This window comes from Bubalus bubalis, chromosome 5 (assembly GCF_019923935.1).
Source record: "Bubalus bubalis isolate 160015118507 breed Murrah chromosome 5, NDDB_SH_1, whole genome shotgun sequence".
NCBI lineage: Eukaryota > Metazoa > Chordata > Mammalia > Artiodactyla > Bovidae > Bubalus > Bubalus bubalis.
The window spans coordinates 132305013-132365960 of NC_059161.1; the positions used below are offsets into that span (position 1 = coordinate 132305013).

Genomic DNA, 60948 nt, shown 5'->3' on the forward strand with positions numbered 1-60948 from the left:
CCAGGGATCAAACCTGGTCTCCCGAATTGCAGGCAAACTCTTTACCAGTTGAGCCACCAGGGAATTCTGCATGGTCTTGAAGTATCTCCCCAATATACTAATTAAAAAAAATTTTTTTTTCACATCATTTTATTATACTGAATTCATCTCAAGGGAGCTCATTGAGATTGTTGATCTTGTTCTTTGTTGTACAATTCTATTTCTTTCTTGGACTAAGGCATGTTGGACTGCAGGCTCATTTTGAGTGGGAGGTTTCCTGAGTTGGTTTGTAAAGATTTGTTCCCGTCTGTGTCTGCTCCTCCATCCCCACGTAGGAATCTTGAGGTTGCCTCTGAGCCGGATGTTGTTGGTGCCCTACCCAGAAGCCTTTGCACCTGCTGCCCCTCCTTCAGCTGCTGGGCGCATCTGTTGCTCATTTCCCCGAGAACTACTATTTTAAATAATTATTTTGCCACATAGCATGTGGGAACTTAGTTTCTGACCAGAGATCAAACTCATACAGCCTGTACTGGAAGCTCCAAGTCTTAACCACTGGATAACCAGGTAAGACCCCAATATACTAATTATCTACAAAGAAAAGAGTGACTTTACTTATTTTCTTTCTTTTTTAAATTATGAAAGTATAATAACACCTTTATTTTCCAAGGAGACTTGGAAAATACAAACAAAAATACATATAGTTCCACTGTATATTAAATTATTTTTTAAGTAGATAAGTTGAGATTTTTTAGTTGGAGTTTCAATATCAGACTCTCAAAAATCAATAGAATGAATAGAAAGGTGAAAAGTGAAAGTGAAGTCATTCAGTGGTGTCTGACTCTTTGCGACCTGGTGGACTGTAGCCCTCCATGCTCCTCTGTCCATGGGATTTTACAGGCAAGAGTACTGGAGTGGGCTGCCATTTCCTTCTCCAGAGGATCTTCTCGACCCAGGGATTGAACCCAGGTCTCCCACATTGTAAACAAGATGCTTTACCATCTGAGTCACCAGGGAAGTCAGAAAGGCAGAAGGATATAGTAGACCTGAAAAGCACTATAAACCAATTCAACATAATTAAGATTCATATAATTTTCACATAACAGTAGGATATAAATTCTATTCAAGTTCCCACAGACTATAAATCAGAAGATACTGGAACATATGTAGGGACATAAAACAAGGTGCAAAAATTTCATGGTATCAGTTCAGTTCAGTTGCTCAGTCGAGTCCGACTCTGCAACCCCATGGACTCCAGAACATCAGGTTCATACCATTTCTGTCCTTTATTGTGCCCATCTTTGCATGAAATGTTTCCTTGGTATCTCTAATTTTCTTGAAGAGATCTCTAGTCTTTCCCATTCTATTGTTTTCCTCTATTTCTTTGCATTGATCACTGAGGAAGGCTTTCTTATTTCTCCTTGCTATTCTTTGGAACTCTGCATTCAGATAACTATATCTTTCCTTTTCTCCTTTGCCTTTCACTCTCTTCTTTTCTCAGCTATTTGTAAGGCCTCTTCAGACAACCGTTTTGCCTTTTTGCATTTCTTTTTCTTGGGGATGGTCTTAATCACCACCTCCTGTGCAATGTTGCACAGCTCCATCCACAGCTCTCCAGGCGCTCTGTCTGTCAGAGCTAATCCCTGGCATCTGTTTCTCACTTCCACTGTATAATCATAAGGGATTTGATTTAGGTCACACCTGAATGGTCTAGTGGTTTTCCTTACTTTCCTCGATTTAAGTCTGAATTTTGCAATAAGGAGCTCATGGTCTGAGCCACAGTCAGTTATCCGGTTTAGTGTGTGTTTTTGAGTACTTCCTTGTGTTCTTGAAAGGTTGTTGTTGAATCACGCAAAGACACGGGGATTCTTGGCCCCTGGAGGAGAAGATTTCAATCCGGGGCCAAAGACGAGGCTTGATCGCTCAGAGCTTTTGTGTAATAAAGTTTTATTAAAGTATAAAGGAGGTAGAGAAAGCTTCTGACATAGGCATCAAAAGAGGGCAGAAAGAGTGCCCCCCTTCTAGTCTTCAGCTGGATGCTATATAGTCACTAGCAGTCTGTTAATGAAAGAAAGGAATGTCTTAAAACTCAGAATGGCACCAGGCCCCTCACCCATAAGATGCCTTTTGGGATAATCTTGGCACCAAATAGTTCATCCTGGGCCATAAAATGATTAACTTGAATCTTGAAGAGGGGGCAGACCACCATACAAATAGTTTCATTTACATAGATTAGGGGAACAATATCTGAGTATAACGTACTGGTGTGTCAACTAGGTTCTGAGCAAGAGGCGGAACCGACTTGAGGACAGAGTTTGGGGTACATGCATAGCACATTACCATAGCTTAAGATAAACATTTCCATAAGAAAAAGGCATTGGTTATCTCTAGGTTTGAGAATAGTTAACTTCAGGCGCCTGATGAACTATGGAATGAGGTTTGTGACATTGTACAGGAGACAGGGATCAAGACCATCCCTATGGAAAAGAAATGCAAAAAAGCAAAATGGCTGTCTGGGGAGGCCTTACAAATAGCTGTGAAAAGAAGAGAAGTGAAAAGCAAAGGACAAAAGGAAAGATATAAGCATCTGAATGCAGAGTTCCAGAGAATAGCAAGAAGAGATAATAAAGACTTCTTCAGCAATCAATGCAAAGAAATAGAGGAAAACAACAGAATGGGAAAGACTAGGGATCTCTTCAAGAAAATCAGAGATATCAAAGGAACATTTCATGCAAAGATGAGCTCGATAAAGGACAGAAATGGTATGGACCTAACAGAAGCAGAAGATATTAAGAAGAGATGGCAAGAATACACAGAAGAACTGTACAAAAAAGATCTTCACGACCCAGATAATCACAATGGTGTGATCACTCACCTAGAGCCAGACATGCTGGAATGTGAAGTCAAGTGGGCCTTAGAAAGCATCACTACGAACAAAGCTAGTGGAGGTGATGGAATTCCAGTTGAGCTATTTCAAATCCTGAAAGATGATGCTGTGAAAGTGCTTCACTCAATATGCCAGCAAATTGGAAAACTCAGCAGTGGCCACAGGACTGCAAAAGGGCAGGTTTTCACTCCAATCCTAAAGAAAGGCAATGCCAAAGAATGCTCAACTACTGCACAATTGCACTCATCTCACACGCTAGTAAGTAATGCTCAAAATTCTCCAAGCTAGGCTTCAGCAATGTGTGAACCGTGAACTTCCTGATGTTAAAGCTGGTTTTAGAAAAGGCAGAGGAACCAGAGATCAAATTGCCAACATCTGCTGGATCATAGAAAAAGCAAGAGAGTTTCAGAAAAACATCAATTTCTGCTTTATTGACTATGCCAAAGCCTTTGACTGTGTGGATCACAATCACTGTGGAAAATTTTGAAAAAGATGGGAATACCAGACCACCTGACCTGCCTCTTGAGAAATCTGTATGCAGGTCAGGAAGCAACAGTTAGAACTGGACATGAACAACAGACTGGTTCCAAATAGGAAAAGGAGTTTGTCAAGGCTGTATATTGTCACCCTGTTTATTTAACTTATATGCAGAGTACATCATGAGAAACGCAGGGCTGGAAGAAGCACAAGCTGGAATCAAGATTGCCGGGAGAATATCAATAACCGCAGATATGCAGATGATACCACCCTTATGGCAGAAAGTGAAGAGGAACTAAAAAGCCTCTTGTTGAAAGTGAAAGAGGAGAGTGAAAAAAGTTGGCTTAAAGCTCAACATTCAGAAAATGAAGATCATGGCGTCCAGTCCCACCACTTCATGGGAAATAGATGGGGAAACAGTGGCAGACTTTAATTTGGGGGGACTCCAAAATCACTGCAGATGGTGACTGCAGCCATGAAATTAAAAGACGCTTACTCCTTGGAAAGAAAGTTATGACCAACCTAGATAGCATATTCAAAAGCAGAGACATTACTTTGCCAACAAAGGTTCGTCTAGTCAAGGCTATGGTCTTTCCTGTGGTCACGTATGGATGTGAGAGTTGGACTGTGAAGAAGGCTGAGTGCCGAAGAATTGATGCTTTTGAACTGTGGTGTTGGAGAAGACTCTTGAGAGTCCCTTGACTGCAAGGAGATCCAACCAGTCCATTCTAAAGGAGATCAGCCCTGGGATTTCTTTGGAAGGAATGATGCTAAAGCTGAAACTCCAGTACTCTGGCCACCTCATGCGAAGAGTTGATTCACTGGAAAAAACTCTGATGCTGGGAGGGATTGGGGGCAGGAGGAGAAGGGGACGACAGAGGATGAGATGGCTGGATGGCATCACTGACTCAATGGACGTGAGTCTCAGTGAACTCCGGGAGTTGGTGATGGACAGGGAAGCCTGGCGTGCTGCGATTCATGGGGGTCACAAAGAGTCGGACACGACTGAGTGACTGATCTGATCTGATCTGATCTGAACTTCAGGTGAAACCAGGTGTCATTATGGCAAGACAGTATTTTAAGAGAAACCTCCTTTAAATTTGTATAGAGAAGGAAAAAATATCGCTAGTTTGTTTCCTCCTGCCGCTTAAGAGAGATAAAAATGTCTAACACTTGCAGGCTATTTCCTCTGTTTGGAGACCCCTGGCCTTCCTGCCTGTTACCCTCTCATTCTGACGCCACAAGAGCCCCCAGGCCCATTGTGGGGGCTCCCTGCCTAGGCCTGGAATGGGCCGTTTCTCCAGGGAGCCTGGTTCCTCTACTGGAGAACGAATGGTCTTGGAATCCAAGACCTGGGCACCATGTGCTCCTTGCCTCTTGGACTCTCAGCAGAGATGGGAATACACATGCATGTCATAATGGATCCTACATCCTCTGTTCTGTATCTTTCTGGGTGCAGAATACAGACCACAAGTGTGCAGACCCACAGGACCCCTACCCAGCACTGCCTCCCTCCTTCTCTTACTTTCTCCCACAGCGAGGTTGCTAACCTCTTCATCAGCGCAGTTGCTCAGTCCTGTCTGACTCTCTGGGACCCTATGGACAGCAGCAGGTGAGACTTCCCTGTCCATCACCAGCTCCTGAGCTTGCTCAAACTCAGTTCCATTGAGTCGGTGATGCCATCCAATCATCTCATCCTCTGTCATCTCCTTCTCCTCCTGCCTTCAGTCTCCTGGCATCAGGGTCTTTTCCAGTGAGTCGTTCTTCCCATCAGGTGGCCAAAGTACTAGAACTTCAGCTTCACCATCAGTTCTTCCTAGAATACTCAGGACTGATTTCCTTTAGGATTGACTGGTTTGATCTCTCTGCTGTCCATGAGACTCTCAAGAGTCTTCTCTAACACCACAGTTCAGAAGCATCAATTCTTTGGTGCTCAGCTTTCTTTATGGTCCAACTCTCACATCTATATATGACTACTGGAAGAACCATGGCTTTGACTAGATGGACCTTTGTCGACAACGTAATGTCTCTTTTTAGTATGCTGTCTAGGTTGGTCATAGCTTTCTTCCAAGGAGCAAGTGTCTTTTTAATTTCATGGCTGTGGTCACCATCTGCAGTGATTTTGGAGCCCAAGAAAATAAAGTCTCTCACTGTTTTCATTTTTTACCCATCTATTTGCCATGAAGTGATAGAACTGGATCCACGATCTTAGTTTTTTGAATGTTGAGTTTTAAGCTAGCCTTTTCACTCTCCCCTTTCACTTTCATCAAGATGCTCTTTAGTTCTTCTTTGCTTTCTGCCATAAGGGTGGTGTCATCTGCACATCTGAGGTTACTGATATTTCTCCCGACAATCTTGATTCCAGCTTGTGCTTCATCCAGCCCGGCATTTCACATGACGTACTCTGCATAGAAGTTAGATAAGCAGGGTGGCAGTATGCAGCCTTGATGTACTCCTTTCCTGATTTGGAGCCAGTTCGTTGTTCCATGTCCGTTTCTAACTGTTGCTTCTTGACCTGCATACAGATTTCTCAGGAGGCAAGTCAGGTGGTCTTGAAGAATTTTCCAGTTGTGATCCACACAGTCAAAGGTTTTAGTGTAGTCAGTGAAGCAGAAATAGATGTTCTTCTGGAACTCTCTTGCTTTTTCCATGATCCAGTGGATGTTGGCAGTTTGGTCTCTGGTTCCTCTGCCTTTTCTAAATCCAGCTTGCACATCTGGAAGCTGTCAGTTCATGTACTATTGAAGCCTGGCTTGGAGAATTTTGAGCATTATTTTGCTAGCGTGTGAGATGAGTGCAACTGTGCAGTAGTTTGAGCATTTTTTGGCATTGCCATTCTTTGGGATTGGAATGAAAACTGACCTTTCCCAGTCTTACCCACACAGATTTACATATTTGTCACACAGATATGAGGGAAGTCCTCATTTCCCACACAGAGGGAAGTCCAGGCGCCACACTCGCACACACAGCCCTTTCTGCCCGGAGCCTGTGGCTTCCTGTCAAATTCCTCTTTCCACGAGACATGGCGAGCTTTCCCTACTCTGCCCTGTGTCTCTTTTCCACAAATGAGCAGACACATGTCATCTTCCTTCTTAAACGAAAGGAACTGGGAGGGGTGAAGAAAGGGCCGGCCTTCGGGCGGCAGTGACGCCAGATGGAAGCCACCATGGGCTCGGGAGTAAAAGTCCCTCACAATTTCCGACCGTTGGCAGAACTCGAAGAAGGCCAGAAAGGAGTAGGAGATGGCACAGTTAGCTGGGGTCTAGAAGATGACGAAGACATGACACCTACAAGATGTACAGGGATGGTAATTGGGCCTCCAAGAGCAACTTATGAAAACTGAATATACAGCCTTAAAATAGAATGTGGACCTAAATACCCAGAAGCACCCCCCTTTGTAAGATTTGTAACAAAAATTGATATGCATGGAGCTAATAGTTCTAATGGAGTGGTGGACCCAAGAGCCATACCCGTGCTGGCAAAATGGCAGAATTCGTATAGCATCAAAGTTGTTCTGCGAGAGCTTCGGTGCCTCATGATGTCTAAAGAAAATATGAAACTCCCTCAGCCGCCTGAAGGACAGTGTTACAGCTCAATCCAAAAGAAAAACCACAGGCCTCCCCTGCCCCCATCCGATTTAAGCAGTCTTCATTTTCCACGTAGTAAATTTTCTAGATTTGTCTTGTAGACCTCAAAGTACTGGAAAGAAAGCTCCCATTCAAAGGCAGTTTATCTTAAGATACTGTAAATGATACTAATTTTTGCCCATTTGAAATATATAAGTTGTGCTATAAAAAAAAGAAAGAAAGGAACTACTATAGGTGACTCTCTGTGTTCTTCTCTTGACATAGTGCCTGGAAATTACACCACCCACTTAGAGTGACCTTCCTCCTTTTCTTCAGGGCCTGCTCGCCGCTCTCAGAAGTGTGGACGTTTAGGTTGTTCCTGACGTTTTGTGGTTACAAACAAGTCTGCAGTGAATCCTCTTTGCATATCTGTCTCCCGTTGTTTGAACTGCATCTTCAGGGTACGTGTGTGTGCTCAGTCGTGTCCAGCTCTTTGGGACCCCATAGACTGTAGCCCTCCAGGCTCCTCTGTCCATGGAATTTCCCAGGCAAGAATACAGGCATGGGTTGCCATTCCCTTCTCCAGGGGATCTTCCAGACCCAGGGATCAAACCCATGTCTCTTGCATCTCCTGCATTAGCAGGCAGATTCTCTACCACTGCACCACCTGTAAAGCCACCTTCAGGGTAGGTTCCTAAAAACAGAGCTGTTGGTCAAAGGAGAGTGCATACACATTTTTGTCTGACCCAATTCCACTTCAGGATTTACCATTTGGGGTTCCCCAGGACTGTATGAGGATGCTGGTTTCTTTGGAGTTTCAACAACAGAGCCAGTCATAAAGTGAAAGTTGCTCAGTCATGTCTGACTTTTGAAACCCCATGGACTATACAGTCCATGGAATTCTCCAGGCCAGAATACTGGAGGGGGTAGCCGTTCCCTTCTCCAGGGGATTTTCCCAACCCAGGGATCAAACACAGGTCTCCCAAATTGCAGGCGGACCTTTACCAGCTGAGCCACAAGGGAAGCCCAAGAATACTGAAGTGGATAGCCTATCCCTTCTCCAGCAGATCTTCCCGATCCAGGAATTGAACCAGGGTCTCCAAAATTGCAGGCGGATTCTCTACCAACTGAGCTATCATAATTTTAAATTTTTTGCCACTTTGAGAGGTAAGAAGTGAGACCTTGGTCTTATATTAATTGCATTTCTCTATTAATGAGTGATTTCAATGTTTTTTCATATGCTTAGGATTTTTTAGTATAAACTGTCTGCTCGTGTATTTTCTCCATCTGCCGCTCATCTTTCAGACTTCTTGGCACATCAGTGTTACAAGCACCTTTCCTGAGTGTATGTTCTGAATATTCGCTCCTAATTTGTCGAGTACTTGTACTGTGTACACCGAGTGTTTGTCATGCAACTTTGAAAACTGTTTATGTGGGCAAATTCATTCACCTTTTGTCTGGATTCTAAATCTTAGTTATGTAAAAGACAAAATTCAACTGAGTAAATCTGAAGCTCTAACCACTTTACAAAATCATGTATGGATGTGAGAGTTGGACTATAAAGAAAGCTGAGCACCTAAGAATTGATGCTTTTGAACTGTGGTGTTAGAGAAGACTCTTGAGAGTCCCTTGGACTGCAAGGAGATCCAACCAGTCCATCCTAAAGGAAATCAGTCCTGAATATTCATTGGAAGGACTGATGCTGAAGCTGAAGCTCCAATCCTTTGGCCACCTGATGCAAAGAGCTGACTCATTTGAAAAGACCCTGATGCTGGGAAAGATTGAAGGCAGGAGGAGAAGGGGATGACAGAGGATAAGATGGTTGGATGGCATTACTGACTCGATGGACATGAATTTGAATAAACTCCTGGAGTTGGTGATGGACAGGGAGGCCTGGAGTGCTGCAGTCCGTGGGTTGCAAAGAGTCGGACACAACTGAGCGACTGAACTGAACCGAACCACTTTATTTGGTAATTAATGAATTGGCAGCGTCTCATCCAGCAAGCACCAGGGTGCTCAGAGGAGTAGCACAAAGTGGGAGGTTTTATAGGAAGGAAGATGGGGCAAGGAGATCACTAGCTGAAGAAAGCAAGGCTACTGGGGCGGGATGGCTCCTCTTGGGGGCGGGGGGAGGGGAGAGGAACAGCCAGATGTCCCTCATCTTCCAGGGATGGAGGGCACCCACAGGACACATCACCTCCTTGGTGCTGACCAGGAAATCCTAGGACATTCTGGGGAAGGCTGAAATGCAATCAAGTAGGAGGCGAGGTTTGCTATCGTGGACTTTGGCACAAGTGACGCCACTTTGGGCCTCTGCTTTTTTCTTTACCAGCTATCCCGGAGGTCAAGAGGGAGTCACTGTGTTCCTTTGGTGTTTTGTGTGTTTCAGATTCCAGTTCATCGGCGCCCCATGCAAGAGCACCCTCTGTGCTGGGTGCTCCTGTTCCACCCCAAGGTCTGTCTGCTGCCCCAGCACCAGCAGATTTGATTGTGGGGCGTTGATTATGTTGACCACATTTTTCATTGTTCTGGGTCCATCTGGTGTGATGACTCAGTCAAATGCTATGTCAGCCAAAGGGTTGTTTTTCTTTTTAAAGTCTCCTCTTCCTGCTCTGGGGGAGCTGCTCCCATTTCCTGGGAATCCTGGGGTGGGGGTGGGGGAGGGCATGCGAATGACTGTCCTCCAGCCCCGCTGCCAGGCAGGGCCTCCTCCTTAGCAAAGCCTGAGGGCAAGGCAAGGGAGAGCCTCCTGGTGTCCAGCTGGGAGCCGAGCAGGAGGAGGAGGAAGGAAGGAAGGAAGAGCCTGTGCCGCCGCCACCGAACTGACCACTGACCAGAGGGTCCCCGCCTTCCTCTCCTTTCTCCCTCGAACACCCCCTAGTCTCTGCTCCTGGAGAGTCCTGGGTTTTTCCTGGAAAATCTCTGGGAAGAGAGAGCTTTGTTCCAGATTGTGCCATTGTGGAGCTGGTGATGTGAAAATCATACTCATCCTAGTAACCCTTGGGCCTTTTTAAAAGAGAGAGACTCCAGGTATTGACGAGTCAGCCCCAGGCAGGGAGAGGAAGGCGGGATGGAAAGTGGTCAGGGGACACCCCAGCCTTTCCCCCTGCGAACTCCAGGCTTCGGAGGGGCAGAGCCATGGAAAATCCCCAACAAGTATTTTCTTCTTCAAACTGAAGGGGAGCAGGTTTTGCCACCACAAAATACTGATGCTGAAAACTGGGCCTCTGTATGCTGGTGCTGAATTGAATCTCAGAAAGAGTTTTTGGTGAAGTAGAAAAGAATAGCTTTATTGCTTAACAGGCAAAGGGGGACACAGCAGGGCTGTGCCCTCAAGACCATGTGTCCTGACCCTGAGGCAGTTTTGTAGCAGCGGATCAAGCGACTTAGCAGCAGCAGCAGCAATGGCATCTGAGGAGAGCCTCATGCCAGGGAATAGTTGTAGCAGGTCAGTTCTGCCAGAACCTCTAGCTCCCAGTCTTTGGGCTAAGTCATAATACCCCAGAGCAGTTTCCAGATCCTGGTTTTCTCCATCAGTTCTGCAACTGAAGGCTACTCCACATCTCGAGTTGTCCAGCTCCCCTACAGACACCCCTGCCAGGGAGTCACTTTTGAAACGGGGAAGGTCACTTGGGAAATGTTAGTCAAGAGAGAAAAGAAGGGCTTGGGTGGGATTGCAGATGTTATCATGGGAGGAAATACAGACAGCTGTTGCTGATACCAAGTCATGAAGTTTTCCTCCCCTTTTACCCAAAAGGTTAGGCCATGACCAGACGGGGTATGTTAAGTGGTAGCATGTAGTGGGCTGGAAGCGTTGGCCGTTGCTACCCTGGGATATGTTGGACATGTCCTCAACTTCTGCTGCTAATGGGGTAGTAAGGTTAAGTCGAGTAGTGTGTGGTTTGCAAGTGTACAACCCACTCCAGTATTCTTGCCTGGAGAATTCCATGGATAGAGGAGCTTGGCAGGCTATGGTCCAGGTTGTAAAGAGTTGGACACGACTGAAGATTCGGACATGGCTAAAGAATCTAATGCGACTGAAGAGTCTGACACAACTAAGTGACCAAGCACACGCCCCACTAAGGGAGAGGTTAATAGCTGGGCAGGGAGGCATGATCCGGAAGAGGAGGGGCTTCACAGGACGCATTCACTTCTCTGAGGGAGGCTGGATGGTGTTTCGCCTGAACAAGAGTCTGAGTCTCCAACAGGCTCACAGGAATAGCTGGCCTCTGGCTTTGGGGTCTCAGTCCCCGTCTCCCGCTCCTGTGGACTGTAGGGTTTTACTCTAGAATTGTGGGCCCTGGCAGAAAGGTGCCGCACCTCTACAGCAGTTGAGGTTACTGAAACAACCAGGATGACCTGGCCCATGTCTCTGGCAGCTGGTTTGGACTCCCTTTCTCTTGCCCGGTCTTCACTAATATTTGGTCCCCCAGCTCTACTTGGGGTTTTTTCAGTCTTCCTGCGGTTTAGGGAGGACTTGCTTTCCTTATCATTGGAATCCTTGCTGAAACCTTCCTAGATCAATTATAGTTTTAGGAGTGCATTGGTGTCCTCGTCAAAAAACAAATCAGAAGTTAAGAATGGACATCCATACATCATTTCATAAGGGTTTAATAATGATGGCCATTCGGGGCTGCACGTGCCCTCATGAGGGTTATGGGTAGCATTTGGAGCCATTTATTATGTGCTTCTTGACATGGACATCACCAGATGGTCAACACCGAAATCAGATTGATTATATTCTTTGCAGCCAAAGATGGAGAAGCTCTATACAGTCAGCAAAAACAAGACCAGGAGCTGACTGTGGCTCAGACCATGAACTCCTTATTGCCAAATTCAGACTTAAATTGAAGAAAGTAGGGAAAACCACTAGATCATTCAGGTATGACCTAAATCAAATCCCTTATGATTATACAGTGGAAGTGAGAAATAGATTTAAGGGCCTACATCTGATAGATAGAGTGCCTGATGAACTATGGAATGAGGTTCGTGACATTGTACAGGAGACAGGGATCAAGACCATCCCCATAGAAAAGAAATGCAAAAAAGCAAAATGGCTGTCTGGGGAGGCCTTACAAATAGCTGTGAAAAGAAGAGAAGTGAAAAGCAAAGGACAAAAGGCAAGATATAAGCATCTGAATGCAGAGTTCCAAAGAATAGCAAGAAGAGATAAGAAAGCCTTCCTCAGCGATCAATGCAAAGAAATAGAGGAAAACAACAGAATGGGAAAGACTAGAGATCTCTTCAAGAAAATTAGAGATACCAAGGGAATATTTCATGCAAAGATGGGCTCGATAAAGGACAGAAATGGTATGGACCTAACAGAAGCAGAAAATATAAAGAAGAGGTGGCAAGAATACACAGAAGAACTGTACAAAAAAGATCTTCACGACCTAGATAATCATCATGGTGTGATCACTCACCTAGAGCCAGACATCCTGGAAGGCGAAGTCAAGTGGGCCTTAGAAAGCATCACTACGAACAAAGCAAGTGGAGGTGATGAAATTCCAGTTGAGCTATTTCAAATCCTGAAAGATGATGCTGTGAAGGTGTTGCACTCAATATGCCAGCAAATTTGGAAAACTTAGCAGTAGCCACAGGACTGGAAAAGGTCAGTTTTCATTCCAATCCCAAAGAAAGGCAATGCCAAAGAATGCTCAAACTACTGCACAATTGCACTCATCTCACACGCTAGTAAAGTAATGCTCAAAATTCTCCAAGCCAGGCTTCAGCAATGTGTGAACCGTGAACTTCCTGATGTTAAAGCTGGTTTTAGAAAAGGCAGAGGAACCAGAGATCAAATTGCCAACATCTGCTGGATCATGGAAAAAGCAAGAGAGTTCCAGAAAAACATCTATTTCTGCTTTATTGACTATGCCAAAGCCTTTGACTGTGTGGATCACAATAAACTGTGGAAAATTCTTCAAGAGATGGGAATCCCAGACCACCTGATCTGCCTCTTGAGAAATCTGTATGCAGGTCAGGAAGCAACAGTTAAAACTGGACATGGAACAACAGAGTGGTTCCAAATAGGAAAGGGAGTACGTCAAGGCTGTATATTGTCACCCTGCTTATTTAACTTCTATGCAGAGTACGTCATGAAAAACGCTGGAGTGGAAGAAGCACAAGCTGGAATCAAGATTGCCGGGAGAAATATCAATAACCTCAGATATGCAGATGATACCACCCTTATGGCAGAAAGTGAAGAGGAACTAAAAAGCCTCTTGATGAAAGTGAAAGAGGAGAGTGAAAAAGTTGGCTTAAAGCTCAACATTCAGAAAATGAAGATCATGGCATCTGGTCCCATCACTTCATGGGAAATAGATGGGGGAACAGTAGAAACAGTGGCAGACTTTATTTTTCTGGGCTCCAAAATCACTGCAGATGGTGACTGCAGCCATGAAATTAAAAGACGCTTACTCCTTGGAAGGAAAGTTATGACCAACCTAGATAGCATATTCAAAAGCAGAGACATTACTTTGCCAACAAAGGTTCGTCTAGTCAAGGCTATGGTCTTTCCTGTGGTCACGTATGGATGTGAGAGTTGGACTGTGAAGAAGGCTGAGCGCCGAAGAATTGATGCTTTTGAACTGTGGTGTTGGAGAAGACTCTTGAGAGTCCCTTGACTGCAAGGAGATCCAACCAGTCCATTCTGAAGGAGATCAGCCCTGGGATTTCTTTGGAGGGAGTGATGCTAAAGCTGAAACTCCAGTACTTTGGCCACCTCATGCGAAGAGTTGACTCATTGGAAAAGACTCTGATGCTGAGAGGGATTGGGGGCAGGAGAAGGGGAAGACAGAGGATGAGATGGCTGGATGTCATCACCGACTTGATGGGTGTGAGTTTGAGTGAACTCTGGGACTTGGCGATGGACAGGGAGGCCTGAAGTGCTGCGATTCATGGGGTCGCAAAGAGTCGGACAGGACTGAGTGACTGAACTGAACTGAACTTGTATCTTATCTGGAGCTATCTTTAAACCTCAGCTTTCCAAGGCCTCAATCAATTCAGATAAAATTTGTTGCAACAAGGCTCTGTCCTTATGAGCTGCCAAAATATCATCCATATAATGTATCAAATATAGATCTTTATACTTTCCTCTAACATTTTGCACAGCTTGGTCTACAAATTTCTGACACAAGGTAGGGCTATTTTTCATTCCCTGAGGCAAAACTTTCCATTGAAACCTTCTATAGGGCTGTTTAAAATTAGCTGAAGGGAGACTGAAGGCAAAGAGCTTACAGTCTTGGAGGGCCAGGGGAATGGTGACGAAAGAATCCTGTAGATCTATAACTATCACATTATACTGAAAAGGCACAGCCACTGACAGGTTGCTCCAAAGAGATGAAGTGAGGGGCAGAATTTATAGGAGTTTGAGCAGTAAAACCAGGTAGTTGGAACATCAAAAGATTCTGTTAATTAAACAACACTCAATGTCTCAATTTAGAGAAGTTAGCCCTTTTCTTCGTATGGGAACATGCAAGACTCTGGGCCCTGTGAAATCACTCCCCTGACGCGCCTCCCAGCTGTCGGGGCAGCAGCCTGCTTTTCCACCCTGAGGGGCTACAGGGTGAGGCCTTCAGGTCCGCAGCGACCTTTGCTTCCCGATGGGGCAGATGACACTTTTCATCCACACAGCTTAAAATAATCAATGTGCCAAAGAGGCACATTTGGGGTCTCACCAGAGTCAGGCCCTGTCTGAGCAGCACCTGCTCCCTATTTAGGGGTTGGATGGGGCTGGGACCCTTCCCCAGCCTGGGGGTCTCAGGCCCAAGCCTGCTGCAGTGCCCACTGTCCCCACTTGGAGCCCCTGCCAGGCCCCACTCAGTCTCACCCCCAGGCCCAGAGGAGCCCCGCCCCCACTGCCAGCCCCCCAGCCACACAGGCCTCCCCTCTGAGGGGCACTGGCCCCCCAGTCCTGAGTCCCCGCTCCAGGCGGGGTTTAGGTCCTTCCCGGTTGCAGGTCAGCACCCAGCAGCCTGTGTGGCCTGCCTTGAGGAGCCTCCCGCAGTCCCCCAAGGGCTGGAGGAGTGAGACCTGGCCAGCTGTGCGGAGGCAGGACGCCTGCTGGGCGTCTGGCAGCCGCTGGGAGCCCTGGGCCTGCGTGTCTATGCAGCCTGGCCTTCCTGCCTCCCCCGTCCCCCCTCATTTCTCATGGGACCTGGGGTGGCTCCAGGGGGAGCGGGTGTGCCGGCAGGACGGCTCTGGGCTTGGGGCTGTGCCCCCTCCTCAGGGACAGGGCGGGTCGGCTCTGTGGCCAGGCCTCTGCTCTCTTCAGACCGCAGGGCCACGTGCTCTCCTGTCTCTGTCCTCACCTGTGTGTGAGGCTGTGGGAGGTGATGGCCAGGCCTGGAGCCTCCTATTAGGAGCAAGGCCATCCCACTGGTTGGGTCCCGTTGGGGCAAGGCTCCCAGGGCAGCCTCCGGTGCCCCAGCGGCCCCCACACTGCCCCGAGGCCTGGCGCTCTGACCCAGGACCTCCTCATCTCCTATTTCCCCGGGACAGCTGTGCTCTGTGCCCTGGCTCCCCTGTTAAGCCCTCCTTGTGGAGGTATCTTGTGTGCTCTGCGCTCCTGCTGGCGGCACTGACCCAGCAGGCCATCCTTCAGCCGAGCTGATGTGCACGCCGGGCCATCAGAGGGCGGGGTCGGCATGGGCAGGATGACCCCCACAGGCCGGGTGGTTGTGCCTGCGCAGGCTTGCGTCCTCAGCCGCACGGGGTGAGGCTCCCCTGCGGCCTCGGGCCCCCAGCAGGCCCCCTGCTCCTGGCTGGTAGGGGCCGCAGCTCAGCCTCCGGCAGCTTCTCCCCAGGGGCGGGTCTGTAGACAGGATGACGGTGCCACTCATGCCTTTGGTTCCGTGCGCCGTCCTTTATCGGTTATATGGCTTATTTTTAATCACCTGAAAGTTGCAGAACAGAGCATTTTTGTTTTACCCTCAGAAAGCGCACAAGTGAGCTTCGCCAGCACGTTTTTGGTCTGATGTTACAGCGCCACAGTCCAGCTCCAGCAGCCGCTCTCCTCGCCCGCCTCAGGGTAAGGGAACCCCATTCCCTTTAGGTAAGTGAAAGTGAAGTCACTCAGTCGTGTCCGACTCTTAGCGACCCCGTGGACTGCAGCCCATGAGGCTCCTCCGTCCATGGGATTCTCCAGACAAGCGTACTGGAGTGGGGTGCCATTGCCTTCTCCGTCCCTTTAGGTGGTCCTCCCTAATCCCTTCAACTCATCACTTCCTTCAAACACCAGTCTGCTCTCTCAGCATGGGTTTTCCTCTTCGGGGTGTTTCATATAAATTATGTGCCTTTTGTTTCTGTGGTATTTCACTGAGCGTAGCGTTCTGAAGGCTCATCCACGCTGTAGGCTGCGTCAGAACTCCACTTCTTTATGGCTGGTTAATGTACTGTAAGAGGATACCATATTTTTTTTTCTTTCTTCATCAACCTATGGACATTGGACTATTTCCAGTTTTTGGCTGTTATTAATAATGCTTAGAAACATTTGTGGTCAAGGTTTTCTGTAACCACAGATTTCAGTTCTCTTTGGTCTGCATCTTGGAGTGGAAGCGCTGGGTCGTATAAAACCACGGCAGCTGTCCCCTTGGTGGTGGTTTATGGGCACGTCCTTGCCCGCCAGCGGTGCCGAGCGTGGCTTCTGCTCACCAGCCGTTCACGTGCCTTTGGAAAATGTCTGCTCGGGCCTTTGTCCACTAACTCCTTGGTCTGTGGGTCTTGCTGTTGTTGAATTGCAGTTCTTTCATATGCTGAATACTAGTCCCTCGTCAGATACATGAATTCCAAACTCTCTCCCATTTTTTAGATTGTCTTTTCACCTTCTTAAGTGTCCTTTGAGGCACAAACATTTTTAATTTGGCAAACTACAATTTATCTCTGTTTTCTTTAGTTGCTTGTAATGTAGTTAAGAAACTGTTGACTGATCCAAAGTCACACTGTCTTTCTTTCTAACCATTTGCAGTTCAGCTTTTATTCTAGGTCCTGCTGTTACCAACCCGGGCTCCTGGACTCTTTAATTGTAGAAATTGATACACGGCCAGACGAGGAATCGAGGCATGGCTTTACTGGGGCCCCTGCTTCAGAAGGAGGGAGCAAACACAAGCAACGGGGGCCCATGTTGGCCCCCAGATGGGCTGAACTGGTCCCTTCAGTGGGTGAGGGTGTGGACCGGTGGGTGGGCCAGCCTGTGGGGGGCTTTGACGGCCTGCCCCGTTGCTGGCTCTGTGTGCAGGGGTCGTGGGAGGGCACAGCTTTTGTGCGGGCAGTTGAGTTCCAGCCTTTTCGTCTTCATGTCCATTCCTGGCCCCAGGTGCCCATGCACGCAGTCTCTCTTAGTCCCTTCTAGTTCCTTTGTTGCTCTAGGAGAAGTTGGTCCAGGTATAAGCCCTGTATCAAGAGGCCCCAGGTCACGGCCTGTCTCACTGCGTCCATTCTGAGTTAATTTTGAATGAACTGTGACGCAAGGGTCCAGCTGCTTCCCTCTCCATGTGGACATCCACGTCCGCACCAGCCGTGAACAGTCCTGGCAGCCTGTTGCCTCCCTTGACCGTCTACGTCTGAGTTTATCATGGACTCGAGTTTCCGTCCCACAGTCCACGTGTGTATCTCACGCCAGGAACACAACGCCTCGACGACTGCAGCTTTGTAGTGAATTTTGAATCAGGAAGCAAGCATGAGCCCCTAACTCTGTTATTCTTTTTCAAGATTGTTTTGGCCTGACAATTCCATGTGGATTTTAGGATCAGCCTATCCATTTCTGGAAAAAATAAAATGAAAACGGTGGGAATCTTGATGCTGATTGTGCTGAAAGTGAAGGTCATTTGTGGACTGTTGCCTAAGAGCGCAGGTCTGTGAGCACAGGCGTCTTTCCGTTTATTTAGGCTTTTCTAATTCCTTTCAGCGGTGATCTGTAGTTTTCGGCATACAAGTCAAACACGTACTTGGGTAAATATTTTACTAAGTATTTCAAAAATACTATTACAAATGGAATTGTTTTCCTAATTATAATCATTACGTTAATCATTGCTAGTGATTTTTGGACGTTGATTTTGTCCCCTGCAACTTTGCTAATCTCTTTAATAGATTTTTGTGGTTCACAGGATTTTCTACACGACAGTCGCGTCATCTGTGTGTGGAGGTTCCCGAGGCGCTTCGCTTCTGAGCTGCATGTCCCCCCTGCACTTTCGGTCTCACTGCCTTTCTCAGAGCCCTCAGAATGATGCCGGATTTAAGCAACAGCTTCATCTTGTTTCCGATCTCAGGGGACGCTTTCAGTCTTTTTTATTATTACTGTTTTTAACTGGAGGACAATTGCTTTACCACGGTACGTAGGTTTCTGCTGTACAACTGCAGGAATCAGCCGTGAGCACGCGCGTACCTCCTCCCTCTTGCCCCCCATGCCCGCTCCAGGCCACCCCGGAGCCCAGGCTGAGCTCCCTGTGTCACGTGTGCAGCCTTCTCACTACCTGCTGTTTGCATACGGTAGTGATAGCCTGTGGGGAATGGCGTCAGATTCTTGATCTCCAAAGAAGATTTAGCTTCGGGACCAGGGGCCAGGCTTCATAACTCAAGAGCTTTTGTGTATCAGAGTTTTATTAAAGTATGGAAGTGAAAGAAAGTGAAGTCGCTCAGTCGTGTCCAACTCTTTGCAACCCCATGGACTGTAGCCTACCAGGCTCCTCTGTCCATGGAATTTTCCAGGCCAGAACACCGTAGTGGGTTGCCATTTCCTTCTCCAGGGGATCTTCCCGACCCAGGGATCAAACCCAGGTTTCCCGCATTGCTGGCAGACGCTTTACCATCTGAGCCACCAGGGAAGCCCTGAAAAGGGACAGAGAACCCTTCTGACATAGAATCAGAAGAGGGCGCAGAGTGCCCCCTGCAAGTCTTAGCAAGGCCTTGTATACTCTTATCAGACCCACTCTCACAACACGCATCCTAAATTAACAAGGTTAGAACTAACAATAGAAAGCTCTTACCAGACCCACTCCCACAGTATACAAGTTTCAAGATAACAAGATTAGTCAGAAGGTTCAGTTCAGTTCAGTTCATTTGCTCAGTCGTGACTCTTTGTGACCCCATGGACTGCAGCACACCAGGCTGTCCATCACCAACTCCTGGAGTTCACTCAAACTCATGTCCGTTGAGTCGGTGATGCCAGCTAACAATCTCATCCTCTGTCGTCCCCTTCTCCTCCTGCCTTCAATCTTTCCCAACATCAGGGTCTTTTCCAATGAGTCAGCTCTTTGTGTTAGGTGGCCAAAGTACTGGAGTTTCAGCTTCAGCATCAGTCCTTCCAATGAACACCTGGGACTGATCTCCTTTAGGATGGACTGGTTGGATCTCCTTGCAGTCCAAGGGACTCTCAAGAGTCTTCTCCAACACCACAGTTCAAAAGCATCAATTCTTCACCGCTCAGCTTTCTTTATAGTCCAATTCTCAAATCCATACATGATTACTGGAAAAACCATAGTCTTGACTAGACGGACCTTTGTTGGCAAAGTAATGTCTCTGCTTTTTAATACGCTGTCTAGGTTGGTCATAACTTTCCTTCCAAGGAGTAAGCATCTTTTAATTTCATGGCTGCAGTCACCATCTGCAGTGATTTTGGAGCCTCCCCAAAAATAAAATCTGTCACTGCTTCCAATTTTCCCCCTTCTATTTACTTGAAGTGATGGGATTGGGTGCCATGATCTTAGCTTTTTATTGTTGAGATTTAAGCCAGCTTTTTCACTCTCCTCTTTCACGGTCATCCAGAGGCTCCTCAGTTCCTCTTCACTTTCTGCCTTTAGAGTTGTATCACCTGCATATCTGAGGTTGTTGATATTTCTCCTGGCAATCTTGATTCCAGCTTGTGATTTATGCAGTCCGGCATTTTGCATGATGTACTCTGGATATGAGTTAATAAGCAGGGTGACAATATGCAGCCTTGTTGTACTCCTTTCCCAATTTTGAACCAGTCTGTTGTTTCATGTCCAGTTCTAACTGTTGGTCCCATTTGTTTGTTGGTTTTTGCTTTTATTTCCATTGCTCTAGGAGGTGGCTCAAGGAAAATCTTGCTGCGATTTATATCAGAGTGTTCTGTCTATGTTTTCTTCTAAGAGTTTTTATAGTTTCTGGCCTTATATTTAGGTCTTTCATCCATTTTGAGTTTATTTTTGTGTATGGTGCTGGGAACTGTTTTTTTCCCCCATTCAGTTTATTCAAATTATATATATAGTTCTTCTGTGAAACTGAGTCAACCAAAGAGAAAAGGAGAATCAAAGAAGACCTCATATATTAAATTCTTAAATAGATTCTTTGAATTAAAAAATAAGAGTCTACAGGAGAGGCACAGGTGGTGGGCCTTGTCCCTGCAGACAAAGCCACCAAGGCAGTCCTGCAAATCCATTTCTTAAAACAAGTTTTCAAGAGGAAAAATGCAAAATACCAAAGTTTCAAAAACCAGACTACTTTCACACTTTTGGTTCTCTACCCCAGACTGTCCTAAGATAGAATGTGAAGAGGTAAGTTTTCAATAATTCAGCTTTTGCAAACATATGCATATACCTTCCTCATGAGGAGTCCTGTTTTGGTGATTAATATAACAGCAAATAATATGCTTGGATTAAAGGTCCAGTTTCCACTCTAATGCAGTTTCTCCTGGCAACAAAGCCATTTGCAGAGATCTGGAAATCACGAGCTTCTTAGGTGGGAAGAGGTGCTGTTCTTGTCTACGTGAAAGTAGCCTTTCAGACTGACCGGTGTTTTGTAGTCCCTGTTTCAGGACCTGGTGTGTGTGGTTGATGACCGTGGGGTGGGGCTGGGGTCGTAGTAATTGGGTGGGTTTGCATAGAGGTCATAGCTGAGCTGGGCCAGCATGGGGGCCATCTAGCCCATGTCCCTCAACACGTCCCCAGGAATGTGGCCAGTCCACTTGGAGAGAGCTTCCAGGTTCACAGGCTTGAGGACCTGGTCTGTGGAGCTCGATCTTGGACTTGGGCTGCAGGGCTTGCAGATGAGGTGGTCCTGATATAGGATGCTGTTGCTGCAGAGGACGAGCTTGAGGGAGCGCAAAGGGTACAGCACCAGTTGCTCACAGGACATGGCAGGCACTTGTCCTCGTCCTCCTCCATGCTCGGGGCATACGTCGCCTCGATGGCCTGCTCCACTTGGCGAGGCAGTCGTGGTAGCTGCTAGGCTTGAAGCCAGCGCTGGTGACCTTGTGGGTGACCAGGGAACACACAGAGGCGGTCCTGCACCGCTAGCAGGAACTTGGAGTTGGGGAAGAGGCCAACAGGCTGATGTAGGACTTGAGGGGAAAGGAGTCTTCGTCGCAGAGGATGCAGGCTGGCTCCCGGTGCCAGGTGATCACCTCCAGGATGAAGGCCTGTGTGGCGGTGTCCAGCACCTTGCCTGTCACGCCTGCCTCATCTGGCTGTAGCTTCTCTCAGCCTCACTTGGCCCAGGCCTGGTACACAGCCAGCATGCGGGGGATGGTGTGGTCTCCTCTCCCCAGTGCATTGGCATGGGCATCCAGCATGGTGCCACGCTGGGGCACGCTGCCCACAAAGATGAGGGGCATGGCCTTGCCCCAGTGGAATTCCATGCAGTTCATGCCCACCATTCCCAAGTCCTCCTGCTCCAACTGCATGGCCCGCCAGAGGCCCCACGGACCCCAGCACCACCGGCACTCCAGCACCTGCTGCCCCAGCTGGACTGCCACCACCAGGACCACCCCAAGCCAGCTGCCGGCAGTGCCCTCTGCCATGACAGGCACATGCTGGGCCTGGGGAGGGGCCACCGATCAGCGACAGGTCACTGCAGCCCCACGCATGCAGAGACTTCCCTCTGGGGCCAGTAGGGAGGCCAGGAGGCGTTCTCATCTCATTTTTCACATGTAGCTGTCCAGGTTTCTCAGCACCATTTATTGAAGAGGCTGTCTTTTGTGATTGGATCATCACAAAAGCAGGAGAATTCCAGAAAAACATCTACTGCTTTATTAACTATGCCAAAGCCTTTGACGTTGTGGATCACAATAAACTGTGGAAAATTCTTCAAAAGATAGGAATACCAGACCACCTGACCTGCCTCCTGAGAAATCTGTATGCAGGTCAAGAAGCAACAGTTAGAACTGGACATGGAACAGTGGACTGGTTCCAAATTGGGGAAGGAGTATGTCAAGGCTGTATATTGTCACCCTGCTTATTTAACTTATATGCAGAGTACATCATGAGAAATGCCAGGCTGGCTGAAGGATAAGCTGGAATCAAAATTGCCAGGAGAAATATCAATAACCTCAGAAACGCAGATAACACCACCCTTATGACAGAAAGCAAAGAACTAAAGAGCCTCTTGGTGAAAGTGAAAGAGGAGAGTGAAAAAGTTGGCTTAAAGCCCAACATTCAGAAAACTAAGATCATGGCATCTGGTCCCATCACTTCATGGCAAATAGATGGGGAAACAATGAAAACAGTGAGAGACTTTATTTTTTGGGCTCCAAAATCACTGCAGATGGGGACTGCAGCCATGAAATTAAAAGATGCTTGCTCCTTGGAAGAAAAGCTATGTTCAACCAGGACAGCATATTAAAAAGCAAAGACCTTACTTGGCCAACAAAGGTCCATCTTGTCAAAACTATTGTTTTTCCAGTAGTCATGTATGGATGTGAGAGTTGGACCATAAAGCAAGCTGAGTGCTGAAGAACTGATGCTTTTGAACTGTGGTATTGGGAGAAGACTCTTGAGAGACCCTTGGACTGCAAGGAGATCCAACCAGTCCGTCCTAAGGGAAATCAGTCCTGAATATACATTGGAAGGACTGATGCTGAAGCTGAAACTACAATACTTTGTCCACCTGATGGAAAGAACTGACTCACTAGAAAAGACCTTGATGCTGGGAAAGATTGAAAGCAGGAGAAGGGGAAAACAGCAGATGAGATGGTTGGATGACATCACTGACTCGATGGACATGAGTTTGAGTAACCTCCGGGAGTTGATTATGGACAGGGAAGCCTGGCGTGCTGCAGTCCATGGGGTCGCAAAGAGTTGGACCTGACTGAGAACTGAACTGAACCGAAAACTGCCACCAGAGGGAAAAAGCTAACTGCATGATGAGCAGACTGTAGCAAGGACAGGAGCTGCTCCATGTGCACACTTCCAAAACTGCGCTCAAGAAAACAAGAGCAACCCGACCCTGGAGCTGAAGATTCACTTCACTCCGAATAAGATGATGCTCACCAGAGCCTGCACCACAATTTCAGGATGCTGGTCAGAGCTGACTGTGCTGCTCTGCACGTAGCCACCACCTGCAAACCCTCGACGCTTTCATTTAAAAGCTCTTGCCCTGATCGGCAACTCAGACGTGGTTTGGGGGACACCAGTCTGCCATCTCCCCAGGTTGCCAGGTTCCTGAATAAGCATCTTGCTTCTCCCACCAACAAAACTTGTCTGTCTGCCAAACATGGAGTAGTGAGCAGCTGACCTTGAGTTTGGCTCCAGCTCCAGCTGGTAACAGTCATGGTGTATATATAATATGTTGGATTCAGTTTGCTAGAACTTGATGAGGATTTTTACACCTATACTCATAAGGGATATTGGTCTTTGTTTTTCTTTGTAGTCTCTCTTTCTGACTTTGGTATCTGGGTGATTCTGGCCTCAGAGAATGAGTTAGGAAGTGCCCCTGCCTCTTCAGACTTTGGCAAGAGTCTGAAATAGATTACAGGCTGCTGTCTGCGAGGCTGCCACAGAGCTTAGACATGAGGGATGGAACCAGGGTAAGTTAAAATGCTGCACAGCCCTGTGCTGAAATTACACTATTTTTTCTTGATTAAGCACTCCTCTGATTTCTGCAAGACTTTCTCTACTTTCAGAGGCTGAAAATGTTGATTCTGATATTTTTTGCAAAATTTTTCCTGCTTTTGTGGAGAGATGGGCTTCGAGAATTTTCCACCCCACTATTTTTCTGTGTGGTTTTCCACAACTGGCACATGTTCCTGGTGATGGAGAGGCCAGCCCCGGATGTGGGCAGGGACTGGCTGCAGCTCTGGCACATGTGGCCTCATGTCCACCGTATGAGCTTCTCGGTGCCTCTGGTGTTAAAAATTGAGCAGATAAGTTTTGCATGTATCAGTGAAGATAGATGCCAGCTAAAAAGTACAAAAACAATCCCTGGTGGCTCAGAGGGTAAAGAATCTGCTTGCAGTGCAGGAGACCTGGGTTCGATCTCTGGGTCAGGAAGATCCCCTGGAGAAGGGAATGGCTACCTATTCCAGTTCTTGCCTGGGAAATTCCACGGGCAGCGGAGCCTTGAGGGCTACAGGCCATGGGGTCACAAAGAGCTGAACACGACTGAGTTACTTAGCGCACAAAGTGAAGGTAAAGACCCACAAAACAACAAAAGCAATGACAGATGACAGAATGGCAGCGTGGTGCCAACCGTGACTTCACGCAGGGCCCGGACCCAAGTCTAGCTCTCAGTGCAGCCACTGGGCAACGGGTGGCCCCCACTCCAGCAGTCACCTCCCTACCTCGAGGTGCGATAGACACAGAATCAGGTGGCGCTGGACTGTCCTTACGTGGGGTCAGCGGCTTCTGGGTAAGAGCCACGCCATGGGGCTGGCTGGAGGGACTCTGGAATTGGCCCAGCAGGGAGGAAAACCTAAACCAGCACCCCATCGTGGGAGAGGACCAGACACTGACCACCTCAGGGCCCAGTGGGTGCAGGGCGGCCTCCCCCACCACACTTGCCTTTCGCTCCCGCGTCTGCCCAAGACCCAGATGGGTCAAACAGGCAGGTGTCCATTAGGTGGGTAACATGGTGTATAGTTTCTAGGGTACTTTTATTGCCCAAGAAAAACTTACAAAACTAATGAATATTGGAATTCAATAAATATGAACTACACAGCATACTCTGTAGGTCAAGAATTGAAAGTGCAGGAAAAGCTTGCAGGCATAGAACGTCGCTGCCACCTCAGTAAACGAGGATTTGTGGACAAGCCCTTGGCCACCACAGCCGCCCTTCTGAGGGGACTCTGGAGGGGGAAGCGCAGGACCCTGGCCCCAGAGAGCTGAGGTGCAGCCAGAGGAATGATTCCAGTGAGCCCAGACACTTTCATCTTCCCGTTCATAGAACAGCTCTAAATCATTACTTAAGATGTCTGCTTTTTCTTTAAGTAACAGTAATCTTTTGATGTTCTGCCTACTTGGCTGTTGTTGCAAAACTCCTATATGTCCTGGCTCCTCCCTTATCTTCAGAGAGGCTTTCTCCCAGGCTTAAGGCCTCAGTTTCGTCTGCCAAATAAAACATAATTCTCAACATTTAGTTTGTGCCTTTTTTTCCAGTCAGCACCAGCAGAGACAGGTTTATTCAGGAATAGCAGAGGAAATGCAACTCAGGATATGCGAAGCATGGTGGAACACACGGAAACCCAGAGAACCTGGACAGAGGGAGAAGGGGGATATGGGAGGGGCGGGGATAACCAGAGTCCATTGGAGGAGCCAGGGTGCAAAGTAACGAGGTTTCCGGGGGCTGGGCCTCTTAGGTCTCTGGCTGGGCTGTTGGTGGGGCGGGGGGCGGCAGAGAGAAGCCTGCTTCCTCCTGCTGGGTGGGAAGGGGAGAGGCCTTCCTGTTGGAGGTGTAGAGGGACATGTCTTCCTGTTTGGGGTTACCACTGATGCACTGAAGGCAAGAGAGCTTAGCCTGCAGGCCTGTTCCAACTCCAACTTGGGCTCAGATTCCTTAATTGATTCCATGCCCCATTCCTTGCTTCAAAGCAATCCAACCCTGGATGGAAAAACAAGATCTTTAAGATAACTGAAGGGCAATCCATGTAAATCGGGCTATTTGTCAGCTTTGGGACACCCATAATTTGAGGTAGCCTTGGTTGATTGATGCTGACGCCTCTCTTCTGACCCGAGGGTCTGCAGAAGCCACAGCTCACGAGCACCCCTCAGTGCCCCTCACCAGGGGACATTTGGCAGCGGTGTCTGTGCTTGGGCAAGTCTTTGCTGGCAGCTGGAGGGTAAAGGGCAGTGTGCTCTTGCTGTATTTACATTCTGTTTTCTCTTCATGAGGGATCAGAGGCCTCTTGCTGGTCATCGAGCCTCCATAACACCTTAACCAGAAACTTCCAGGAGGCGCACATGGCTCCAGGTTTGCTGGAGAGTTTTTCCCCTGGCTCAGTGAAAACATAATGAGAAGCCTGTGCACAACCCGGTGAGAGCTGGGGGCTTTCACAAGGACATACTGGGTTGGCCGAAAGGTTGGTTCTGGTTTTCTTGTAACATTCTGTAATGATAGTATCCACTGGAGAGGAGCAAAATTTACTATCCCAAAATGTTTCTCTTTGGCATAAGGATTAATTTAGGCTGATTTTTAAAAAAGAAAATGAAACAGAAGATTTGGGAAGCTTTTATTGTCCGCTCCCCATAACAGCCTGAAATAATTTGGATAAAGGGTTTTTTGGAGATCAGAGTCCAGTCTGTGTCCCTGCCTGGCCCAGCAAACCTTTGCTTCCCAAACATTTGCTTTTCTGTTTCCAGGTCAGCTGCCCCCTTCAAGTCGTGAAGCCTACCCCAGCACCTTCCCTTGTCTTTAGTCGAAGATGGTGTTTAAGGTGAGGGTCTTGGCCATTTCGATGGTGATTCGGTTCTCCTGGGTCTCTCCCATGGATACATGTTGCTAAACTTTTGTGTGATTCTGTCCTAATTGTCTTATGACAACTTAATTCTTAGACCAGCCAAGAGAACCTAGGGGCGAACGGGGGTGCTTCCGCACACCAACAACAACTCCGGCCGACGAGAGTCCTTGCAGCTCAGCCACAGAAACCGCCAGCACCCTGCTCGCCGCGTCTCTCTGATGGACTTTGCTCATAGCTGCCCCTTCAACCGCTTCCTTTTTCTCTACAGAGTAACATCTTCCCCTTCGTTTCCCGAATGTGTTTACAGTTTTTGCTATGACTTTCTTGTCCTGAATTGCAGTTATCTGTTATTCCTGTGTGTAAACCTATTTGCTGGTAAAATGACTGGCTCTTTTCAAGAAGTCTGAAGAGAGTGGAGGCCTGGCCACAGCACCAACCCACCCTGTCCCTAAGGAGGGGGCACAGCCATAAGCCCAGGAACAGTCCTGCCAGCACGCCCACTCCCTCTGGAGCCACCCCAGGTCCCATGAGAAATGAGGGGGGCACTGCGGGAGGCTCCTCGGGGCAGGCCACATGGGCTGCTTGGTGCTGACCTGCAACCAGGAAGGACCCAAACCCTGCCTGGAGCGGGGACTTAGAACTGGGGGGCCAGTGCCCTTCAGAGGGGAGGCCTGTGCAGCTCAGGGCTGGCGGTGGGGGCGGGGCTCCTCTGGGCCTGGGCGTGAGGCGGAGTGGGGCCTGGCAGGGGCCCCGAGTGGGGACAGTGGGCGCTGCAGCAGGCTTGGGCCTGAGACCCCCAGGCTGGGGAAGGGTCCCCAGACCACATCCCTAAATAGGGAAGGGGGTGTGGCTAACACAGGGCCTGACTCGGGTGTTAAGGGAAGTAGAATTCATAACCCCAAATAAGCCTCTTTGGTACATTGATTATTTTAACTGGTTATTTTTAATTCTGAGGCTGAGTAGAAGTCAGCCTATGAGAGACATTTAATGAACAAGGCAAACTTCCCTGTAAGGGTGCCCCTATTGTACCAGGGGGCTTCCATTGTAGCTCAGTTGGTAAAGAATCTGCCTGCAGTGCAGGAGACCCAGGTTCGATCCCTGGGTCGGGAAGATCCCCTGGAGGAGGACATGGCAACCCACTCCAGTATCCTTGCCTGGAAAATCTCATGGACAGAGGAGCCTGGTGGGCTGCAGTCCATGGTGGGGTCACAAAGAGTCGGACACGACTGAGCGACTAACTCTGCTGTACCAGGCCCAGGGGGCGACCGCATTTCCTGGAAACTTTCATGGGTGGAGGCGGCGAGGATTGACCTCTGCAGGAAACCACCCTTATTTCTGTGCTTTTCGGGGTAACCTCCCCAAGGAGGCCTCTCCTGCCCTCCGCGGCCTCTCATCTTGAGCTCAGATGGCATTTAGGTGCTGACTTCAGCATTTGGGGAAGTTGCTCAGCTTTTCTGGGTCCCTCCCATAGACAGGAGGTATACGGGTTGGTAAACTGTTATTTTTCTCCTGTTAAACTGTCTTTTTATTATGACAGAGGGGAGTCCCAGCCAAAAACCTGGGAGGGTGGAAGGAAACCTCCAGCCCCTTCCAGCCTCTGGGAAAGGAGCCTCCCTCCCACTTATCCCGGTGTAACCTGATACTCAGTGGTTCACCCCACCTCCTAAGCCCAGCCCATTTCCACTTACGAAACAAAACCGGCCCAGGAAAAGGAAACTTAGGAGAAATCGAAACTCCTGGGTAAAGGAGGGCCCCCCAAGTGTGTGCTGGCCTCTGGACCACAGTTGCTCCGTCCTCACCATGAACCGCACATCCCAGCTCTTATTCACTGGGGCCCACGGGGTGGTGCCCCCAGCCTATGAGGTGCTCAAGGAGGAACACGAGGTGGCCATGCTGGGGGCGCCCCAGAGCCAGGCGCCCGTGACGACCACGGTGATCAACATCCCCAGGGAGACCGCTGTGCCCGACCACATCGTGTGGTCCCTGTTCAACACCCTCTTCATGAACTGGTGCTGCCTGGGCTTCGTGGCATTCGCCTACTCTGTGAAGGTGGGTGGGCACCTGGGGCGTCTCCAAGAAAGTGTCTGGGAGCCTGGAGAGGTCCCTGCACAGACGACACGTGGGGTTGGGAGCCCCGTGTGTGTTGTTCTGCGTGTGTGTGTGTGTGTGTGTGTACACATGCAGGTCATGATGAGGCTGCAGCGGGTGCGTGGGGATGACCAGGGTCAGCCTTTTGTCCCCTGGTGGGTGAGGGGCCAGTGAGGCGGCCTGAGAGAAAGGATGGGAGAGCCCTGGGCCTCCTGGAGAGGCTGACTGTCTGCGGGAAAGCAGATGGAGACCCCAGGAGGGGAGGAGCGCTCACCGGCCACTGTCGCGCTCCGACTCCAGGGGACAGGCGGGCGTGGGTCCCCGCTGGGAAGAACGGGCAGTGGGGGACCAGGGGGGGAGGGCCTGAGCCACAGGCCTGGCTGTCACCTGGACCCTCACCACCTCTCCTCCTCCAGTCTAGGGACCGGAAGATGGTCGGCGACATCACTGGGGCCCAGAGCTACGCCTCCACCGCCAAGTGCCTGAACATCTGCTCCCTGGTCCTGGGCATCCTTCTGACTGTCGTCCTCATCATCGTCGTGTCCACCGGCTCCCTGATGATTGTTCAAGCAGTCTCAGAGCTCATGCAGAACTATGGAGGCCACTAGGCCCTTCCCACAGCCAGAGGCAGTCGCCTCTCTCCCTGCAGCCTATACAGGCACCTGCCACCGTGAAATAAAAGGAGGCGTTTGTATGTGAGGGTGCTGTGTTTTGACCTGGGGAGGGGGCCCTTGAGAGTTCCAGCCTGGACGTGAGCCCGAGCCCACCTCCTCCCACCCCGCACTGTCCCACATGCTCTGTGGCTCCAGGAGGGGCCTGGCCTGTCTGGGGCCTTGGGCTGGGGCTGCAGTTACTGGTCAGGGGGGTTGGGGTGCGGGTTCCTCAAGGGAAGGGCCATGTCGGGCGCAGAACACCCTTGGCTCTGTTGACAAAACAGAGAAGAAAACCCTCAGAAGCCTGCAAATAAAAAGATAGCTTGGCGCCTTAGGATTTGCAATTGGAGAAATGCAGATTCGGGTGGCAAGTCAACTGTGCTCCAGGAAAGTCCAGATGGTGGGGATTACAACACGGCGAGGACGGTCCAGAGCATTTAGGGTTAGGGTTAGTCGGGAGGTTCCAGAAAGGGGGTGGCGCCAGCAGGAGGCCAGGGCCACAGGCAGCCGCTGAGTGACTGGTGGCTAAACAGAGGTTTTCAGGGAGCAAAGAGCAGGAGTTCCGGGGGTTCCGAGGGCGGCCCGGCCAGGACGCTGGTCAGTGCCGGCTCTCCTGGCGCCCAGCTCCCTCTCACACCCTGCGACACGTCCCTCTCGTCACTGTCCTTCACACGGCCCCGCAGGCCCCCTCTGCCAGGAAGGCAACAAGAGCACAGCGTCCACCACTGCAGAGAGAGCCCCATGCTGCTCAGCTAGAGGAGAGTCCCCTGCCCTGCCCCGCCCTCGACATCAGCCCCGTCCCCGCTTCTGCCGTGGCCTCCAGACACGGGGGCACTCAAGGGGCAGGGCAGACCCGCCCACTGCCAGCTGGGCTGGGGCGTGTAGAGGGGCAGCGGAGCCACCCCCTCGTCCCGACTCCTCATGTGGGTGCCCCCTCCCCCCCATCTGTCCCTACCCCAGCCCCCTGACTTGGAGAGGCTGCAGAGACTGGGATCCCAGGGAGGGCCAGGAGGGAGCCCCTCTCCCTGTGGGTCTGACACCCGTGAGCAGGGAGGGGCAGCACCAAGGAAGGAAGTCCTGGAGGAGGGACGGCTGGCAGGCACGTCCCTCAGGGTCGGGAAGGACTGCCTCCAAGGTGGGAAGAGCCAGTAGCCCGCAAAGCCCTGGAGTCGACAGGGGCACTGCCCAGCGGCGCAGATCCCACTGGGTGGGCTGGGGAGGCAGAATCTTGCCACACCAGCAGCGACAGGAAGGGAGCCAGGGGCGAGGCCAGGGGCACACCAGCCCGCCTGCCCACCCCCACCCGGGACTCACCTGCCCTGCTCTGCCCTCCCCCAGCTGGGACCAAACCTGGCATCTTAAGGAGCCCTGTCTTCTGAGCTCCTCCGAGGCCCAAGTCCAGGCAAAGCAGAGGCAGAGCCTTCTCCCCACGGGCTCCTTGGAAAAGGGACCAGCGGTGCCTTCCAGCCCCGCTGCCGACCCCCATGTCACCCTGGCCCAGGGCTCCAACCTCCCCGCTCTGTCCTCCAGCTCCCCCAACTCTTTCAGCCCAGCCCAGGTCACCCACAGCTGACAGGGGACACGGGACTGTCCGCTGGGAACCAGGCCGGGGTGTGGCTCCGAGGACCACAGCTGCTCACGGCCGGCCATCAGCACCCGGGGCCCTCGAGGGAAGGTCCCTCAGTTTCCCCTGCTTGATGCCTCAGGCCTCCTGTGAATTTTCAGAAGGTCCAGAACACGGGCCTTTGCGGCCTGCACCGGGGGCTCCCACCTAGCAGGACCCTCACCGCAAATCAGTGAAGCTCAGGCGGGCTACACTCAGTGCCACCAGCCCTCACGACTGCTGCCCACCTGAGAGGCTGTGGGGACCCCCTAGGGCCTGCCGGGGTTGGGGGTTCACAGGCCAGGGGTCAGGGCCACACATCTGTCCCTCCCATTCCTGCCTGGGAGACAGTCCTTCCTGGACTCAGAGAGGCAGTCTGCCAGCCTCTCCTCCCGCAGGACTCAGCGTCCCTGAGGCTGAGCCCTCCTGCTCTCATGTGGGACCCAAGAGAGGGTGGGCAACCTCATCTGAGCCACCGTCCTCCAGGGAGGATCCAAGTAGGGCCCAGTGGGGATGGGGCGTCCATCCCTCTGGGTGCCAGGAGGAGGGGAACCCGCTGTGAAGAGCTGCTGACTTCAGCGAGAGCTGGCCAGCACTGGCCCTGGGCCCCGAGTGAGCCCAGGAGAGCCTGGGTCCCCACAGGGCGTGTGGACGGGGTCACCCCCCAGCACAGCCTGTGGCTGCCGGGACTCCTCCAGCCTCTCGGGGTGACACCCAGGACACCCTGCGCAGGGCACAGTGGCTCAGCAGCTGGGGTGCGGCCCCCCACCCGCTCCCCCTGGGGTGTCAGAGACAGGAATACCTGCCCGGGTGTCTCTTCGCATTGGGCTAGGAGCAGCCCCATCTCCCCGTCTGCATCCCAGGCTCACAACGATGTCCCAGGTCCCCAGTGTCTGCGAGACCCTTCCACCCAGCAGGGCCCGCTGGTTTTGAGGGGAGGAAGGGGTCTTTCCTCTGGGGGTTCCTGTTGACCGCGGTGGGGTCACCAGCTCTGTTCTGGCCTTCTCAGTCAGCCCGCAGCTGACCGCTCTGGGCTCCCCAGAGGCCGCCAGGGTCATAGCCGTGTCCCCTCCGCAGGAGACATCACAACAGCTTCACAGACAAGGGCGCTTTATTGATTCAGTGGTTGACAATCTGTGTCTATAAACTGCTGCCTATGGCTTGGGGGCGGGGCGGGCCCGTGCCTAGGGTGCAAAGCCACCAAGGAAGGTGGAGGCCCTGGACTGCCTCCATGGACAGCGGCTAGTAGCCTCTATTTTTCGCCATCCTCAAAGCCATCTCGTAGGCTGCCATGTAGACAAAAATGAGAAGAACGATCGATCCAATGGTCAGAAAGATGCCCAGGACCAGGGCCCAGATGTTCAGGCACTTGGCGGTGGAGGCGTAGCTCTGGGCCCCAGTGATGTCGCCGACCATCTTCCGGTCCCTAGACTGGAGGAGGAGAGGTGGTGAGGGTCCAGGTGACCGCCGGGACTGTGGCTCAGGCCCTCCCCTGCTGCTCCCAGTCACCCGATGGGTCCTCACACTCCCGTTCCCTGGAGTCTGAACAGGACAGGGGCCGGTGATACCCTCCCCTCTTGGGGCCTCTGTCTGAGTCCTCACAGAGAGTCAGCCTCTCCAGGAGCCCCAGGGCTCAGCCTCCCTTCCTCTCAGGCCCCTTCACCGGCCACTCACACACCAGGGGTCAGGGTCCTTGCAGCACCTTCCTCGTTTCCGGACCAGACTCCAGTTCTAAGGCTGAGTGTGAAGGCTGTGCCTTCCCTGATGAGGCTGGGAAGGAGGCCGTCTTGGGGTGCGAGAGACACAGACCCCCAGCTCCACCCCATGTGAACCCAGGCAGCCTCGCCATGAGTCTCCCTGGGAATGATCCCCCAGGCACACTCTCACACACACACAACACACACACGCAAAGAGCATGCACACAGACCCGTGCACACGGGGGCTCCCCAACCCCACGTGTCGTCTGTGCAGGGCCCTCTCCAGGCTCCCAGACACTTTCTTGGAGATGCCCCAGGTGCCCACCCACCTTCACAGAGTAGGCGAATGCCACGAAGCCCAGGCAGCACCAGTTCATGAAGACAGTGTTGAACAGGGACCACACGATGTGGTCGGGCACGGCGGTCTCCCTGGGGATGTTGATCACCGTGGTCGCCATGGGTTCCTGGCTCTGGGGCGCCCCCAGCACGGCCACCTCGTGCTCCTCCTTGAACATGTCTTGTGTAGGGAGATCGATGTGCTGAAAGTAGATGGAAAGGTTGAGAAATAAGTTTCCTGTTTTATAGTCTGAGATGCCAGTGGATTTCAGTGGGCACTCCCATTCTGGGTTCGTTTTTATTTCTCATACTTTCTATTTCCTGTTGTTTCTAAATTGTTTGGATTGTCTGGGACCTTGTTGGGTGGAACAGATGCCTGAGGCTTCAATGTGACTTTATGGCCCCAATTCTCCCCGGGTGGCCCTGCTGGTGCCAAGGTCCTGCCGGCAGCCCTTCCGGCTAAACAGAGGCCTGGTTTCCAACCTGGGGAGAGCACTTGAGCTAATCATTAATCAGATTATTGACACGAGACTTTGTCTTTTTCTTAACTGTGGTAACACACACAACACCGCCTTAGCCGTGCCTACGCGCAGCTCAGGGGCGTGACGCACATTCACGCTGTGCAGCGGCCACAGGCACCACCCGCCTCCACGACGTGCTCACCCTCCCGAAGGGACACGCCGTCCCCGGAAACACGCACTCCCCTCCGCTGCCCTCCTGCAGCCCCTGCCCCACCGTCCACTTCCTGTGTCAGTGAATCTGACGCCTGCAGGGTCCTTTTGTGAGTGGAGTCAGACAGGATATGTTGTTTGGTGACTGGCTTATTCCACTGGGCATCATGTCCTCAAGGTCCATCCACACTGTAGCATGAATTCCCTTCCTTCTGAAGGGTGAATAATACTCATTTGACTTATTTTAAAGATCCCTCCAGGTAAGTTTGGTAACAATTGATTTTTACACTGTTCCTTCTCATTCAGAATAAACAACAGTGTTTTAGGCAGCTTTCGGTGTTTAATATATTTTATAGCTATTACTCCAATCTCATATAATGTGAAGAATTCTTTAGTCTGAATGTCAGCCCAAGGGTGTTTGGCTGATGAGGGAAGCTGCTGCTGTTGCTAACTCACTTCAGTCCTGTCTGATTCTGTGCGACCCCATAGACAGCAGCCCACCAGGCTCCCCCGTCCCTGGGATTCTCCAGGCAAGAACACTGGACTGGGTTGCCATTTCCTTCTCCAATGCATGAAAGTGAAAAGTGAAAGTGAAGTCGCTCAGCCGTGTCCAACCCTCAGCGACCCCATGGACTGCAGCCTTCCAGGCTCCTCCGTCCATGGGATTTTCCAGGCAAGAGTACTGGAGTGGGGTGCTATTGCCTTCTCCATGAGGGAAGCTACATTTTGCCATAATTAGAGACTCACTTTCATCTTTCTGGCAGGGATGAAGCAAGAAAAAACATACTGCACATCACGAGTCCACGTTTACAGGCCTCTTTATAGACAGTGTTTTCCAGTTTTGTGATCAGTTCACCTCAGTCGCTCAGTCGTGTCCGACTCTTCAAGACCCCATGAATCGCAGCACGCCAGGCCTCCCTGTCCAGCACCAACTCCCGGAGTTCACTCAGACTCACGTCCATCGAGTCAGTGATGCCATCCAGCCATCTCATCCTCTGTCGTCCCCTTCTCCTCTTGCCCCCAATTCCTCCCAGCATCAGAATCTTTTCCAATGAGTCAACTCTTCGCATGAGGTGGCAAAGTACTGGAGTTTCAGCTTTAGCATCATTCCTTCCAAAGAAATCCCAGGGCTGATCTCCTTCAGAATGGACTGGTTGGATCTCCTTGCAGTCCAAGGGACTCTCAAGAGTCTTCCTCAACACCACAGTTCAAAAGCATCAATTCTTCGGCACTCAGCCTTCTTCACAGTCCAACTCTCACATCTACACATGACCACTGGAAAAACCATAGCCTTGACTAGACGAACCTTTGTTGGCAAAATAATGTCTCTGCTTTTAAATATGCTATCTAGGTTGGTCATAACTTTCCTTCCAAGGAGTAAGCGTCTTTTAATTTCATGGCTGCAATCACCATCTGCAGTGATTTTGGAGCCCCCCAAAAATAAAGTCTGACACTGTTTCCACTGTTTCCCCATCTATTTCCCATGAAGTGATGGGACCAGAAGCCATGATCTTCATTTTCTGAACGTTGAGCTTTAAGCCAACTTTCCTACTCTCCTCCTTCATTTTCATCAAGAGGCTTTTTAGTTCCTCTTCAATTTCTGCCATAAGGGTGGTGTCATCTGCATATCTGAGGTTATTGATATTTCTCCCGGAAATCTTGATTTCAGCTTGTGCTTCTTCCAGCCCAGCGTTTCTCATGATGTACTCTGCATATAAGTTAAATAAGCAGGGTGACAATATACAGCCTTGATGTACTCCTTTTCCTATTTGGAACCAGTCTGTTGTTCCATGTCCAGTTCTAACTGTTGCTTCCTGACCTGCATACAGGTTTCTCAAGAGGCAGGTCAGGTGGTCTTGTATTCCCATCTCTTTCAGAATTTGCCACAGTTTCTTGTGATCCACACAGTCAAAGGCTTTGGCATAGTCAATAAAGCAGAAATAGATGTTTTTCTGGAACTCTCTTGCTTTTTCCATGATCCAGGGGATGTTGGCAATTTGATCTCTGGTTCCTCTGCCTTTTCTAAAACCAGCTTGCACATCAGGAAGTTCATGGTTCACATATTGCTGAAGCCTTTCTTGAAAATTTTGAGCACTACTTTACTAGCGTGTGAGATGAGTGCAATTGTGCAGTAGTTTGCACATTCTTTGGCATTGCCTTTCTTTGGGATTGGAATGAAAACTGACCTTTTCCAGTCCTGTGGCCACTGCTGAGTTTTCCAAATTTGCTGGCATATTGAGTGGAGCACTTTCATAGCACCATCTTTGAGGATTTGAAATACCTCAACTGGAATTCCATCACCTCCACTAGCTTTGTTCATAGTGATGCTTTCTAAGGCCCACTTGACTTCACCTTCCAGGATGTCTGGCTCTAGGTGAGTGATCACACCATTGTGATTATCTGGGTCGTGAAGATCTTTTTTGTACAGTTCTTCTGTGCATTCTTGCCATCTCTTCTTAAAATCTTCTGCTTCTGTTAGGTCCATACCATTTCTGTCCTTTATTATGCCCATCTTTGCATGAAGTGTTCCCTTGGTATCTCTAGTCTTTCCCATTCTGTTGTTTTCCTCTATTTCTTTGCATTGATCACTGAGGAAGGCTTTTTTATTTCTCCTTGCTATTCTTTGGAACTCTGCATTCAGATGGGAATATCTTTTCTTTTTCCTTTGCTTTTCACTTCTCTTCTTTTCGCAGCTATTTGTAAGGCCTCCCCAGACAGCCATTTTGCCTTTTCGAATTTCTTTTCCATGGGGATGGTCTTGATCCCTGTCTCCAGTACAATGTCACGAACCTCCGTCCATAGTTCATCAGGCACTCTGTCTATCAGATCTAGTCCCTTAAATCTATTTCTCAGTTCTGCTGTATAAATCATAAAGGATTTGATTTAGGTCATACCTGAATGGTCTAGTGGTTTTGCCTACTTTCTTCAATTTAAGTCTGAATTTGGCAATAAGGAGTTCATGATCTGAGCTACAGTCAGCTCCTGGTCTTTTTTTTGCTGACTGTATAGAGCGTCTCCATCTTTGGCTGCAAAGAATATAATCAATCTGATTTTGGTGTTGACCATCTGGTGATGTGCATGTATAGAGTTTTCTCTTGTGTTGTTGGAGGAAGGTGTTTGCTATGACCAGTGCGTTCTCTTGGGAAAACTCAATTAGCCTCTGCCCTGCTTCATTTTGTACTCCAAGGCCAAATTTGCCTGTTACTCCAGGTGTTTCCTGACTTCCTACTTTTGCATTCCAGTCCCCTATAATGAAAAGGACATCTTTTTGGGGTGTTAGTTCTAAAAGGTCTTGTAGGTCTTCATAGAACCGTTCAACTTCAGCTTCTTCAGCATTACTGGTCGGGGCATAGACTTGGATTACTGTGATAGTGAATGGTTTGCCTTGGAAACGAACAGAGAAGGGATCAGAGGGCAGACAGACTGAAAACCACAATCACAGACAGCTAGCCAATCTGATCATATGGACCACAGCCTTGTCTAACTCAATAAAACTAAGCCATGCCGTGTGGGGCCACCCAAGACGGACAGGTCATGGTAGAGAGGTCTGACAGAATGTGGTCCACTGGAGAAGGGAATGGCAAACCACTTCAGTATTCTTGCCTTGAGAACCCCATGAATGGTACAAAAAGGCAAAAAGATAGGACACTGAAAGATGAACTCCCTAGTTTGGTAGGTGCCTAATACGTTACTGGAGCTCAGTGGAGAAATATCTCCAGAAAGAATGAAGGGATGGAGCCAAAGCAAAAACAATACCCAGTTGTGGATGTGACTGGTGATAGAAGCAAGGTCTGATACTGTAAAGAGCAATATTTCATAGGAACCTGGAATGTTAGGTCCATGAATCAAGCAAATTGGAAGTGGTCAAACAGGAAATGGCAGGAGTGAACGTTGACATTCTAGGAATCAGCAAACTAAGATGGGCTGGAATGGGTGAATTTAACTCAGATGACCATTATATCTACTACCGTGGGCAGGAATCCCTTAGAAGAAATGGAGTAGCCATCATGGTCAACAAGAGTCCGAAATGCAGTACTTGGATGCAATCTCAAAAACGCCAGAATGATCTCTGTTTGTTTCCTGTTTTTTGTAGGCGCAGTTAATAGATTACTTCACAGTCACATCCAAAGTGAGATGGCATCGCAATGCCTAGACCCATTAGAGAAAATCAGGCAGAACAGTAAAACTTTCTTCTAGGGCTTCAGAAAAGAGATTCTGACTACAGATATCCTGCTATTTTCTGTCTCTTTAATACGATTTCATTGTCATTTTACCGTCTCCCGTCTGTCTTGCAGTAGAATTGACGTGTGCCAATTCCAATGCTGGATAGGGTTAATTTGTATTTGGAACATGAATATGATACACGGGAATAGGGTTAAATGTTTTGGGTCATATAGTTAGCCATCAAAGTCAAGGTCTTAGTCAGTCAGTCACGTCCAATTCTTTGTGACCCCATGGGCTGTAGCCCACCAGGCTCCTCTGTCCATGGAATTCTCCAGGCAAGAACACTGGAGTGGGCGCCATTATCTTCTTCAGGGGATCTTCCCGACCCAGGGATCGAACCCAGGTCTCCTTGAGCCATCTTGAGCCACCAGGGAAGCCCTATAATTAGCCATGTTGAGTTTTCAAAACAAATTTCAGATTTGCTACCATTCTGGGGCTTCCTCTGTGGCTTGGTGGTAAAGAATCTGCCTGCCAATGCAGGAGACGAGAGTTTGATCCCAGTCGGGAAGATCCCCTGGAGGATGAAATTGCAACCCACTCCAGTACTTTCGCCTGGAGCGTCCCGTGGACAAAGGAGCCTGGTGGGCCACACTGCATGCAGTCACAGAGAGCTGGACACGACTGAGCCACTGAGCGTAAAAGCCTTTCTCTCCTTGGCTGCTCTGCCAGCCCTGTGCATAGCTGAAGTTCCCAAGGGTGGAGCATTTGGCCAGCAGGATCCTGGGGGAAGGAGCCTCCTGTCTGCTCTAGGTAAGAAGAGAGCATTCCCAGGTGGTGCTAGGTCCATAGGGCCGCACAGAGTCAGACACGACTAAAGTGATTTAGCACACGTGTTGAATTCAATTGTTGACAGGTATTGTTTAGTTCCCAAGTCATGTCCAACTCTCTGGGACCCCATGAACTGCAGCACGCCAGACTTCCCTGTCCTTCACTATCTCCCTCAAACTCATGGCTATTGAGTCAGTGATGCCATCCAACCATCTCATCCTCTATTGCCCCCTTCTCCTCCTGCGCTCAATCTTTCACAGCATCTGGGTCTTTTCCAATGAATCGGCTCTTTACATTAGGTGGCCAAAGTATTAGAGCTTCAGCTTCAGCATCAGTCCTTCCAACAAATATTCAGGTATAAACTGCTTTATAAAAGGGTGGGGACAAGGGCAGGGCCATAGCCCCAGGTGCAGGACTAGCAGTGGACAGGGGAGCTCGTGGGGTGCCTGTCATGGGCAATAGCCTCTGCTATCCTGCACAAACTATAAAGTCCTCTGGTGGCGGTCAGGTCTGCACACACAAGAACAATCAACCTGATGGTCAGAAGGAGGCCCAGGCCCAGGGCGCAGATGTCCAGGCACTGGGCAGTGGAGCGTGGCTCTGGGCCCCGGTGGTATTGGCCGCCATCTTCCGGCCCCTAGACTAGGGGAGAAGAGGTCGTGAGGGTCCAGGTGATAGCCAGGGGCTGTGACTCAGGGGCCCCCCTGCTGGACTGCAGTGCCCATCCTTCCCGATGGGGACCCACCCCTGCCCATCCCCTGGGGCCTGAGCAGGCCAGTGCCTGGTGGGCCCCCCACTCCTGGGCCTCCATCTCTTCCTCCCAGACTCTCAGCCTCCCCAGGAGCCTCGGGGCTCACCCTCCCTCAGCTCTGGCCCCTCCGCTGGCCACTCACCCACCAGGGGGCAGTGTCCTTTCAGCACCTTTCTGTTTTCTGGACCAGATTTGAGATCTGAATTTATCTGAGTGTGAAGGATGTACCTTTTCTAAGGAGGCTGGGAAGGAGGACGTCTTGGGACAATGGAGACAGAGACCCCCCCACCCCCGCCCCTTGGGCACCCACAGCCTTGCCTTGGTCGCACTGGGCAACCAATCTCTCACTGGGAGGGTCCCTCAAGCTGCAGTTTTCAGAGTTCCCTATTTTGGATGTAAAACCCCAGCCCCCCAAATCTGTCTCAGCACCTATGTGGGAACTGTGAATCCCAACGCACAGTTTCCGGTCGGTGTGGGGCCCCCAGCTGCACTATTCACATGTGGAGTTCTGCTGGTCCAATCCTTCCCAGTCCTCAGACTCCACGTTAGGAACTGTTGGTGTTTACCATCCGGAGTCAGGCTGGGTCTCATTTAAAAACCGAACTGCATCTTGAAATGAGTTACTTCCAGTTTAAGCTGGAGTGGGTCTCGTGCAAGTCCTACTGGGAATGCAGAATTTGCAAGTTAGAAAGACAAGCAGCAAAAACTGGTGCAGATTAAGCGTTTAAAAGCTGCTACACCACTGCCCTCCTGACCTGAGGACTCACGTGTCAGGGCAGGTTGGTTATGGAATTGGTTGTATTGACTCCAGATTGCTCATCAAACCCAAGAAAACTGAGCAGCGAGGTACACCACGAATCACGCACAATCTGCATTGCAGCGGCAAGTCCTTTTGAGGTATTAGTTTGTCTCAGACAGAACCCAAGGATTAGATATAAGAAAGGAGCTCGCCACCTGCCGGCACAACTGTTTACTTTATATCTAAGAACTGTCCCAGAAGCTGTATATATCACAAAAACGGCAAAGTCCTACTAAAACCTAGAACAGAATGACCATTTATGAGGGATATTCCAAATAGGTAAGATCACATAAGAGGTGGACCTGGAAGCAAACTTCCTGAATCAAAGAAGTTGAATGGAACATGTGCTTCCTGCTGTAACAAGCCCACTCTGGCTGCTGTAGAGGGAATGCAGAGCAGCTGCACTAATCCAGGGGAAGGGCGCTTGACTTGGCCTCAGTGGCGCTGAGATTCTGCCCAATCAGGAATTGGGACCAAGTGGATTCGGTGTGAGGGGCAGGGGAATGGGTGGAGCTGGATGGGTGAGGGACGTATAATTAAAGCCCAATACATTAAAATTCCTTTAAGAAATGAGTAATACAAAGATTAAGGCACATCTGATACAGCTTCTTGAAGGGCTGCTCAAAGATTTATAGGCAGAGGATAAATTGGCTCTGATGAGAGAAAGAAGACGATGTGTCTCAGCGCTCACCTCTTCCAGTGGCAGGTAAAGTGTGCAGAAGAGGACCATCATGCAAGATGGCCAGTGGCCACCTCCTGTGCCGGGAGCGGGGACTGGGCAGAGGGTACAGTGGAGTGAATGCTTGTGTTCCCCCAAATTCCTACTGAAATCCTAAAGTGATGGTATTAGGAGGTTAGAAGGTCATGAGGGTGGATCCCTCCCTCAGCTCCTTCCACCAGTGAGGAGCAGGGAAAAGTAGGCTGTCTGCAATAAGGGCCCATCCACGCTGGCACCCTTATCTTGGACCTTCAAGCCTTTGGAAAAGTGAGAGATACATTTCTATTATTTATGAGTCACTGGTCTGGGCACTAGCTATAGCAGTCCCAACTCAGACAGAAGGTTTGGGAGCCTGAGGTCTCTCTTAGACCCGGTGCAGGCTGGAGAGCCAGGAGCCCTCCTCCACGGAGCGGGCACTTGGTTACATCAATCTCAGTCAGTTCACTCAGTCGTGTCCAACTCTAGGACCCCATGGACTGCAGCACCCCAGGCTTCCCTGTCCATCATCAACTTCTGGAGCTTGCTCAAACTTACGTCCATCGAGTCAGTGATGTCATCCAACCATCTCATCCTCTGTCGTCCCCTTCTCCTCCTGCATTCAATCTTTCCCAGCATCAGGGTCTTTTCCAATGAGTCAGCTCTTTGCATCAGGTGGCCAAAGTATTGGAGTTTTAGCTTCAGCATCAGTCCTTCCAATGAATACTCGGACTGATTTCCTTTAGGATGGACTGGTTTGCTCTCCTTGCAGTCCAAGGGACTCTCAAGAGTCTTCTCCAACACCACAGTTCAAAAGTATCAATTCTTTGGTGCTCAGCTTTCTTTATAGTCCAACTCTCACATCCAATCTGGCCCTTGACATACATGTAATTCGCAGGCACACAGATGCTGCTGGCCCGTCTGGAGGGAGATGAGACCAGGCTTAAGACATAAAAAGCTCATCCCCCACAAACAGCTCTGGACTGGGGAGGAAGAAGCAGCCAGCCTGAGCGGCAGCTGACTGCCATGAGGGAGGAGGGCTGCCTGCAGCCTCCACCAGCAGGGCCAGGTCACAGCCCGCCCCTCAACACGCGCACCGCAGGCTTTCTCTCTCCACACTCCGTTTTCTCCTTAGCACTGTCCAGTTCCACCTGGACGTGGCCTGCTTCCTTCCACCGGCACTCACGGGGACTGTCATATCCCTAAGGCTGGACACGGGTGATCAGACGGTGATCTGGGCATTGCCGAGGACAGCAGAAGCCAAGGCGGCCACCCAGCCACAGCGGCCCTGACCCGGTGCCTCCACCCGCTTTTGTCCGCGGGGGAGGGGGCTCTGGTGGGCAGACCGCAGCCACCGCGTGCCTCGGCCGGCCGCCTTCGATGGGGGCTTCCCAGCTGGACCCCAGGATAGGAGGCGCTCTGGCGGCTCCCCACCGCCCGCCAGCCTGTGGGGTAGCGTTTCCCGGTGAGGGGGTAGCTCTCTGAGGGGCGGGGCTCCCTGCGGGGCGGGCGGTGGGCTCGCGGGCGGGGCGGCGCTCGGCGGGCTGTCATTTGTCGTTATATTTAGCGGCGGGCGATCAGCCGGGCGGCGGCGAGGGCTATAAGCGGCGGGGCGCCCACCCTCGAAGCAGGAGTCCGAGCGAGGAGACGGCGCTGGAACCCATGGACACGTCGTATCCCCGCGAGGACCCCCGGGCCCCGACGCCCCGCAAGGCGGACGGCAACGCCCACACGGCCCTGACGCTGGGGGCACCGCGACCCCCACCTCGAGACCACTTGATCTGGTCCGTGTTCAGCACCCTCTACCTGAACCTGTGCTGTCTCGGCTTCCTGGCGCTGGCCTACTCCATCAAGGTGGGCCTGGGGGGCTTCATGGGGGCCCAGGAGCATTTCATGGGGGCTGCTTGTCAAGCCGGGATGCAGGAGGACTCTGCTGGGTTTCCTCCAGCCTGATGGTGGGGGGAGGCCTGCCTCCCATGAGGGCTTCTGAGTCTGACTGCTGTTCATAAAAATGAAGGGCGGTGTCTAGTCTGTCCCAAAGGACCCAGGGTAGATCAGACCTTACCCAAGGGGGTCTCTTCTTTCAAATGGGGCTTTTCACACGTGGGGGCTCCTGTTAGCACAGCTCCCTAGCTTCAGCGCCTGTGGTGGCGGCCTCCCAGCACCAATGAGGGCTCCCTACCCTTGGGAGTCCTAGGAGGTAGATGCTGGCTTGAGATGGCCACTGGGTCATTAACTGGAGTGGGAGGGTGCAGAGGCTCCCTTCAGCCCCACCTTAGGCTGAACCTTTTACCACCCAAGGCCCCCCAAGGAAGGTCAAGCCCATGTGTCCAGCTGGGGGCAGTGAAGGGAGTGACTCCAGCCCAGACAGTATCCCCTCAGGCCTCTCCCCTCCATCCAGGTTTTGGGTCCAGCATGGGTCCCCCAAGGTGTGGACCCAGTGGCTGTGTGGGATGGGGGTGGCGGGGCCACCAGTCCCCGCGAACCTGTAGAGACCTGGCCCTGCTGCCGGTTCACAGGCCCGAGACCAGAAGGTGGCTGGAGATCTGGAGGCAGCCCGGCGTCTCGGCTCCAAAGCCAAGTGCTACAACATCCTGGCCACGATGTGGGCGCTCGTGCCACCGCTCCTGCTCCTGGTGCTGGTGGTGACCGGCGCCCTGCACCTGTCTCGGCTGGCCAAGGGCTCCGCCGCCTTCTTCAGCACCAAGTTCGACGACGCCGACTATGACTGACAGGCCGGGCCCTGTCCCTGTCCTGACCAGGGACCCCAACCCCGGGGCTCTACCCCAGCCCCCTGGAGCCCTGACCATCTACAGGGCTGAGGCCCACCCCTGCCCTAGCCCGGGCACCTAACACTGACTCTGAAGGTCTTTCACTTGGGCCTCAGGGACTTCCCCTCAGCTCGATGCCCCCAGTTCCCTAACCCCTGGCCCTCAGGCCAGCTCCTTCCTCCCCACTCACCAGCCTCGGCTGTTCAATTAAAAAGACCTGGTTCCAGAAAGTGCCTTCTGGGACTGTTCCTGGCTGGGGCTGGGGAGGGCGTCTTCCCGAGGGGAGCTACCCTAGGGACCACCACAGCCAAGTCCCCCTGGACTGCCCCCAGCATCCGCGGCGGGCTGCTGTGTCCCGCTGGCTTGGCCGTGCCGACTGTCCCCTTCGTGCCTGCACCAGGCAGCTTGCGGCTTCTGGGTGGAGGCGCCTGAGTATTTTAGAATGAAGTTGGGAAACGGGCTTTTGATCTCTGCCACGCTGTGGTTTAGTGGCCTCTCTTCCAGAACATGTGTGGTGAGTCTCCGAGTCCACGTGTGTGCCCATCCTCGAGTCAGCGTGTGTGCACGAGTGTTAAGGGGAGTCCCTGGCCAGTGAGATCCATCCTTGCCCTGCACATTCCTGTCTGTGGCTGGGCCTGTGCTGACCTCCTTCTTTGTGTCACGCTGTCCTCCTGACCTCACATTCCTTTAATTCTGATTGCTCTCCGTCCCAGCAGTGGGTTCCCTCCCTCCTAGATCAGGGGGCTGGACAAAGACACACAAGCAGACAGGCGCGGTCACACCAACATCTGTGCACATGCCATCACACACACAGGCGCAGGAGCACCCCCCAACGATTGTACAGAGAGGGGGACACTTGGGGTGAGGACATTTCTAAGTGTCTTTGGCACAAGTGCCTGTTCTCGTTTCATTTTACCTCCCTGTGCAACCCCCTACCAGATGCAGAGAAGGGGGTTGCTAAACACACACGCACACTCTGTGTGGCTGGGGGCGAGGCCCTTGGGGCCTTGCTGTGGCCAGGCCAATGACAGGGCAGGCTAATTGCAGGGGCCTTAACCACAGGGTGGCTCAGGGCTTCGAGCACCCCACCCATGGTCCCTTCCCACCCGGCCTGGGCTGGGGGTGGAGGTCTCGGTGGAGCTGCTGCATTTGGAGCCCCTGGAGCGGCCCCTCCTGTGACAGCCAACAGCTGGCCCAGCCGCACGCCGGCAGCGCGGAGCCCCAGCCGCACGCCAGCAGCGCGGAGCCCCAGCCGCACGCCAGCAGCGAGGAGCCCCAGCCGCACGCCAGCAGCGCGGAGCCCCAGCCGCACGCCAGCAGCGCGGAGCCCCAGCCGCACGCCAGCAGCGCGGAGCCCCAGCCGCACGCCAGCAGCGCGGAGCCCCAGCCGCACGCCAGCAGCGCGGAGCCCCAGCCCCGTGCCGAGCGTGTGCTGCTCTGAGCCAGCCCGGGACAGAGGTTGTGCTGGAGGGACCTGGGGTGGAGGAGTTCTGCCCCTTCCTGGGCTGGTCCTACACTGGACCAAGGACAAGGCCAGTGCTCAGACTAGCATGGAGGCAGTGTTTCAACACGAAGCTCCAGGTCTGACCCAGGACGGGAACAACCCATGCTGGACACAGAGGCTGGGAGCTGGGGTTAGCCTGTGTGTGGTCGAATACACGTCTCCAAGCAGGGGATGGTTTGCTGGTCCCATTTGGTGAGGGGAGCCGAGTGCCCAGCCCATACCCAGGTGTGAGGACAGAGAATGCGCAGTTGAGCAGGTACAGGTGAAGGCCACCAGCAATGCTTCCGGCCCCAGGAAGGGACCTGGTCAAGTTCAGACAGTGGGCTGCCGTGGACTGGATCAGCCAGGCAGCACACACGTGTTGCCACCCTGTTAAGGCCCCTCAGAGGGTTGCCCCTTCCCCTGCACAGGTGGGTGCACACACACACGCCTGGCACACACGCCTGGGGAAATGTCAGCTGATGTCAGTCCTGTGGACAAAGGGCTGCCTGCCAACCCCACCTAATGCCTGTGCCCACATCTGGCTCCAGGGCTGCAGAGCCAAGTGTCTGCTTCATGGGGACCATCCGTGGCCTAAATGCTTGGCTCCAGCAGACCTCCTGGGCCTTTGCTGCACTGCCAGCAGCTGAATGAGAGCCTGTGGGCACCCGGGGGAGCCCCATCAAGCGCTGCCTCCATTCTGAGGCCACGTGCACTCAGGAAGCTGGTCTGTAGCTCGGCCACGCTCCCTGCAGCCGCACGCAGGCAGGCCCTGGTGACCCCAGCTCCTCCGCCACCCCGTCCTCTCTTCCTCAGGGGCTTCAGTTTATCACAGTTCACCTGCTGGTCTCTGCTTTTGGGAGAACTTGGGCTAACTCTCCACTGAGAAGAGAGAGCAGCAGTTTGCCAGACGAAGGCGGCGGGGGGTGGTGGTGGGGTGGGGAGGGAGGCAGGTGCAGACGTGATGGGACCCACTTACTTGTTCCACACGAGCAAGGGAAGGGAAGCCTGACTTTTGACCAGAGCCTCCCTTTCAGGAGGGTGCCCGTTGGCTCCTCAGCACAGACACAGTTTGCCCGGCACCGACCGAGCTTTACTTCCCCAGCAGACGCCGTCCCACCCTGGAAGACCCGAGAGCCCAAGTCAGCTGTGCCAGCTGGGGGGCTCAGGCCCGGAGCAGACAGCAGGTGGAGCCTCGGCCGAGTCCGCGTGCCCAGGCCAGGCAGGCCCAGCACCGCGGCCCCATCCTTCGCGCTGGTCGGGGGGAGAGCAGGTCCCTGCTCCACACCCCACACCCCTTCCTTCCTTGAGGAAGGCACGTGACGGAGACCATCAGATGTGACCGAAGTGGCCCAGAGGCAAGAGAAGCCAAGGACTGAGGGTGCTGGGCCCCCAGGCAGTCCAGGAGCGCCTGGGCTCAGGCGAGTGACACAAAGTCCTTTGTGGTGAAGCTGCGGCCTAGGTCCTAAGTCCTGCCCACGCCCCGCACCCCGCGGCCCTCCCCAGACGGGCCTGCACCTGCCTCAGTCTTCTTCGCAGAACTGGCCCCTCGGGAAGGGCACGAGGGGGCTGGGAGCAGACAGGGCTGAGCAGCAGGGAAGCGGCCTGTTCACGGGGGTCACTGGGGGCTCGGCTAGAGGCAGCGGCTTGAACTCAGGCCAGAGGGAGCCTGGCTGCCACATAGAGGCGGGTGGGGGTCCAGGAGAGCATTGAGAAGGGGCAGGTACAGCCACTCGGGGTCACCCGTGGGGGGGGCGTGTCGGGGGGGGCACCCCTGGCCATCTGCGGGGAGGGGTTCATGAAGCTTCAGGGCCCAAGGGTGTCCCAGAGCAGGGCCTGTGGGCTCGGGGCAGCTATTCAACGTCTTCAGAAAGCCTCCCAGGAAGTTCGTGGGGCAGTGCGTGCGGCCTACAGGCCTGACCTTTGTATCCGGCCCGCTGAGCAGGGAAAGCAGACTCTCTGTCCTGCAGGGAGAGGGGCATCGTGGGGCGAGCCACACACTGGGGCCGCCTTGGGTGGGGTCTGGGCGGTGGCCTACCTGGAGGCAAGGGGAGGCGAGTACATGACGGCCACAGCTCGGCTTCCAGAGAGGGGGCCCAAGGCCCTGCCTGGGACGTGACCTCTACTGTCACGAAGCCCACAGAGACGGAGAAGTTAAGCCTGCTCCCCTGGTAGGAAATGCCAGAGACACACACTGCAGAGATCCCCACTGGACACATGGGGTTGAAAGTCAGACCGGCCCTGGTGATTCTGGGGGGAAGGGAAGGTTCTGTGAGGAGGGCAGGGGGCAGCAGGCAGTCGCCCTCCGCTGCTACTGCACTCACCTGAACCCCGTGACCCCGAAGAGCACCGCCTGCAGGAAGCCCCCCATGCCCGTCAGGAAGTTCACAGCACCCGACCCGTCGGCATTCTCCGTCCACACCTGCAGGGGTGAGGCGGTCAGGGCAGAGCTGGGCACGGTGGGCATGGAGGGCCAGGCTGGGGCCAGGCTGACCTTGAAGGGCTCTGTGACGTTGGCGAAGCTCCTCTCCAGGAGGGCCCATGCCCGCCCCGGGTCCTTCAGCTCCATCCAGCCCACTGCAAACATGCTCTGGGGTCAGAGGACATGCTGGCGTGAGGCCCACAGCACAGGGAGGGGATACTGAGGCCAATGGGACAATGCCAAGGTGCTGTGAGGACCACCACCCCACGCCCCGCAGTCTCCTTACCCAGGTCATGGCGGGGCCGTGGGGGGACGTCACAGCCTCATAAATCTCCAGGTTTTGCCTGCGAACGTGGGGACTCAGGGGGAAGGGGACAGGATACCCCAGGAGCACAACATCTGCCTGCTTCACTTCCTCTCCTGGGGAGGGGGGGGAGGGCAAGGTGCTGCTGAAGGGGTGGGGGTGGGGCGGGGACTGCTCTGTTAGGAAGGGAGTGTCCAGGGTGGACACAAGGTCCTGTGGGAGGAGAGAAGGGCCTTGAAGGAGCTGCGAGTCCACTCACCAGGCTGGTACCCATCAAACTCAGGGTGAAAGTTCAGTTTCGGGTCAAAGGGCACCTTGATCTTATCAGCCACCACCAGCCACTGGTTGGGGACAGGATGCCCCAGGTCCTGGGCCAGGGCAGCAGCAAAGCGCAAGCTAGGAGCAGAGGTGGCAGGGCAGGGGTGAGGTGGGGGTGGGGGCAGGGGGAGGTGGGGGGAGGGGCAGGGTGAGGCAGGGGAGGGGGCAGGGGTAGATGGGAGGAGGGAGCAGGGGGAGGCAGGGGAGGGGGCAGGGGGAGAGGGCAGGGGGAGGGGCAGGGGGAGGTGGGGGGAGGGGAAGGGGGAGGGGCAGGGGTGAGGCAGGGGAGGGGGCAGGGGGAGGTGGGGGGAGGGACGGGGGAGGCGGGAGAGGGCAGGGGGAGGTGGGGGAGGGGCATGGGAGGTGGGGGGAGGGGAGGGGGGGCAGGGGTGAGGCAGGGGGAGGTGGGGGGAGGGGGCAGGGGGAGGCGGGCTGCAGCCACCACACTCCTTCCCCTTCTCAGTGGAGGCGGGGTGGGGTCTGACCTGTTCTGGACCAAGACGTTGGTGTACACAGAGTTGTTGACCCCTGGGTGGTACTCATCGGGGGGCATGACTCCTGGGCACAGAAGGGCAAGATGGTACTTCTTGGAGGGGCTTAGGGACCTGCCCTGGCCCAGCTGCCACTGTGGGGCTGGCAGTCACACGTGTCCACCTGCCCCTCCACTCGTGACTGTCCATGCTGCACATCCCTTGCCTGTCACCCACACTCCCGTGACGGCCACGGTCTCACCCTTCAGGTGGTACTTCTCCTCCTCAGGGTTCCACTCTACACGGCTGCACCAAAACTCAGCCACAGCCCTGACCACGTCCCAGCCACCAGCCTCTCGGAAGAGCTCCAAGTCCTGAGGGGAAGGGGCATGTCAGAGGCCACAGCGCCTGTGATTCTAGCTCCCACCGGTGACGGCATTTCTCGTCAAGGCCCGCCGTCTGAGTGCCCAGCAGTGAAGGCCTGGCTCCGAGATGCTCCACAGGACTAGCCCCAGACAGGCAGTCATGCAGCGTGGAGAGTCGCCCCGGGGGGCACAGTGACACCTCACCTGGGTGGTGTGGTAGTACAGCTGGAAGGCCAGCACCACAGCCCCGTTGACGTGGATCTCCTGGGTCCCGTAGATGGCTTCAGGGCAGACCTCCAGGCCAGAGCCCGCGCTCTCCCAGGCAAACTTGGCTCCCTGGGGGTTGGGGGATGGAGCAGATGACTGTGTTCCTGGGGGCCAGGGGTAGCCCACCACTTTCCCTTCGCTGCCAGCCTTCAGCCATGGAGGGCAGACAGAGGCGGGGGCCGTTGTGGGCCCCTGCGGGCTCTGAGTGCCCACGGTGTCCCTGCCGTGGGCCAGCTTACTTCCGCCCAGCATCTACTGTGTCCCTGCCCTGGGGCAGGGCAGCGAGAGAAGCCCTGCAGGGCCCCTCGGGCTGTTGTTCCCACTTGCGCAGTACAGGCTGGGGGAAGAATCCAAGACGTCCAGGTCCCACCCACTGAGGGGGCCTGGGGCGAGGGGTGAAGGCCTGAGAGGGGTGTGGGGCCTCAGGCCCTTTGGGGGCCCCTTACCTGGTAGCCCAGACTCCGGGCGTTGTCCAGGGCCCCGCTGAGCGTCCGGATGCGGTACTGCAGGAGAGCCTTGGCGGCCTCCGGGTGGAGCAGCAGGAGACCCGGGAGCACCCAGAGGTCCTGGAGCACAGCCATGGAAGAACCCCTGGTCTCTCCCTGCAGCCACATCCAGCTTCCTCCTCCAGTGCGCCCCCAGGTCTGTCCCCGATGACGCTCTGCACGCCAACCCCATGGTCGCATCCCCCAAACCAAGACACTCCTCAGACCTGGTGGGCACTGCGTCTGTCGGGGCTCAGGCCAGAGTCTGGGTGTGGGGAGCGGGTGGAGGGCCCCGCGTCACCTGGTCCTGGCTGCCTCACCTTCCTCCGCCCCCCTCCCCTCAGCAGCCCCAGGGGTGTTTCCAGAGCACACTGCTGGCAGCGCCCTTCCCCAGGTAGAGTCTGCGTGGCCTCCTCGGCCCCCCTGCAGTGACTCCTTTCCCAGAGGGGAGTACCCCTCGCCCCGGCCAGGAGGAGTCCTGCAGCTGCGTAGCTCTGGGCCTCTGCACCTTCTGGTCTGACCCCTCCTCCTTCAGCTGCGACTCTGCTGCCCCCAGCAGGCCTCCCCTGGCCACGTCCCTGTGCCTCCCCAGCCGCAGCCCCAACCGGGCAGAGCAGAGGCCCGCAGCGCACGTGGACTGGGGGGGGGGGGGGGGGGTGGCGCGCACCTGGTCCCAGAAGACGTGGCCCCAGTAGCACTCCTCACGGCTCCCATTGGAGAGGCCCCCGGGGCTGAGGCCATGGCAGACGTATCCTGAGGCCCCGGGCTGGGGCAGGGCGCTGAGCAAGTAGTAGAGTGCGCCACGCAGGGCCTGGCGCAGGGCCAGTGGCCCTTCCACATCCAGGCCACAGTCCGCCCAGAGCTGGGCCCAGGCCTGGGCGTGGGCTGTGTAGAGAGCGTGCCTGGCCTGCAGCTGCAGGGCCTCTGCGAGGCAGGCCTGGGCCTCAGCCTGGCTGCCACCCACCACCGTCAGGAACTCCCACGTCGCATCCTCCTGCTCTTCTCCGAGGGTCAAGGCTGGGGGGACCGGTGTCCACAGCATGTGCACCTCCTGCTGCGCGCCCCCAGGCTGCTCTGGGGTGAGCGTGTGGCCGCACAGGTACCTGCAAGAGGGCAGCTGTGTCTCAGGGACCAGCCTCTCCTCCGCCACCCAGCCGGCCCCCTGCCCATCCTCACCGGGCTCCCTGGAAGTCAGGACCCAGATGCAGGTCCAGGTCTGGACTTTCTGGGGAGAAGGCTGACTGCAGCCGCACTGTGACCGGCCAGCTCCCCTTGGCCAGGCGGGTGATGGACACACTGAAGGCCAGGACATGAGGCAGCATGCGGTGGGCATAGATGCGCTGGGAGGCGCGGAAGCTTGGGCCCTCCAGGGTGTGCAGGAAGGAACCTGGGAAAGGGTGGAGAGGAAGACGGGGCAATTCTCACACCCGCCCTGGGGCCACTGAGGACAGGTCCAAACCAACGGTCTTTCTGGACTGGGAATGAAGTCCCCCTCTCCCTTCAGTGAGGGAGCCACCTCCAAGCCCCAGCTGTCCTGTTCAGGAAGCAACAGCTACATGGGGGCTGCCAGGCTCCTGCTCGTTCTGGAGGCCTGCCGGCTGGAAGCCTCACAAAGCGGGCTCTCAGAGCCTCCTTTTGCAGGATGCTGGCATCCTGAGTGAGGAGGTGCCGGGGTAGTACCTCTGGCCTTCTGCTCGCTTGGAAATGGCGGGGGGTGGGGGGTGGGGTAAGGGGTGGGCAGAGGGCAAGCAGTGGCTACCTGTGTTAGTGTCCAGAACATAGGTCTTGGTTAGCTGCTCTCCGGTCCCTGCTGGGGCCTCCAGCTGGACATTGAGGGGACTGGGCAGAATGGCCCGGTGGGTATCCCCCAAAGCCCCATTGTACACACCGCTCACATGCAGTGTCTCATGATACACGCGTGTGCCCAAGTATGCGTTGGTCACGGTGGCCAAGAGCCGGGGGTCACTGGGCAGAGAATGGGCAGTGAATCTGGTGGCGTCCTTGCTAGCATCCTCCATGGAAAAGGTGACTCCGCGGAGGGGCCTGCAAAAGTGGGGGACAGAGGCCCCACAATTGGCTGGGCCTCTGTTTTCTGTAACTCCCAAAGCTCTCCTTGGAACTCGACTAATGGCCCCAGAGGTGGAGGGAGGGGCGTGTGCCCTCCTGGGTGGCCCCGATTTTCAGGCCGCCCCAGGAAACACCCTCCGTCCCAGGAAACACCCTCCGCCAGAAGATGCCCACCCCCACCCCCCACTACTGATCCAGGGACCCAACGGATGCCCCAGCTCCCACCTCAGGGCCGCACCCCACGAACCGGTCCTGCTGGCAGGAAGGGCGGAGCCTCAGCCCGCGGGCCTCACCCTCCCGGAGGCCAGTCGGTACAGGGCGGGGTGTGGCCAGCAGCTGGGGAAGGGGACGGGCAGGCGGGCCAGAGGCCCCGTCTCTGGGTCCGCAGCCCCGCCGCGTCCCTCGGCTCCAGCGGGCGCTGCCTCTCAGGGGCAGGAGGAGAAGCAGCCAGCGGCGGCCGTGCCACCGGAAGGTCCCGTGGTCCCCGCCCCAGGGCCGCGCGGGGCGGGCCAGACGCGCGTCCCCACCCCCGGGCGTCCGCGAGGAGGGGCGAAGGGCGGGCCGGGCCGCCTCTGGCGCCCAGCCTACGAGGCCGAGCAGAGACAAGCCCAGTTCCAGCTTTGTCCTGAGGCTTCTCCAGGGTGGATCTGACAGGGCTTTCGGCTTTCACCGCTCCCCTCTCCGGCGGCCGGTTCCTTCCTCTCTCCCTGACCGCCCTCTCCCAGGAGAGGTGGGGCCGGGGTTCTCCTCTGGAGCCCCGCCTTCCTTTGTCCCCGCCCCACTGGCTGGCTTTGCACCCCCTCCTCAGTCTCCATCTTCCCCACGTGCCGCCCTGCCTCTGGAAGCTCCGGGCTCTGGGCCTGTCTGGACCTTGTCTCTCTAACCCAGGCCTGACCCAAATGACTGCTGGGACCACTGGCCCAACCAGACACTCGGATTTAGCCTGTGCCTGGAACCTGGCCTTCCTCCCCCTCCCCCCACAAGCAATGGTGACCTCACCATCCCCCCCAGGCCCCCCCGGGCCCCTTCCGGCTCTCCCCATCCACAGGCGCCGCCTCCTCTCAGACCAGGCCAGCCTCCTGGGTTGGTGCAGGCCTGCTCCGGCCCCACAGCTCTTGGAGCACAGCCAGCCACCCTGAGCGTAGTCGGGTTCTGCTCGAAGCCTGCAGCGGTGCCCACCTTACGGCAGGAGGCGCCCCGGCCCCTCCGCTCTCACCGCCCCCCCCCCCCCCCCAGCCGCTATCTGGCGTCCCTGCTGCTTCTGCACCATCCCAAGCAGGCTCCCTAGTATGGGCTCAGTGTGTCCCCCCACATCCATCGGTTGGCTTCTGATCCCCACTGTGATGGTGTCTGTAGGTGGGGCCTTTGGTACATAGGTCAAGAGCAGTCAAGAGTAGGATTAGTGCCTTTATAAAGAAGGTATTTTGAGTAAACTGCGGGAGTTGGCAATGGACAGGGAGGCCTGGTGTGCTGCAGTCCATGGCGTCTCAAAGAGTTGGACACGACTGAGCGCCTGAACTGAACTGAACTGAACTGAAGAAGAGGCCTTAGATCTCCCTCCTTCTACCCTGTGAGGACACGGCTGGAAGACAGCCATTTGTACCAAGAGGGTCCTCACCAGACACCGAATTGACTGGCACCTTGACCTTGGACATCCCAGCCTCCAGAACTGAGAGAAAGGTACTTCTGTTGTTGGTCAGCTACCTGCTCTGCGGTATGTTGTTAACAGCAGGCTGAGCCGCTGTGCGGCCTTTACACTTGCTGTCCCATTGCCTTTTCCTCAAGACATCCTTAGGTTGGCCCCTCACTTCCTTCCATTTTCAAGTGCCCTGTCTTCCCTAGATTGTCCCAGACTCCTTACAGGTAAGAGCAAACCCTTTGCTCCATCCCCCACCCCTTCTTTTCCTTCCTTCACAGCATTTATCAGCTGCCTAGAATGCCAGCTCCAGGAGGGCAAGGATATTTTGTCTGTTTTGTGGAATGAATAACTGGATTTGAAAATGGGTTATGGAAGGAAGTTTGGGGGACATGAAGGGACCCAGAAGGCCCTTCTGACTAGGGCCTCAGAAGCTGGTGGAGTCCAGCAGCTTTGAGCAGAGAAGACTTGAGGATTCGGGCTGTCTGCTGCTGGCCCTGCCCGTCAAGGCCAAGCTTCCCATCAGAGCTTCCTGAATCCAGCTGTTCCCTCGAGCTCACCCAGGAAATGGGGGCTGCGGCTCTGCCCCATTCAGATGGGCTGGGGAACAAAGGCAAGGGCATGAGCACCCGTGAGGATGCCTGGCTAAGTGCAGCAGAGAATGACAGAGCTGAATCCCAAGGAGAATTTATTATCAGCACATGGGGCTCATACCATCTGTGCCATCACGGCCCCGTTTAGAGCTCCATCCCCACTCCCCTTAGTCTCTGAAGTCCTCAGGGAGCAACCGGACTCCTCTGGGCGCCTTCGGCCCCTGCTTGGTCCCCTGTGGCCAGAGCAGAGTGGCGGGGCTCTGGGTGCCTGTACTGAGTGGGGCAGGGTCTGCAAATGGGTCATCTCGCGCTGAGCTCACCAGGTGGAGGCCACACATGGTCGGTGCTCAGTGCCTGGTGCTCTCAGCTTCACCCTGCAGTGAGAGGGCTGGAGGGTCGCTGGAGAGAAACCTGGGTGGAGCAGCGGCGAGGGTTAGGGGAGGAGGCCCTCTTCCCTGTGGGGAGGACAGAGACATAAGCTGTCCCCAGGGTGTGGGGGAAGGGACATGTCCTGGGCCTGCCCCGAAGCAGGTAAGGGGTGTGTCTGTCTGAGTCTCCCACCTGCCTGTCCCGGGCCTCTCAGGCTCAAGGGTTGCCCAGAGCAGAGAGCACCATCCTCTCGCCCTTGAAATGGGGAGGTCTGCTCTGTAGGGCTGAGCGGATTCCTCCCTAGTTCTGGCCTGCAGGACCTCAAAGGGCACTGATGGACACTTCGGGGGGCTTGGGATGGGCGTCCAGCGCTGAGTGTGTGATGACTAGTCTTGGGTTTGCCGTCTCCACAGCTCGCAGCTCCTGCAGGGACTGCTCGCTCAGCTCCACAGAGGTCAGCCTGTAGCCATGTGCAGAGAATGGCAGCGGGGTTGGTGAGGGAGGGGGCCTGCAGGTGCAGTGACGGGGAGCAGCGGCAGGGGCAGTGCTGGGCTGCTGGCCTGGGTTGTGCCAAAGGCACGCGGTGACAGGAGGTGGTCAGTCGGGGACTGCCAGAGGGTGGGGAAGGGGCAGGGACTAGGGGCCAGAGCCTTCAGGGCACTAAGGGGGATTTGGGGGCACTGGTCCATATTCTGGGCACGGGCACCTGACAATGGGCATTTGGTCTAATGGCGTGGTCCAGGCCCTGGGCTGGAGCCAGGGAGTTAGAGGGTGGGGCTCCAGGGCCTGAGTTACAGCGGGGTTACCTCAGGAGGGCCCTGGGAGAGATTCCTCTTTAAGGTTTGGGGGAAGCCCCGGCATCCACCCCAGCCCAGGGCTGAGAGGCTGCGTTCCCAGCACCCTTCCCAGCCCTGTCTCCACCTGAGGGTTTGCAGGCGGCATCCTGGGCACTTAAGGGTGGTGCACAAGCAGGTCACCGTAGGTCCTGACAGCTGGCAGCCACTGAGATCCAGGGTGGTCAGTGCTGGGATCTGCTGGAGCTGGCCAACCATGTACTGGAGTGCTTCCTGCAGGCCTGGCTGCTGAACCCTAGGGGAGGGCTGACCTCAGGAGCTGCTGTGGGGGCCCTGGTCCCTCCCTCGGTCCCTCCCAGGCTGCTCCTCACCTGAGTGTCTGCACCCGGCACTGGGGCGAGGCCAGGCCCTCGCTCAGCACACGCAGGCCGGCCTCGCTGAGCCCATTGTGGAAGAGGCCCAGCTCTGCCAGGGCCGGGGCCTCCCTCAGGGCCTCAGAGAGATCTCTGCAGACCGAATCGGGGAGTTTGCAGCGGGACAGCCTGTGGTCAAGAAGCACACGAGTCCGCAGTGTGCGAGCTGCGTGCTCCCTGAGGGGCTGAGGTTCAGTCTGCAGACTTGGCTCCACACCCGCCTCCCTGGGACCCACAGAGCTTCTCCTGCACCATCGCCACCCGTGTGCACACCTCGTGTGCACCCGCTGGACGCACTCCCTTGTCTCTTAGGACATTCTCCACGAGCTTGCTCTCGACGTGTCTAACTCCATATAATTATCCACCAAGTACAGGGGGACCAGGCTTATTTAGTTAGCCAGTCCTAACGGTTGGGCAGGGTGTCATTTCTACTTTTTTGCCATTATAAATAATGCTGTGATGAACATCTTTATGCAGTTAGTTTGGCAGCAGAATTGATGGGTTCCTGATGTTTATGCCAAGTTAAGTTACCATGTCAGCATTGACACATGACTGTATCTAATTCACCATACCTAATCAGTACTAACTCGTATAATGTATCTTACTATCTGCTTACTTGGTGGTAGTGAAGAGTAATTGAAAAGATTACATACTAAGTACTGCCTCAGTAAGTCTCACATCAACCTTCTGAGGTGGAAGCTACAGGCTCCGTTCCCCGGGAGAAGACTGAAGCTCAGACAGACTGGCCTGCCAAGGGCAAAGAGGCAGGCAGGCTGGCCTCAGAGCCTGTGCCCTGAGCACCTTCCACAACTACTTCTGAGATCCAGAAGAACCACCCAGCAGTGTCCAGTAGCCCTTAGCAGCCTTCCTGGAGAAGGGAAATGACAGTCTGGCCTTTATCCCTCTTCCAGAAGCTCAGCGTACTCTGCTCCCCGCTCACACAGGGGCCAAACCCTCTGTTCTAAGTAGCACCCAAGTGCTTCCCTCCTCTGTCCTGTGTGGGCAGAGCCTGCTGATCCTGCCAAGGGACCATAGGCTCTCAGCCTGTCTCAGCGCCCCCTCGGTCAGCCGTCCCCAGACAGGGCTACACCCCTGCCCCTGCCCAGGGTATCCTGCTCTGTGTCCTTTCCAGGGGAAGGGCTGGGATTTGTTCACTCACGTCAGGCTGTTCAGACCACACTGCCGGTCGGTCATGGCCTCACGGAGTGGGCGCAGGGGGGAGCCTGGGGATTTTCTTGTGGTGGCTCGAGAGCTACGAAGAAAGAAAAGAAGGTGAAGGTCCCTGCCCCTTCCAGTCCCTCACTCCTGAGAAGGACTCCTTCCTGCGGTTCCGAGACCTTGGAGCTGCTTCTGCCCTTACCCTCAGGCTGGGCCAGGACCCCCTCCCTCTTCATCCCGAGCCCAGAGTGAAACCACTTCTCTGTGACCTCGTCCACCTCCCCACGGAAGCTGTCTGTGTGAGTCCCATGGGACAGGTGGGCCTGTCCATGTGCCTGCAGTGGGTGTCCCCAGGCCCAGCCCCGTCAACATCCTGACATTCATTCTCCCAACAGATGCTGAGCACCTGAGTCAGGTGAGGGTTGGAGTCAAGTGCACAGAAACAATGGCACGAGCTTTGCCCAGGAGACGAGGGTCTGGTGGAGGAGAGGGGTATGGGCAGATGTCATGGCATGCAGTAGTCAGTGGGGGCACTTCTGAGGCCAGACGGCTGCAGACTAGAGAGGAGAGTTTGGAGCGGCTTTGAGGATAGGCAGTGCTCTGGGTGGAAGGGACGGCAGGAGCAAAGGCTCAGAGCACAGCACGAGTGGTGTATTCCAGAAATCATTACGAGAAAGCCTCGTGTCGGTGATGGGAGAGGGAGGTTTGCCTTGGACATGGATGCTAGGGTGGGGAACATGGTGAAGGCACCCTGGGGAAGAAGATGGGCATTGGGAGCTGCCTTGAGGAGGTAAGAAAGACCAGCCATGAAGTCGTGCCTCTCCTCTGGGGAGCAGGCGTCAGGTCTGCACACGCTCCCCAGGCCCAGGTGGACATAAGATGCTCTGGCACACATGCCCCACACAGAGGGCCCACAGAAGAGGGCAGCCCTGCCCTGGAGACTCACGAGCTGCCACCCAGGCTGCCCTGTAGACGTTTCATCAGGCTCTTCTTTTTCTTCTCCTGCGCAGTGGCCAGTCTGCAGCTGACCAGCCGCAGCGCCTGCCCTGCCGGGCAGCACCGCACACAGTAGCTCAGGACGGCCAGGTCCATTCTGCTGAAGTGTACTCGCTCCAGCACCAGCTCAGGGAGGCCGCGGAGGGCCTGGTGCACAAACGAGTCTTCCTGTGTCTCGTGCAGGCAGTAGAGCAGCTCCAGCGGGTAGTTGAGCTGCTCGCCCTCCTCCTCCTCTGACTCCTCAGTGTCCTGGGGTGCCAGGATCTCCTCCGTCCCCTCTGGCGCCGCCCTGGGGTGACCCTGGCCCTGGTCCTGCACCCATCTCAGGACACGCTGCTTCACGCGCTCTGAAACTGTGCAGCCGAAGTGGCGCTTGATCTCGCACATCCTCTCTGTGTTCAGTAGTCCAAAGAGGAAGCGTGTAGTGAGGTTGAGGTGGCCGCGCAGCTCCGGGTCCCCCTGCAGAAGTGCCTCTATGCCGCCAGCAGGTGCCCTGGGAGCCCCGTCGTCCTCCAGCAGGTAGGACAGAGCAGCTAAGAATTCCTGGAAGCTCTGGTCAATGAACTGGTAGGTGACCTCTGTTTCCAGCACGCCTGGCATCTCCTTCTTGCTGAGAAACTGCGTCTGGACCTTGGAGCCGCAGAGCTGCAGGCGTTCCAGGTCCTCCTCCGAGAACTGCGTCCTGCCCCCGAGGACGCCGTCACAGGCCAGGCGGCACAGCTTGCGCAGCTCTCTCTGCAGCTGGGCCCCGTCGGCCTCGGGCGCCGATCTCAGGACGCTGGCCACGAAGAGCAAGTACACGGCCGTGGTGGTCTTGGAAGTGCGCCACAGGTCCTGGCCGCGCTGGAGCTGCTGGCGCAGAACGGTGCAGACGATCCAGCACACGGCGGGCACGAAGCACAGAGAGAAGAGCATCTCGTTCTCCTTCACGCAGCGGTAGGCGTGCTCCGCCTTCCACTCGTCCTGGAAAAACTTGTAGAAGTACTTCTTCCTGTCCTTGTCTGAGAAGCCACACACCTCGGCGCACTGCGGTGAGCACAGGCGGGCCTGCAGCCTCCCGGGGGCGGTGCCTCGCCTGGTCACTAGCAGGCGCGCCGCGGGCAGCAGCTCCTTGCTCAGCAGGCTCCCCAGCACCCGCGCGCCGCTCGCTGCCTCGTGGGGGTCTCTGCAGGGCGCGGCCTCGGCCGGCTCCGGTGTCAGCATTTCGTCTGCGCCGTCCAGGATGAACAGCAGCCTCTCGGACTGCGCCAGCATCTGCTGCACCGGCGCCTCGCGGTCGGGGCACTGGTCTAGGATCAGGTCCGCCAGGCTGCACGTGCCCGGTCGCTCCAGCAGCTCGCGGCAAGACAGGAAGAAGGCAAAGTCCACCTGAGTATGGTACAGCTTGCCCGCCGCCCAGTCATACAGGATTTTCCTGGCCGCCATGGTCTTGCCGATGCCCGCAGGGCCCTGCAGCACCACGGTCAGCCGTCTCTCGCCCTCCTCGTCGCGGCCGAACAGGCGGTTGAAGGTGTGGGTGTCTGAGCGCCGGGCGCGCTCGGCCTCCGGCTCCTCGGCGATGAGCAGCTTGGTGAAGCGCTTGTTGATCTTCACTGAGCGAGCGTCCCGCTCCTTCACCTTGGCGTGCTGCCGCAGCACGTGCTCCCGGTACTTCTTCTTGTACTCTGCGGGTAGGGGGCGCCGGACGGAGGGAAGGGGAACAGGGGTCGAGGAGCGCTGTGTTAGTGCCGCTCCGGGGCCCGTTGCCCTCCCCGGCGGGCTCCGGCCTCAGTTTCCCCTGTTGCCTCACAACCCCCTCTCCGCGCTCCTCCCCGGGGCCAGCTGTGCGGAACCTCCGAGTGACTCTGAGGACACCCGAAGTGTCCGGACAGCTCGGGGCCTGCGCTTTCCGCCGAGAGAGACCTACCGGAGACGGAGAGCAGCGCCGGGGAGCTGGGGCCGAGACCTGGAAGGGAGAGCTGCGGTGGGTCCCGAGGACCGGGCCGGGTGCAGAAGGGAGCGTCAGGGGTCGGGGCCCCGGGGCGCGCGGGCGCTCTTTGAGGGAAGCGAAAGGAACCTGCCCAGGCGGGAGAGGCCGAGGGGGGACCCAGGTGAAGCCCCACCTGGCACTCACTCTGCAGCCGGCGCTCCTTGAGCCGCGCCGCCACGTCGCGCACGTCTGCCCTCTTCAGGGTTTTCTTGGCCACGTCCAGCGCGCGTTCCGGCCCGTAGAAGTGGACCAGCTGCTCCACGAGGTCCAAGGTGTCCGCGCCCTCCAGCCGCCCCCACGGGATGCTGCGACCATCCACCCGCTCGTCCCGCAGTTTGTGGCGGAAGCGCTTCAGCTGCTCTTGGCTCAGGTCTTCCAGTGCGCCCAGGAGCAGCTCGCGGGCAGCGGCAGCGCGGGGCTCCATGCTGGGGGTGGGCGCACGCGGTCAGCAGGGTGCTGCGCCCCGGTGACCCCGGCCTCTCGCCGTCGTGTCCGACCGCAGCCCCGGGCGCCCACGAGCACCAGGGGTTTTGACGCGCCCCCATCTATCCAGGTGGCTCCAGGCCAACGCTTGAAAGAGCGCTCTACTGGAAGTGTTGTCCTCTCCTCCCAGGATCGCGACCGAGGACTTTCCTCCAAGGCTTTCCAAGGCTTTCATGCCTCCGACCGCATCGCGGTCTGGTGGCGAAATGCAGTTACTCCCAGGCGGGCACTGGCCGCCGCTGACCCCAGCGTTAGGGGGCGCCTTCCTACCCCGCACCCCGCTTTCTGCTCATCCCTTCTAGGCATCCATGTCAAATGTCCGGAGTAAGATGTGTCTGTAAGGGCCTGTGCTCTCCCTTTTCCTGCTTCCCTCCCATTCTCTTCCCCAGGAGCTTGGAGCAGACTCACCACGGGGCCCTCACAGTGCTCCTGAATTCCCCAGGACACCTGTGGTCACTGCACCCTTTAGTGGGGACTAGCCTGAGGGCCTTGCACCAGTCACTGAGACTGAGCTCCTGGTGGGGGACAGACCCTACAGGTACCCTCTGAGGGGATGGTGTCCCCAACACCTGGAGCCTGGGGTGCAGTGGGGGAAGGATGTGTCTGCAGGGTGCCAGGTGGAGGACCTGGAGAGCTGAAGCCAAGCGACCTCTCAGAAAGCCAGTACTCACCTGGAGCAGGAAGCCTCTAGCTGGTCTGCAGAGTCGACCACTAGGTCCAGCACTCAGGCGCAGAGGTGGGGATCCGGGAGCCTATCTGGGGTCAAGTCCT

General features: G+C 54.3%; 4 protein-coding genes, 1 long non-coding RNA gene and 2 pseudogenes across 11 annotated transcripts; 4 read left to right on the top strand and 3 right to left on the bottom strand.

The window, feature by feature from the left end:
- The first annotated feature begins 6494 nt into the window (after window positions 1-6494).
- LOC102412103 lies at window positions 6495-7116 on the top strand (annotated as a pseudogene).
- A 911-nt stretch (window positions 7117-8027) lies between these two features.
- Window positions 8028-18525, top strand: LOC123333837. The gene is made up of 3 exons (XR_006551484.2): window positions 8028-8073; window positions 15844-15961; window positions 18012-18525. It is a non-coding gene; the product is annotated as an uncharacterized LOC123333837 (long non-coding RNA).
- Window positions 18526-20586: 2061 nt separating this feature from the next.
- Window positions 20587-21672, bottom strand: LOC123465830 (annotated as a pseudogene).
- Window positions 21673-28233: 6561 nt separating this feature from the next.
- Window positions 28234-29312, top strand: LOC123465833 (interferon-induced transmembrane protein 3-like). Its single transcript, XM_045165884.1, has 2 exons — window positions 28234-28579; window positions 29035-29312. Exons 1-2 carry the CDS (start codon window positions 28331-28333, stop codon window positions 29224-29226), a joined length of 441 nt encoding a protein of 146 aa, XP_045021819.1. The 5' UTR covers window positions 28234-28330; the 3' UTR covers window positions 29227-29312.
- Window positions 29313-32155: 2843 nt separating this feature from the next.
- On the bottom strand, window positions 32156-52499 carry PGGHG (protein-glucosylgalactosylhydroxylysine glucosidase). Of its 7 annotated transcripts, none has more exons than XR_006641145.1 (14): window positions 52014-52488; window positions 51459-51742; window positions 50876-51086; window positions 50367-50802; window positions 49661-49780; window positions 49152-49283; window positions 48845-48956; window positions 48598-48670; window positions 48054-48190; window positions 47777-47910; window positions 47563-47658; window positions 47393-47490; window positions 32901-33110; window positions 32156-32305 (listed from the first exon to the last, which is right to left on the bottom strand). XR_006641145.1 is itself a non-coding variant. In XM_044943934.2 (14 exons), the coding sequence occupies exons 2-14, from the start codon at window positions 51715-51717 to the stop codon at window positions 46977-46979; spliced, it is 1947 nt and encodes a 648-aa protein (XP_044799869.2). In that variant the 5' UTR covers window positions 51718-51742; window positions 52014-52499; the 3' UTR covers window positions 46082-46976. The 7 variants fall into 7 exon arrangements, 5 of the variants coding, with proteins under 5 accessions (XP_044799869.2, XP_044799868.2, XP_044799867.2 ...); XM_044943934.2 differs by lacking the exons at window positions 32156-32305; window positions 32901-33110 and adding exons at window positions 46082-47032; window positions 47107-47318 and having other exon boundaries at window positions 51588-51742; window positions 52014-52499; XM_044943933.2 differs by lacking the exons at window positions 32156-32305; window positions 32901-33110 and adding exons at window positions 46082-47032; window positions 47107-47318 and having other exon boundaries at window positions 52005-52498.
- Window positions 42144-43815, top strand: IFITM5 (interferon induced transmembrane protein 5). Its single transcript, XM_006046911.4, has 3 exons — window positions 42144-42279; window positions 42382-42668; window positions 43334-43815. Exons 1-3 carry the CDS (start codon window positions 42195-42197, stop codon window positions 43544-43546), a joined length of 585 nt encoding a protein of 194 aa, XP_006046973.4. The 5' UTR covers window positions 42144-42194; the 3' UTR covers window positions 43547-43815.
- A 2186-nt stretch (window positions 52500-54685) lies between the features above and the next one.
- NLRP6 (NLR family pyrin domain containing 6) lies at window positions 54686-60706 on the bottom strand. The gene is made up of 7 exons (XM_006046909.4): window positions 59839-60706; window positions 59632-59670; window positions 57676-59389; window positions 56731-56823; window positions 55530-55700; window positions 55286-55453; window positions 54686-54824 (listed from the first exon to the last, which is right to left on the bottom strand). Exons 1-7 carry the CDS (start codon window positions 60116-60118, stop codon window positions 54686-54688), a joined length of 2604 nt encoding a protein of 867 aa, XP_006046971.3. The 5' UTR covers window positions 60119-60706.
- Between the last annotated feature and the right edge of the window lie 242 nt (window positions 60707-60948).

Coding starts and splice junctions, on each gene's coding strand:
- LOC123465833 (XM_045165884.1), top strand. CDS start 28,331: ATGAACCGCACATCCCAGCTCTTATTCACTGGGGCCCACGGGGTGGTG. Junction 28,580..29,034: donor CATTCGCCTACTCTGTGAAG/GTGGGTGGGCAC, acceptor CTCCTCCTCCAG/TCTAGGGACCGGAAGATGGT.
- IFITM5 (XM_006046911.4), top strand. CDS start 42,195: ATGGGGGCTTCCCAGCTGGACCCCAGGATAGGAGGCGCTCTGGCGGCT. Junction 42,280..42,381: donor CTGTGGGGTAGCGTTTCCCG/GTGAGGGGGTAG, acceptor CGTTATATTTAG/CGGCGGGCGATCAGCCGGGC. Junction 42,669..43,333: donor CGCTGGCCTACTCCATCAAG/GTGGGCCTGGGG, acceptor GCCGGTTCACAG/GCCCGAGACCAGAAGGTGGC.
- PGGHG (XM_044943933.2), bottom strand. CDS start 51,717: ATGGAGGATGCTAGCAAGGACGCCACCAGATTCACTGCCCATTCTCTG. Junction 49,781..50,366: donor GCCACGTCTTCTGGGACCAG/GTGCGCGCCACC, acceptor GCTGTGCTCCAG/GACCTCTGGGTGCTCCCGGG. Junction 48,957..49,151: donor TGTACTACCACACCACCCAG/GTGAGGTGTCAC, acceptor CCTTCCCCTCAG/GACTTGGAGCTCTTCCGAGA.
- NLRP6 (XM_006046909.4), bottom strand. CDS start 60,118: ATGGAGCCCCGCGCTGCCGCTGCCCGCGAGCTGCTCCTGGGCGCACTG. Junction 55,454..55,529: donor TGCCGGGTGCAGACACTCAG/GTGAGGAGCAGC, acceptor GCCCTCCCCTAG/GGTTCAGCAGCCAGGCCTGC. Junction 54,825..55,285: donor TGCCGCCTGCAAACCCTCAG/GTGGAGACAGGG, acceptor ACATGGCTACAG/GCTGACCTCTGTGGAGCTGA.